Source organism: Thunnus maccoyii, chromosome 10, assembly GCF_910596095.1.
Source record: "Thunnus maccoyii chromosome 10, fThuMac1.1, whole genome shotgun sequence".
NCBI lineage: Eukaryota > Metazoa > Chordata > Actinopteri > Scombriformes > Scombridae > Thunnus > Thunnus maccoyii.
In genome coordinates this window covers 8,385,590-8,447,842 of record NC_056542.1, presented here as the reverse complement: position 1 = coordinate 8,447,842, position 62,253 = coordinate 8,385,590, and the positions used below count along the sequence as shown (strand labels likewise).

Sequence of the window (62,253 nt, the reverse complement as noted above, 5' to 3'; positions counted from 1 at the left end):
TGTAGAAGGAGATGTTATAATGTTCCATAATCTGAGTGAGGGGGGGCATGTAGATATTGAATATATGAGGCCCGAGAATAGACCTTTGAGGAACTCCACATGTGATTTTTGCTTGATCAGATTCAAAATTGCCAATTGATACAAAGGATACAAAGTAGTCCCTATCTTGTAAATAAGATTTGAATCAATTTAGCACAGCGCCAGAGAGTCTTACCCACTTTTCCAGTCTGTCAACCAGTGTCTTATTGTCAACCATGTCAAATGCCGTTCTGAGATCCAGTAATACCAAAAACATGTTTTGCATCAAAAACGCACTGAGTTGCTGAAAAACAACCTTCTCAATGATTTTTCCTAAAAAAAAAGGTAAGTTTGAGATATGGGCTTGTCGTTGTTTATTAATGAGACCCTTGAAAAAAGGCCTAACTGAAGGGAACTATTGACTATTTGTAGTACATCTTATGCTATGCAGTTAAAACATTTTTAAAAAAACTTGTAGACAGAGTGTCAGTGCAGCAGGTAGTAGGCCTAAGATGTCTCACTGACAATTTCTGTCATTGTTGCATAATCTAGGGGATGAAAATGTGCCAAATTACCTAAAGTGGTTTTACGCTAGGCACGGGCAACATAGCCATTTTGCCCAAGGTGGAGTTACAGACTGTTTGCCTTATCCTCGGAATTGTATCTGTATAATAGATGCACCACCAAGTCATTGTTTGACTTGGTGGATAGCAGTTCAGAAGGGACTGATGCTGAGGGGTTTGTCAGTTTGTCAATGACAGTAAATAAGGTACATGCATTATTGTTATTTTTATTAATAATCTCAGAGAGAAAGGACTGTCGTACCCTTTTCAGTTCCAAGTTATAGGTGTGAAGTCTTTCTTTATAGATGTTATAATGTTATAATGCATGTGGAGTTTGGTTTTTTGCCACCTGCGTTCTGGCTGTCTATAGTCTCTTCTTTTGAGCTTTTACCAGTGTGGTATTCCTCCATGATGCTTTTTTCTTACTGCAGACAACCTTGATTTTCATAGGGGCAATGGTATCAATAACATTTATAACTTTAGAGCTAAAGCTGTCCACAAGATCATTGACAGAAACTGAAGACAGACCTGCTGTGGGTATAAAAGCCTGGGTGAATAATTTACAGGTGTTTTCGTTGATAGCATTTTCTGATTAACTCTGTTTTAATACTACTGGTGTCAGCACAGATGGTAATTATAAAGAAAACACAGTAATGTTCAGAAAGGGCAACATTAGTCACAACAACCTCAGAAATGTGTAGACCCTTGGAAATACTGTAACTAGATCCAGAATATGTCCCTTGTTATATGTTCAGTTCATTACATGCTGGTGTTGTGGATATTTTGAGCGATGGTCAGCAGTGGAGAAAGGCGCACACGAGACTTTGATGTGTTAAAGCTTAAATTGTTTATTGAAAGCACTTGGCCAAGTGGAGAACCAAAACAGCAAACACCAGACTTTTCTGCTCTGATGCTGTCTCTTTCTGTTCTGCCCTCTGAAGGTCCGAGTCCTAGTCTTTATCAGCCTACAATATGAAAAATTAGTCTGATTGGTTCACTAGTTTCTAAACAAGGGACTGCACTTTACCCGTGACAGTTTAAGTCACGTTGCATGTAATTTCAGCAGTTTTGGTATGAGCGTCTGACTGTGTCATCCACCTATCTGTGTTGTTTAGGGAAGCCTCCTCTGACCTTGGTAACCATGGAAATGCTGATATACTCTTTATCAGAGAGGTTTCTGCTTTCACCAAAACATCACAGACAACTGATGTCTCGAGGAGAGATTAAGAATTACAGCATGACCTCAAGGCATCATCTTGACCCAAAGTTACTCCAACTTGTAACCCCTAAAGATGGAAAATTCAACTGGGAAAAGTCCAAAGTTGTCCAGGATGTACATAAGTTCTTTAGTATTCGCCTTTGGGATTATCAATATGATTGTTAAAATCACCCTCTATGACAAGCTAGTATGAATAGACAGCAGTTCAGCAAAATCATTTAAAAAAGTGTGCATTATATTTTGGGAGCCTGTAGATGGTTACTATTATTGCTTGACAGGAGGTAAGTCAAAATTTTGAAATAAAAGTCAAAATTATGGGATAAAAAGTCAAATGAGATAGAAAGCCACATTTATGAGAGGAAAAGTCAACATTCTGAGAAAAAAAGTTAAAATTATAAGATAAAAGTATGAAAAAGTATAAAAGTAATAATTATGACTTATAATTTTGATTTAGTAAGTCATTTTTTTTACTTTTTATTGGCATAACTGGGCTTCATTAATAATTACCCCTATCATTGGCATTATTAAATTTACAGTACAATGGAATAACAGTGTCTCTTATCTCTTCCCAACCCTTTTTTTATTGAGTTGCTGTTTACCGTTAGCTCGTGATGCACAACACAACTGAACTTTGACCAGTCTGAGTCACGCTCCAACAATCTGTATGCACAACAGTGACTCCAGCAGCGAAAGGCCGACAGACCGCCTTGATGCAAGCCCATCTGTCACTCATGAAGATCAATACAAACTCAGGTTGGATTTGAGGAAACAGATAAAGGTTTAGAGGCTGGGAGAGGGCAGCTCATTGATTTCAGGCAAATTCACTCAAGTCCAGCTTTGCCCTTACACAACCGAGTCAAATCACCTTCAAGCTCCATGTAAATTGGAAATCAAATTATTCTTTCTGGCAGACATTTTGTTTAATCATATTGTTGTCCTCCTGATTTATCAATAGCCTTCAAAAACTGATATTACAGCAGTTCAATTAAATTAAGATACTCAAATTATATTAATAAACTTCATGATATATTATTCTTAAAATCCAGTGGATTGGTTCACAGTTTATACTTAGATTTATAATTTTAAGTCATATCACAGCACTGACTGCAGAAATGTATGCAGTGATAATAGTCACACGAAAACATTTTTTTTGAAAAATGGGTTACATGTCATGTAAAGACTGCTTGAACGAAAAGAGAAACTAATGGCAGGGATAGAACATGTTTTACAGAGCAGATCGATATTGCAATCACAAATTTAATTCACTAATGGTTTTGTGGACAGACAAATAAGCCTTAGGGGCTATTTATACACTTGCAAGGGGGGAAACTCCCAGAAACTCCCTGAATGTTGAGGTTACACATCGTCATCGCACGGCCTCCTGCTAAAATTATACCGTTGCTTTCAGAAACCACAATGTGTTAGTTACAGAGTGGACTCCTACACAAAAAGTCTAATTAAAAATCAGAAACGAATTACTACTTCAAAACTAAATACCTGCTCTAACTCACCTCACTTTCCTCTGACATTCAATTCAGATTTTAATCCTGAATCTAAGATGTAAGATGAATAAACACTTGTTACATTTAATTATGGGCAGTTTTGCCATTAGGCAAAGGCATCTATACTTGGTAATGGCAGCCAGATGGCACAACGACATAGGAAACAAGATTAAATAATTTCTTTCAGCCATCTTAAAGCCATTTACTTCATATCTTTTTGTTGCAAAAATGTGTTTTCATCTTAAGTCAATTTCCTCCATCATTCAGTCCGTAGATAAGCTACCCAGACATGATATCACAATTTGACACGAAGATCACTTCATATTCAATATGTTTTCAACAAGGAATCCACTGGTGCACATCTGTTGCTATTACTATAACCATAGCAGCATAAAATCAAATTCTATTATGCAAATATTGGCTGTGTTTGAACTATTGCTGCAAGCCAAAGGCAAATAATTCAAGAAATTCTGATAAGAAACATTGAATGTGAGGAGTGATGATCAATATCAAGGCATAGTGAATGGAGACTGTTTTCCCAAGAAAAATGGCAGAAAATGCCTCAAAACATGTTTTTTTCAAGGGACAAAGCCGTCTAGTGGCTATATGAATTATGACTCTCGTGCATCAGGAGCAAAGGCGGAAATAGTGTGACTTTATAGAACCACCGAGTCCACAGAGGGAGGAGGCGGAGGAGTGGTTGGATGGGTCAACAAAACGTCAGACTTTGACACAAGACACCACTGTTCACTTTCCGTTTCCTACCAACAGTCAGCGTTGGTTTGTTGAAACCATGACTAATATCATTCCCCAAACCTCAATCTTTCGATAACCCTTACCAAATCATTTTATGCCTAAACCAAAACAAATCTTAACTTTAGAAAACGCTTATATGTGTCATTTTATAGGTCAGTTATAAACTACGTATTCTGGCATTTAACTTGAATGACTTGTTGGGTGAATGATACTTTTCTCAGTCTGGACAGATCGTCCGCAGTGTCACCTTTTTGTCCTGGAACACTTTGTTTGGCCTCCACTTGAAAAGATTTTTAAAAAATACTTTGTCAAAATCGGCTGAGAGTTGAGACTCCGGGGGGAGGGGGGTGGTCCATGCCCATATTTGCCTCAGGCCCTCAATTCATTAAGTCTGCTCCTGCATCTGATCTTCTGTATTTGTTGATGTTCTCATGAGGATCTGATGTAGATTTTGAGGGATTAACCCACTGAAGGCAATGACTCTGTGATGTGGTGTTTCCTGGTTTTCCTCTCTCTCACTTCCTTTTTCTCACGCTTTTACTCACATACCGCACCCACTCCCTTGGGGTCATAATACTCAGCTTACACCTCCTCCATGAGTGTTGCACAATCAGACTCACCTAACTCACTAAGTGACTGTTACTGATGAAGCAAAAAGAAAGCGGATTAGGTTTTCAACTAACACTTATTCATCTCACTAAACAAGAAGGTACAGACATGATCGGCAAGGTTTATTTCAAAATATAAAAGCATTCCTGCACCAGATGAGTGGAGTAACATGGGGCCTTGAAGGGGAGCAGGCAGACTGTGATGGCATCAGAGGGAAAAAAAGAAAGTGTTGGAAAACATGAAGGTAATTTTAAGGCACTGCAGATGGCTGAGACACACGTTTACCACCCAGTGGATTTCCACTTAAAAGCTTTATTGACAGATGGATTCCCCAGACATTCCAGTTGCATTCAGTTACACAAACTCTATAGCTGCCATTAAGCTGAAATCTTTAATTTATATATCCATCCATCCACATCTATTATTTACAATTCTTTTCAAAGCTGCAAATATATATCATATCATTATTGCAAGTAATATATTTTTGCTTCATGTTACCTGGTTGATTGATGACATTTTAACTGCAACAACTTCAGAAACACAACACTAGGCATGCACCTCCCTAACTACAGGAACTGATCATACCACAAACCTCCACTCACACCCTCAGACCACTTGTGGTACAGCCTTCCTGGTTCCTGGTTCTGAGGGCTGCACAGACCTTAGTCTCTTTTAAAAAAAAGAACCTGAAAACCTTTCTATTCAGGAAGGCTTTTTCATCTTAATTCTTATAACTATTTTCTTTATGTTGTGTGTTCTATGTTATTAATACTGTAGCACTTTGAGTTTCATGTGGGGTAAATATTAAAGGTATTATTATTATTAGATGCTCCATCATGTTTGTTGTAGTTTGAAATTTACAGATTTCTGTCATGATGAGGAATTTTATTCTCCCTACATGGGGCGACATAAAAACTGTATCCTCTCATGGTAATAGAATAAAAGTAGGATGACATATACTTTACATATGCAATATTGTACTTTTTCCCTCTCAGATGATGTATAACCACATGATAAATCACTGCCTTAGTGGACAAGTATTGTTACAAAAACAGTACACTGCAAGACGGCTGAATCACTGTCTACTTTCCAATGAGAATCTGACTCATAAAAAGCCTGCCTTTAAACAATACTGCACCCTCCAACACAGAAAACTAAAGGTACACTGCAGTAAAAACTAACACACAAATAGTGACAAAATACAATCAAATAAGAATATGATTTATGACCTGAATAAATATGACATACAATATTAAAAGCTGCTAGTAAAGCCCAAAAACTGCAAGGCTCTTATATATAAATATTATCTTATTCTAAAACACTAGTTCATCCCTCTTTCCCGAAAGAAGCTAATACTGGGGCAAGCTGCAAGTACCGAACGTGTATAAAGCTTGTTTTATCTGCCAAGCCAATCAACCTTTGAGTATTATTTAATTGACCTACACCCACACCAAATCAGCCTTTATGAAGTACAGTACATGATTATGTTGAGACAACTCTCCCTTCATCGGACCTCCTGATGGTGCTACATGTGGTTGCCAGAACATTTTTAATAGAAAACAGCTATAAAGGCCTACAGAATTTTTGATCTCGTATAACTAATACTTTAACATCAGAATTTCTAACCAGGCAGCACCTTGAATAAAAAGTCTCTGGGCTCGGACCTGCAGCCAGTGTGTCAGTGAACAAATGTTTTAATGCTTTTTATTGGATTAGTCCACTCAAAGAGCAGCAGGCTGGTCGATGGTCCACTCGGACTGATGGGTAATAGCATTATTCTGAGCTGGGATTGGCAGACACTAGCGGGCAGAGCTATCCTACCATTGATCGACTCTCCCCTCCAGGGCCACTCTGATGCTAGCCTCCATCCAGTCTTTCATTTGTTTATGAAATATTGATATTGGCTGCTATCTTCTCTTAGAGATGAGGAGATTCAGCTTGATGGAAAGGAGAAGTGTGGAGATGCTGGAAAAAGGTTTTGTTGGGGTTTTTGTGTACTGATAGATTTTTTCTAATTGATGTGTAATCAGTTTATTATTTTCAAAACAACCATCATGGCAGCTTTTGCATATTTGAAATTAGTTTGTATTGGGCCACATCCTACACATCCAGCAGTGAAAAAAGGCAACATCTGCATCTGCTTTCTATCTTTTTTTTTTATCTATGTGTAGTGATAAAAATCAGAACCAGGGCCCAACTGTCTCATGTGATATTCACATAAAACTCCCTTTTGCACTTAAAACTCCAAAATGAGTCAGTCTGTTCACCCTAAAACGGATAAGGAAAACATGGATCAGCTGAAAAATCTACAGACTTTCACATTTCAAAATGTTTACTCTTGGCAAAGGGGGTTTACAATATTACGCTGTAAATGTCAATTAAGATGACCCACAGCAACAGACAGATTTCCTGTGTTGCATGCAGATCTGTATGTTGACAGCGCCCTCTGTCTGTAAACTCACTCTGGTGCCATTTCATCCTCAGATTTCAATCTTTCACTCAGAAAATCTTAATTTAACCTTCCCACAACCGCAGAACGAGGTAACTCTGGCTGCTGCGACATGAGATGGAAGCAGTAGATCTTGTCAGTAAACAGATGCTTTAGTCTTCCCATAATGACAGTCAGGATTGACGGGCTACCACAGCCTGAGCCTTTTATGCAGGGGAAGAGCGTCTTGGATCAATAGTTGTTACCTTAGGCAAAGCCCACACAACCACTAATGAATCCACTGGCTCATAGTACAAGCTGCCTCTGCTCTCCATGTCTACACAGGAGAAGAACCTTGGAAATACTTGGTAATGATGTAAAAAAATGTAATATTCAAATGCATCCACCACATTCAATTAAAAAATAAAATATTTAAATTAACCTTAAATAGAAAAGTATCATAGAAAAGTATCATAATAGGTGAACAGCAGGTGCAGGTGTCACATCAGTGACTTTCTGGTTTTGTTGTCGCATTGTGTTGCGACATTTCAGTGGTCTGTTTTCTACGACTGGTTCTGTGGTTCGTTTGAAGACTGAGCTGTTGTCAGGCACACCCAGCTGTCTGTCTGCTCCGCATTTTCTGTAGGATTTAAGTCGTTGTATATACATCAAAGGTGGTAAAGCATGTTAGTCACCTGTCTGGGATTTCTAATTATAAAAAGGCTTTGTGCCAAGTTAGCAGGTGCAGTGTTTTGTGTTACAGTGCAGTCGATAAGTATTTGGACAGTAGCATGTTTTCCATTGTTTTGGTTCTGTACTCCAGCATGTTTGACTTGAAATGAAACAATGATGATGACTTTAAAGAGCTGAGTTTTAGGTTTAAGGGAGTTCCCAATGTTTTTGACAGTGCAAGAGGGCAATGACAGGGTTATCATTTCTACATACTTGACTGGATGTTGTTAAATTAAAGGAATAACTTAACATTTTGTTGAATAGGCTTGTTCGTTTTTGTTCAGAGAGCTTGAAATAGATTGATAACACTTTCTTATCTGAGATGATTAGCTTAGCTTAGCATGAAGGCTGGAAACAGAGGGAAGCAACTATCCTCTACATGTGCATATATTTCACTTGTCACTCATCATCACTAAAATGACTGTATAATCACTCAAATATGATCACAATGATAACAAATAAAAATCACTTAGCCTATAGAGAGTAATTTATTGGATATCAAAGAAATTACATGTAGTGTTCTTTTTTTGTGAGCCAAAACTCTTATAATTAATACTGAGGTTGGTTGTAAACACAAATTTTTATCTAGGAGACCACAGAACTTCAGGACACTATCTTCCACTGCACACAGAGAAACCTCAGGATGAAACAACACAGCCGTCTTCCTGCACTGCACTGTATGTTACAGATAGCACTTGATGGATTCTGACAGGCTTGATTTACGACGGAGAACAGCTAAAGACCCTCCAGATCCACTGAGATATAAAATGCCCTGCACCTACACCAGGCATAATGACTGATACTATCCTGCTAAGGCAAGCACTTTGCTACTCGTCTGCAGGATATTAGCTCAGCCAAAGGTTATTCATAGACCATCAAACTAGAGCTGCGGTCAGGAAATGCTGACTTATGTGTAAATATCAATTAAATTAGTTGGAGTCCCTGTTGCTGAGGGTGCACTGCCTTGTTTTAATGGACACAGACACTAACAGTGCTGCGTAAATCACATTTATACATGAAAAGAGAGGCATATTAGATTATACTTGTTTACACATCCATTAACAATTTGTATTTGGTCATTAATTGTCATAAAACATAAAAATGATGCAGAATATTGATCATGCACTGATTTTATTGAGATTGTTTGGTATAAATATAGAAGCTGATGTGGTTTAAGTAATAACGCATGATATTTCATAAATATAAATGCCCATTTTACTACTTTATATCAGCAATTGGTATGACATAATGGATTTAAACATTCATAAAAGTGATGGTTGTGATAGATGGTTCTTTCCTGGAAAAAAAACTGATGATGAACAGGGAAGGATGTGATTTTAAATTTGTGGCAGACATAACAGTGGTTTGTTCGAGAGAGGAGTGTTTAGTAAGAGTCAGGGTATCATGATGCTGTATAAAAAATCTGAAAAGCATACATAGATAAAAAAACAACACATCACTGGAGACACTATCTGCAGTGCTAGCTGGGGTAGATCATTTAGAACAACACAGCAATTACTGTTTATCACCGGATGTTGCTAAAATAAAATAAATACATTAAGAAAATTGCAGATGAAATCTCTTCTCATCCAAGTCGAACCACCTGACACAAACCATGACATAATTATAGGCACAGCACTGGTAAGCAGTGGGGTTCAGTAGTTTTGGTTCAGCATCGAGGGGTTTGAATGTGTTTAGTACACAAGGCACATTGCAGTGTCTCCAGTGCCAAACTCTGAGCCTCTTGTTTTTCACGCCTGAAAACCTAACCTCTGCGCTCCCTGTCAGAGTTATGTAGGCCAGCCTGCCATGCAGAGACAAAATGGGAGCACAGCTCAGGAGATGCCGCCTCAGCAAAACCATCTCTTTAGAGCTGTAGGTAGCAGAAGCCATTTCTCATGGGAGACTGGATTATTACTGTATGCAGCTGAGGTAAAAGCATAGACTCTTTTCATACAATGTTAGTATGAAATGCCTTATGGTTATAAACAAACTGGTTAGTAACTCATACATCACAAATAGATACACGGTGACACAGTTCATAATATGCAAGCAGTTAATATTCAAACAGCTGCAACATAAAATATTTACTGTATAAAGAGTTGACACATCCCTGAAATCATATAAAAGTGCATTTGTGATTAAAGGATTTGGCTGGCGATTTTCTATATTTTTCTTATTGTCAATACATTTTATTTTATGCTAAAGTTATTAACAATGTACAATGTAGTGCAAAGTCAAGAGGGAGTGATATGTAGCACAACAAGCTAGTGAATCTCTGTATTTGAACCATGTTCTCACGTATGCGGAGTTGCATCTGCCTTACACAGAACTACTCTTCAGAGACTGAAAACATGATCACTGTTATTACTCTTTGGAGCCATTTCTAAACAAACTAACATGCTCAAATTCTTCAGGGCCAAGGAACATGTCACCCAGTGCAGCGGTGTGGCTCGTTGATGTGTCTTTAATAGCTTTTGGACAACAACAGAGGTCTATGGCATAGAGGAACATAAGATATATCAGGCTATCAATTCATAGTTGGTTTGGCTCTGCACATGAGATTTGTTGACAGTAAGAAAAATATACAAAATTGTGAGCTTTATCCTTTAAATTCTATCAACAAAAGATCTGAAATAGTTTGTGAGATTCAGTATCTTCAAAATGTTATGATAAAGTATGATACTCTCAACTTTGTCTTGCAGATTAACAAGAAATGCATTCTACAGTTATACTTGTTCCCAAATAATCCTAAAATCTTAAATATGTGTGAACTTTACTCCGAATGCACACACACTGCCACATTCTTGTGTCTCTCCCAGTAATGACAGTCTGATGGAAAGCTCCATGCAGCTGCAGACTCCTTGTGGCGACTGACGGCATGAACAACAAACCCGCACAGCTGCCTCTCCAGCAACTCCACCACAGCTGGGGCATTGCCCTTCTTTCCCTGGCCCTCCATCACCTGGCGAATGCAGTCGCGCGGCACTGGCTGGGGTTTGGCACTGTACGACACCACCAGGTTGATGTTGTTCACCTGGAGCACCTCGAACCAGTTCTGTCCAGCCACATGATGAAAGTGCTCTCCTGCTCGCCAGTTCCGGTAGGTGCTCCCTGAGTGGTTGATCATCCGCACTGACCAGCTGACCCAATCATACTTTTTCACCAAGAACTCTAGAAGCTGCTGACTTGTATCTTGCAGGCTCCCTTCTTCCTTTTCTTGCAGGAGCCGCTGGGCGTCTAGTTTTGCTTGCTCTGGTAAGGCAGCGATACAGGACTCAATGGTTGTCTTCATCTTAGACTCTACCTCTTCAATTTTGCTGCTCCACTCTTGGATTTTGTCCTGTTCTTCCTCTTGGCCCTGGGTTAAGGCACAGTGCCCCAGCAGAGCAATCAGGCCCAAGCAGAAGAGCTCCTTCATTCGGACACAGAAATCTTCCAGAAGACGGCGGTTCCTTGCCACATACCTGCAAAACAGAGGAACCATTTACATCTACATTTAAGGTATTTATCTGGTGCTCCTATCCAGAGATACCTGGTGTCAAAAACATGAGTAGAACATGAGAACTGTAATAAAAAACATATACACGACAAACTATAACAATTTACCTTTCTACCAACTCTAAAACTGACTCTCCAAAGCTGTTATTCCCCATCATAGCATCATATAGCACAAACAGGTTCTTGTCTCCTCCAGTTTTAGTGAAATGCTCCAAAAAAAGGCGAGTCTTCACCTCCCGGAACTGCTGTTTTGCCTCTATGATGTCCACATATTTACGAAACTGGTTCCTTATGTTCTCCTCTACGGAAAAGTAATGGGAATCCAGTTTCGCCTTCTTGATCTCACAGTCGATGTCTTCCAGTTGGGTCGAGAGCACATCGAGCTTGTTCCTTACTGTCAAAAACTGCTCTTTGACATAGAAGACCTCTTTGCTCTGGACATTGTCTAAGGCCAGTCGTAGAACCGGAGCGGCAGCCTCACAGAGGGGGAAGAGCTCCCCAACAGCGCTGGCCAACACCTCGGCCCCCCTCTCAAACATATCCATCACTGCCTCAATGGCCTCCTTCTTCTGGGCCACAACCCTCTCCAGTGAACTGGTCATTTTCTAAGAGATAAGGAACAAAATCTGGTGTTAAATAGAAATTAGCTTCAGGGAGAATGGGCTAGCTACAGTCTTTATTCTGTTGTTTTTGAAAATGTTTGTTAAAATGTAGTTTTGAATCATGGCCTTCACTAGGTTGAGGGAAAAGTGGCCATTCCCATCTACAACAGTGGTGCTCAAATGTTTTTGTGGTTAGTGAACACTTAAAATGAAGCTGTACATGCGACCCCTTCTCACAGGTTGTGTAGGTCTATGAGTTGTGAGTTGCAGTTCAATCATTGAAATTTCTGTTTAATTTGAAGAAGAAGAGGTTCATCTATCTAGTATTTCACAATAGAAAGGCAAACATTAGATAAAAGGCCAAAAAAAAAAGATACAAATTTGTGCAGCAGAGCAGTGTTTTCTTTTGTCTTCTCCTTTTCCTTAAAATCTACTTTGCAAGTTACACAAAACATAAATGATGCTTTTAAAAGCTTTTCAAAGAACGTTGGTTATTTTTCCTCAAGAAGAAAACTACGCCACTATTAATTAACCCGAGAAGAAGATTTCAGACTCCTAGCAGGTTATAAAACACATTGTAGAATAGTTATCTGGATGTTTGCTACCTAAAAAAGATATGACACTAAGTTTAAATCATGTCAAAAGCTCCTATTTTGTTATTTTAAGAAAAGGGAGATTGATATGATGTCAGACTCAAATGCAACATTTTAAAAATGTGATTTTTGTTCAAATCTTTATCTTGACCATGTAAGCTATATAGTAATTACTTTCAATCTTTTGGGCTGCAGAAAAAAAAACACCCACCTTGAAAGATGCAGATAATGATGTCATATAAACAAAATGGGGGCCTGAGATACTTGACAGATAAATAAATGACAGAAATGCCCTTGGGTCTGTATGACTCATTTCAGAGCAGAGCAGACCAAGGCCAAGCATGTTTAAAAATCCCCTTTCATCCTTGCTTGCAACCTGACATACATATATTATTGTGTCCTCTCCGTTCAGACGTTTGTCTGAGGATGGACCCCAGATGCTGCGTCACCCATCTCTTCGACAAATTAACATTTTCCATTTGTTTAGTTTATTCGTGTCTGAAAATGCGCTGCGATTGTCTGTGTTTATTATAACGAGAGGCAAAGATGAAAACATGATGAACTGGACAAAACGGTAAAAAAAAGAATAATTTGAGCGGATAGTTTAAAGAAATTAAGATTTTATTGGTAAATAAATGAGGAAAAGGTTTGTCATGTGTCCAAACTGTCATGCGCACCCAAAAGAAATGCGCATTGGAGGATCTTTTTTACGCATAAATCCCCTGAGAGCATCGGACACACCTTACAGCATATTTACCCTTTCTGATTGGAGATAAGGACATTCATCACATTCTTATAATAACAGGGTTTTTTCTGTACCTCAATGAAAAGGATTTGCTGGTCCTTCACGCCTGATGAGCCTCAGCAGCTGCAAACAAGTTTTTTTTTTCCTTCAAGTTTGAGGAAATTCCCACGGTTCTCTTGTCCACTGTGGAGCTGAGGAGTTGTCCAAAAACAGGATCCACAGAGGGAGAGGAGATGCGCACACAGTATCTGCAAAGGAGAGAGAGAGGGAGAGAGAGAGAGAGAGAGAGAGAAAGAGAGAGAGAGAGAGACAGAGACAGAGACAGAGGGAGAGAGAGACAGTGAGAGAGGGAGAGAGCGCACACAAGAGGTTAAATATCTGGTCTCCATTTTCCTTTCAGTGCTTTTGTCACCATGAAGGGAGGATTCGGTCTCTTTTCATCGAAACGCAGTCAAATAAACTATAGTTTTTCTGTAAATTGTTTTCCACACGGTTTATTCCTCTGAGAGAAGTCTCTTGCGCACTTGGCGCAAATGTTTCACCATTATCATCGTGATCTTCAGCTGTTAAAGGATCCAAATTTAAGGTAAGATGATTGAAAAAACTATTATTCATTGACTTTTTGGTGTTTAACTATGGTAACCTGATGTGAACATCATCATTTTCATTTTTACCACAACCGCTTCATGTTGTGCAGCTGCAGTATTAAAAATCTTAGGCCAGAAACGTTGGTATTTGTCATAAGATTTTGAATAGGTTAGATCACATTAAATTAGATTTTAATGTGCAGGGAGCGAATTTGTCAAGCACAGGCTATTTATAACTCCTGCACAGCTCAGCGTCACCTCTCTCCAGTCAGATTTGTCACAAATATAAACAAAAGGGGTGAAAACATCCATTGAAAAATCGAAATAAACACCGTAATTTTTTTTTATCAGTCAGAAGACTCTATGATGATTAAATTAAACCTTACTTCCCCCTCATTTGTGCGCACACGACGCGCCCTGTGAGCGCGCAAGCGGATCCTCCCTCACCAAAAAAAGATCATTACGCGTTCATCGTTTCTCCTCTTAGCCATGAAGGACTTCACGTCATGATTTCTAACCGATGTAGCCTTTGCCCAAAACTTTTATTTGAATTTCTGAATAATAGGCAGGCCTACATTATTTCTTCAGGTGACAATGGATTCTCTGAAAGGAGCTCTTGTCATGGGGAGAAAAACGAGCTCCATCACATGACAGAGGACGTGCGTCGGCGGCTCAAAGACATTCATCAGTCTTTCTGCAGGAAAGGTAAGTACCTCAGATTTCAGTATCTCAGTTATCTGCATTTCAAACGGCTGCAGTGCAAATTTTCCAGTTTTGGTTCCCCAACTCTGAGCTGTGAGTCAAACCTGTTCATCTGGATAATGATGCATGAGGGCCATACCACAAGTGCTTAACCTCTGCTTTGTGCTCGGTTATTTCACCTTAGGTAAATTCTGTTTCCCCTCTTTTGATCTTTTAAAGATTCATTTGGTTATACTTCGTGTTGGTCGTGTAGCAGATCTGTTTGTGAGCTAAAAGAAAAAAATAGAAGCAGGGTTTAATAGCTCGACAGATTAGAAACGCAGATGTGATGCTTCAGTCCGGTTGGCCCTCGGGGGGAACAGTGAAAACAGGTGTAATGGTGAAGCAAGTGAAGTACTTACGCCATCTTGTGTACAAATCAGTAAATTGCACCTTCCTTGGATCCTCCCAATGCACCATCTGAGAATATTTAATGTTAAATTCTACGCATTTAATGCCAGTTTCCAAAGATACCACACACTGTATTTCAGACTAAATCTGTGCAAACAATATGACAATCAGGATATTTATATTTAATGGAATGATACAGTCATAAATCAGGGTTTGAATATTTTACTGTGCAAGCATTATATTAAATTAAGTGTTGGAACAAGCAGGAACTAAATATATAATCTCACCAAACAGTGGATAAAACTAATTAATCTAATTAAAACTAATTTGATTGATTGTTGTCAATTTTCTGTTTCAGAATTTGATATCTGATATTCTAGATTAAGATGCATATTTTCCAACACATGTATTGTGCTGTGAGTCCTCCACAGTTCATTTAACATCAGAACCTGTTTGACAGTAGTGTTACTATTGTCAGTGTGCATGTCCAAGGTGAGAGAGTACATTTACTCAATACATAAACTTACAATCCGTTATATTACCTTGTGAAAAATTAAAATATTTTTGCATACTATGTAATTCTAATTATATATAAAGTATTTCCTACCCATTCTTGCGATGTATTTCTGGGAGTTTTTATGTCCTTTCATTATATTTTCAAAAAGACATTATTAGACATTTTATATATCTAATTTTTCCAGGAAGGACAAATACACAATGTCATTTTTCAATATCTCACGGACAAAAAAACTTGTTATTTCTTGCTATACAAAATTTTGGAATCTAGCTGCAGGGATTTGGTCCCATTCAGCAACAAGAGCACTGATGAGGTCGGGCACTAAAGCCTGGCTCACAGCTGCCGTTCCAGTTCATCCCAGAGGTGTTGGATGGGGTCGAGATCAGAGCTTTGTGCGGGCCAGTCAAGTTCTTCCACACCATACTGGAAAAACAATTTCTTTATGGACATAGCTTTGTGTTTATGGGCATTGTATCAAAACAGGAAAGGACAACCCTCAAAATGTTGTCAGAGAGTAACTATACAGTTAGAACATTACTGTACTGTCTAAGTATTATTGTACGCTGTAGCATTAATTTTTCCCATAAATGGGAATTAAGGGGTCTATAGCCCAATCCATGAAAAACAACCTCAGATCAGAAGTACACAAACGAGTGTCCACATACTTTTGACCAAGAAGTGTATGTCATGGTAATTAATATATATGAAAGTGTGAATATAGCTCAGTTTATCAGAGTCAATCTATCTAATATATCTTAAGACATAACTTACTTGTAATGGATCATTTTTCCTCATTGCAGTTGTTACTATAGTAAAAGATTTACTACTCCAAAGCAGTATTTTTCACCCATGTTTATTTATAATGGTGCATATACAAGCAGGCATCAAAGATCCGTAACATAAAAAGGCAACATATTCACAAATATGACATCTCAAAAAGCATGACGAGGATCATATAATTTTCCTCTGTACAGCAGTTTGACTATAGTTGATGTAACGTTTACTATATGGCATAATGCCACATTGACCACTTTAGGACATGGTTATTTATTGAAAGGATGAGAGCAGTGAGAGTTAGACCTGGGTAAAATATAAAAAACAAACATATAAACTTAGATGAATTGAAAGCCATTGATGACAATCAGATTCTGTCTAGTAATCAATATTTAGTCTATTAAACTAAACATTTCTGACAGTCAGAACTGTCCTGATACAGCAATCCAAACCCACCAGTTACTACTCATACCGCCAGTTTGCTAAAACAGAAAAAGGGCGCAAAATTAAATCTTAACTGTAGTGTATAGAGTATTCAAAACATAATGTCTTATACAATAATGTACTTGCAAGAATATACAAAACCCCTTAAAAGGAAAAATCAAACCAGAATACAAAACAAATAGCACATTTAGGCACTGTTGGTCCGATGAGGAAGAGCACAAAGAGCCAAAACATTTATCTAGCTGAGGGTTAACTGTTAAAAAAAAGGATATTAAATGTTTTACATGTTCTAAATGCTCACAAATGACCATACATCATAATATGTATATATATATATATATATATATATATGTATATATATTGCAGCAACACTTGGTGCACTTCCTGCATTGCATTTACGCTGTAGTACACATCAAATAGAAAATAAGAGTGATAGAATTGCACAAGGGAGTAGAAGTGACATTATAACTTCCTATAATAACAGTTCCTCACATTTATCAATATCACATTTTATCATAAAAGTCAGAAAATAAACATCTAAAAAGGTTTTGGGTGATGAAAGTGGACGCACATTTAAGGCCATTGTTAATGTCACCTCACAAATGGCAAATTATATTAGTGTAGTATTCTTTTTATAATGAAGTGTTTATTTTAACTGATGTAGTGTTACATCAAATCCGATTTTATTTGTGATGGTAGTGTTTTCAATTTCTTAACCGAAAACATTCATTCAAGATCTTAGTGCAGCGGCATCAGAAATATTAGTGTAAAATAAGATTCATTTAGTGTCAGACAACAACAAGTATGCATAGCGTATCATGAGCTCCACGCATCCATAACATACCTGTGGAACATATTTTGCTAATGTAAGTATGATCATGTAATATATGATTGTATCGCTGTAGTTACATTCATAGCTCTGGAAACTTTGGGATGTTTGTTTCTTGGTTTGGTTTTTAAATTACAGATAAGTGGCAACCTACAGTACGTCCCTCTGAGTCTAGAAGCAGTTACTACATCAGTGGCATATGGTATAATATAAAACAGAGGATGTACAGTAGGTTTAAATTTGAAAGAACTCATAGGAGGCCCTGTAGTGATGCCATATTCATGTGACAGGAGCCTAAGCTTGTTTGCCTCTAATGTAAAGGTTTTACTTTGGCTTGTTGCCCATCCCAACACAGTGGTATATATTTTTCAAAAACTACCATACATGGCAAATATTATATAAATACTTTCAAAAAGTGCATAATGGGGGAGACATTAATTGCAATGTCACACACTAAAGCTAGAAAGGTACATTTATGTCAAAGCCTGATTTATAGATGATGTTAATATCTATAACAGTGTAATTTCCTTACATTTCTTGCTAAAATTGAATGCTTAGAGTAGATTTGTGATAAATTGCGCTGCAGTTTTTTTTTATATCAGCTGAAACCACCACGGTCTTATTCAGATCAATCAAATAACCTGAACAATGTACATTATTAATCTGTAAATTTGAGCCAATTGTGATGTGAAGCCAATTTGTTGTCTTTACATCACTTGCACATGCAGCAAGTTTGGACAAATTATGTGTTTTGACAAGAATGAGCTCATTATTATCCCTAGACTTTCAAACAGTGAACGCAGATGCATACAAAGAGCTTCTAAGGATAGAAAAAGCCAGGAGGAATGTGGATATGAGTCCCGAATATGAAGGAAAAGCAGCAGTGGAAGAAAAAAAAAGCTCTTCTTCATGCTACTTCTTTATTTGCACTTGCAAAGAGCTTCCTGCATCTTCTCCTGCACCCGTTCCATCTTCTCGGCCCACTCCTCGCTCAGCCCCTCTTCGTCGTCTCCGATGATGGCGGCGTAGCCCATGAGGGCGATGAGCCCGATGCAGAACAGGTAAGTGAGGCGTGTGCAGAGTCGCTCCATGGTGCGGCGGTCACCTTGCGAGTGCTTCAGGTAGACTTCCAGGATGGGTCTGCTGAAGAGCTTCGGTTTCCCGTCCACGCCATCGAAGAGCGTGTGCAGGTTCTGGTCGCCCAAGTCGTTGGCGTAGCTCTCTTCAAAGTCATCTCTTTTGCGCTGGCGGTGCTCCGGCCGTGCCTCCACCATCTCCATGAACTTCCTAAACTGGTTCTTCAGATTCTCCTCCACACAGCAGTACTGGCCGTCCAGCGTTTCCTTCTTGATCTGCACCAGCGTGTTGCGATTCTGCTGAGAGATCTCGTCCAGCGCCCGGTTGACGGAACCAAACTCGCGCTTCAGGGTGCGGATGTCCTCGTCGTCAACGTGGTGCAGCACCACACGGATCAGGGATCCAGCCACGCCGAAAATGGGGTTAACCACGGCTGCTGCTGAGGAGATGGTGGCCACACACTCCAGCACTTTGACCAGGCCCTGCTTCAGTTTGGCCCGGTCCTCAATGATGTCCTCTTCCATCATGGTTTCCAGGTGGTGCAGATGAGTTCACGATGTGAGGATCAATACGGACGTCTATGAGAGAGATGGAAGAGAGAGAGAGAGATCACAGTTTACTATAACTGATGGTTTTCAGGATGCTGCGGCCACATTTATAAAATTATGAGGCATTCTGGGACTACAGTAGTAGTTAGAACAAAAACTGTGGTAAGATTGTCCGAATAAACTGCTGCATGAATAGTAACCAAACATGTTTTGATAAAGTTACACAATCAATTTTGCTTTTTACTGTTTACTTTATTGGTTTTTCTGGAAGACACCTTTTTAAAAAAAAAAAAAAATTACACCCAATATTTGCCTAAAAAAGACAATTTTAACTCTTCCAAATCCCCAGACCCTGAGTGTGCATTCAAATCCTTGATAATTCAGGATTATCAATCCCATATTGAGCAACTATGACATAAATTATCTTGAGGACGGACAACATGAGATTACATCAGTAACTTGATGACATCCCTTTAGTCCAAGTTCTTTTTAACCTTAGCAATAATGATTTTAAGTGCTTTTTATCACATATGATATTAAATTGAATCTGGAGTGTTGGTCAAATACAACAAGCAATTTGAAGACTTGGGTTTAGGGAAATTTTAAAAAGGCTATTTCCTAACATTTTTGGACAATGATTGATCAATCAATCAAGAAAGTAATCAGATTAATCGACAATGAAAATAATTGTTAATTGCAGCCCTAACTATCAGATTCAGGTATAAATGAATGTATAGAACAGTGTTATAATCTGAAGGCTCAATCAGCTGAAGTCACTTTACAGCTGCTCAATAAATCAGCTTAAAGACAAGCAAAACGAATCTAATAGTAGCATTGACACTGTGCTGCTAACACTCAGCTGACACTCTTGCTTGTCACCACTAACCAATTATTTCAGTTCCTTGCAGCCTGAGACTCTCTCTGTATGCTTTGACAGCCACAGAGAAAAGGTATTTTCTTTCATGGAATATCCCAACAGGACAAGTGATTGTGACAGAAATGTGCCGTTCGAGTGTCGGAGGAGAAATGTAGCATCTTACATCAAATGTCTTCTCTTGGAGCTCACTCAGGAACCCTCTCCTGTGTTGTTAAAGTGAGATAGGGATCCTGATGATTGAGGATGATTGCTGAAACGAAACAAACGCATAGATTCAGAAACAAGAAAACAATCCAGCACAGAAGAAGCTGCATAGGACTGATTCTGGTTCATTCTGTCTGTCTGAAAACAGGAAGTGAGCATATTTTTGTCCCTTGCTGGTTGCAGTTTTCAGCAGTGAAGGAGTTAACAGCCTCTTTCCTTCTCTCTGACAGAGCTCCATTCAGCACTTGAGACTTTCAGCACCAGGCTGCTCCCAATGTGTTTCTATGGACGGAGCTGATAGCTCCTCAGGAGCAGCGACAGCGAGCTGAATGAGGAAGGCATGTTGAGAGCTAGCAGCAGCTAAAGGGCGTGACAGAAAAAGTCAACTCTCGACTCAGCTGCAGTTAAGTGAGAAAACAAAAAAGCCACGGCTGACTGAGCTGTAAGACTTGTTTATTACATAACAGGAGCTGCTATCCAGAAGGTTTCAAGCTAGTTTAAAGGAAGGAGTTAGATAAAAGTGTAAGGTAAAAGTTCAAACTGGATGCTAAAGGCTAAAAGAGTGAGCAGTTAAAGCTCTGTTGAAAAGGGACAATGTAAGGGTGTTTTTCTACAACTAAAAATATAATATATGAATGTCACAGAGCTAAATGTGGCTCAAGGACTCATAGCATCGATAAAAGAAAAGGAAGAAAGTGTGTGTGTGTGTTCAGTGTCCTCTTATCTGCCACTTAATGGCTCAGCATGTGTGTTATGGTGCCACTGACACTCACACCACTCATAGATTACAATGTAGTCACAAAAATAGTCACAGCCCTGTTGTGCTGACACTGACAGCTGATGACCACAAGGCCGAGCAAGTTCAGACAAGCCTCTGAGACACATGTGATGACCAGACGTGTGTGTTTGTGTTTTGCTTTATTTTTCTTTTTAAATGCCCGTGTCCACCAGAGGGGGCGGTAAGTTACCTATCATGACAACAGACAGCCATACCATCCACCATCTGATTTCAGCACCACTACTGTGGACTGACAGCAGTGACGCACAGGAGCAAGAATTAACCCTTTAGCTTCAGATTCACTTTAAAATGATGTGTTTAAATGCATGAAATCAACAAAAAAACATTCATATATGTATCTTAATTAAATACTTGTAAAACCTCCACTTGAAAAATCATCTAAGAGAAGATAAAAGACCTATAAAATGATTCTTGAAGGACCTTTTAAAAGGTATTTTCATTTTTAAAAGACGTCTTTTCAACGTTTGTCCTCTGCTCCTTCCTTAACTGGCCAGTTTTTTTCAAATTTTATGATTACGTCACCGAATAAAAAGTGTTTTTGTTTTATAAATAGAACTTGATAGCAATTCAATTATCAACAAATCACATTTTTATATGTTATATTTCTGTTTTCGTCTTCACAGATTACGTTCTACAAGAGAAGCCACGCCTTATCTCAGCACAATACTGCAAACTGCAAGATGAGTCAGGTAATGAAAGGGTTAATTACAGTTTTTTGACTCAAAGTACTTCTCTGAAACGATACCACTGTGAAATTTATCATTTTGTAAGTGCTCTGGAATAATCTGAGCTAGATTAATCACAAATCGGATGATTTAGGTGCATCTGACGGCAGCATTTCTATCTGCAAAAAGGAAAATTAACCCTTTGCGCAAATGAAATTACTCCTAAATCAAGACTTCACCTGCGAGAACATTTTTTAATTTCTGGGATTGATTTTTTTGTTGAATATTTAATCAATTTGAAGATAAATAAGGACTGACGTATGATCATATTTGTTAATATATTAATATATATAATAATTCTCATTAAGGGCCAATTAATGAGTCAGATTACAGCTGCTGAGTTAAAGTCTCCTCTGTGAGTTAACCAATCACTGCTGTGAGGCAGCATGGCCTTTAAAGCAGAGGACACAACACTCCCACTTCTCCGTCAGAGAGTCCTGGCCTAAAGTTGTGGCTCAGTGACTCAGCTTCTTCAATAATACGCATGTACACAGAAAAAAGCTATAAGAAAATATACTTTTTTTTGGTATTTATAGACAGAAACCTTTAGAAACGGTTTGGTTGTACACAAAGTAGGTCTGTCTGTCTAACCAGGAAGCGTCATGCTGCTCTCACCTGCTTCCCTGCAGTGGAGTGGCCATCTTGAATGTTTTCTATGATCACAACAGTGCTAAGCTAATCCAAATTTACACATTATATGCTATTATATTCACTCTAGAAGTATGTGATTCACATTTTCATGACTTGTTTGGATGATTTTCAGCCACTTCTTGTTGTGACATGACAGTTTGCTCTCTTGTCTTTTATAGAAGTTAGCCTGTGTGGCAGTTGGGAGACTCCTGAGGAAGTACACCCTTGAGACAGTTCAAACAATAACTACACTAATGAAGATTAAAATACCACAATGAAGGGTCTTCCGGAGTTCTTCTATGTTTGTGAGTACTAAATCAAGCTAAACCCCTCCTCACAGCTCAGGGCCAGGCAGCTGCCTTCCTGCCCAGCTATGGCTCCCCCTAGCCGTCCCTCCATGTTTCCTTGTTAATGCACACCATAATGCCCTGACCCTCCCTGCTCTGTCACACCAAAGAGACATCAAAATACACCTGAAAACCTCTACTTCTCTGTCTAAATGTTGAGAATATAGTCTCCATCTGCCTCCCAGCCAACATTGGGCACAACTGGCCCCAGCTGAACATAGGATTTCTTACCTTTTGAGAGTGGCTCTGCCTATACCTCCCTCTCCACAGCCCCAACCTCGACAGCCTCCTTCTTCTTCCCAGCAATCCCTGCAAAAAAGGACACTTCCATGTATGTTGAATATGTAGGGGTGATCAAATTGGACTAAACCATTTATTAAGAGCTCAGAGAGCCCCCAAAACCCCAAAATAGCCATTTTGGCACCATATATACATATGCTCCAAAATGCCACTTTATAATGGCACCTCAGTGGTCTTATACAGTAAAGCCCCCTCCTCAAATACACCATGTCCTACCCCCATGCTTTCAACTTATTCTGGTCCATCCAATAGTCATACAGTTGATACTGAGAAGCAATTGTCAGTCAGTGCGCAGCTGAGTTCTCAGAGACTTTCTGCTGCCTTTTGTGCGTTTGCCAAGCCCTGGAGCATCTTTGGGAGACTACAAATAGCCCATTGGTGGGATTTTTGAGTCAAAGAGACCCTTTTCTTGTGGACTAGACCAAAAAGACCGACAGGGTAATCATTTTAAGAGAGAAGAATCCAACAAGGCAAAAAGACAGCTATGGATCCAAATGGACCTCTCCAAAAGTGCACAGGTGTATCCAAAGGTGCAGAGAGCTCTCCAAAGGCTCCAAGAGAAAAAAAAAGAAGTTTATTTAGTTTAAAATGTAAATATAATAATAATTAAGTTTAGATTTTACGGATTGTACCGTTAAATTAAAGGATACACACAAAAATGCCGAATTTAAGGTCCATTTGAAAGCAAAGTGCAACGGAAAATGTACCAAATGGCGCAGCTGGCACTGCATACAGTAAAGTTATAAAGTCCACAAATTTATATATATTATTTCCTTAAATGTATGTGTGATAATACGGACAGCACTGTAGTAAAGCCCTCAAATTAAAATTACTGTCTAACTGACCAACAGTAGCTATCAGGCAGACGAAAACCTGAACTGTATTGCACCTATTTAGTGCGCCAGAGTAGTCCTGCAACCAGCCGTAGTCTGTTTCTTTATCCAGGCTTGAATAAGCATCAATTCAGTCCAAACTCCATTATACGAAAAACCGTGCTGACAAATCCAGTGAATTCATAGGTGGGTAGGCGACTGCTCCGGCGGTTGAAGCTGTTTTCCCCAAAATAAACCCCTATGCAAATTGTGTTGGCAGCTGCCAGCAAAGCGTTAAAGGACAATCCTGTTCCCCCTCAAAGCCTGGCTGTTGTCTATAATGTCTGTGTATGTCGCATATTACAACAGCACATGGTCACAAATAGGATGGGCGTCTGCCTCCCTGCGTGTCCGGACCTGATCCTCCAGCAGGTTAAAGACCCTGCATCCCCTCTTTGAAACACCAAGCTTCAGGCAACAGCAACACACAAGAGAAGCCCTGTCCTCCCTGCAGCTTGTAGTGGGAACTGGAAGGAAAAAAAAAATAGAAACTACAGAGGGAATATCAATTAGATATGACAATGCCTTCGTTATCTGCTCTGAAGCTCTCCACATCCACGCTCAGAGCTGATACTGTCGGTTAAACATGCGCATGTGTGAGCTGTGCAGGATTAACGCACCACAGCCGGAGCTGCAGCCGGACGCGCGCCTGTTCTCTTTGTGCATTTGCTGCAGCAGCTGTCGTGCAGATCACATTTCAGTCTGTGCGATGAATACTCACAGTCCTATATGATACTGTAATAACCACACTTGTGCAAGCTCAGCTGTGCGTCTGGCGGCGGTTAATATGCGTAATATTTAGGCTCCAGGGTGACAAACGGCCTCTGTTGCAAGACGTCCTTGTTTTTTTTGTTTGTTTTTTTTTAGCTGGGGGGTAGGAGCGCTCTGTTGACGGTTTAAAAGCCACAATAACGACGTCAGGAGGCAGTGACTAGTAAGCAGAAAGAAAAGCCTGCACAAATCATACGAAATATATCCAAGACTCTTTATTATTATTATTAATTTGTGTTCTTTTTTTCATGTATGTGCTTGGGATTTCATGTTCCTCCGCAGTTAGTTAGTAAAAAAGCTGCTCTATTGTTTCACTTGAATGCATATATTAATATTGCCTAATGTCACCCCAAACAAGCCTACATGATACTGTGAATGTCTGATTTCATTCAGTGTGTAAAAAAAATAAAAAATAAACAAGACATAAACAAACGGAAATGTTGTATTTTTTCTTTTATTGTGGATCATTTCAAGAGGTAAAAATATGAACAAGAAAAAAAGATTTCTTTACTTAGGGGTCAGTAAGTCCATTTTGCTTCAGGTTTTCATGCACTGCAAACACTTAAACGCATACTGATTAAAAAAAAACAGGAAGAAGATGAAACTGAATGTAATGATTAAGAGACAACATGAAAACAGACATGATTCTGTGATTACAAACAGAACAACACCACAGTTGCATTTAAATGATTTTGTTTTTTATTATTATGTTCGAAAAAAAAGAGCGAAAACCACATTTTAAAGTCTTACCAATAAAACTTCCAACTGGTCAAAAGATGTTGAGCTCGTTAAGTTGACAATTATAGATGCCTTTGATTGTAATTACAGACACTGGACTCCAGGGGCGCTGCATTGATACAGTAGCTGTTAAAATGAGTAATACTGTACAATAGTTTTTATATTGCCTCAGATTACATTTCTTCAAATCTTCATTTGCGAGGAGCGTTTTGTACAGGCATGTAATGAAGAAGGCAAAAGAAGGATGTGAATGCGGTGATGTTTAGTTGCATAATTTAACTATGAAGGAACACCGATGATCATTCAGAACACAGGGATCAAACTGTTAGGAGTAGACATGAGACAAATCTCGACAGCATCGATACAAATCAACTGAAAATATTACAAAATACAAACATTCACATAGTCCGGTGTTCTACGATGAAATTAACATCTAATTATGCTCGATAGAAAACCCCGCATGACCTCAGCAGCAGCATTGTTTCATCAGCTGCACATGATTCCTCCTCTGCTGGTGCGGGATCCTCTTCTGTTAGGTCCTTGTGTTTCATCAGATGTCTCTATGTTCTGGAGAAGGTGTCCGTATTGTGTGGGCTCTGTCTGGTGGCGAGCCATTTTTCTCGCGTAGTACCTCCTGGACGCGGCTCTCCAAGCCTCCCTCTGCAACGTCTGAGACTCTTGAGGTAACTCGGATATCAGCGTCCTCTTCCTCTTATCCACGAAAGAGATGGATTGTGAATACTGGGAGTCTGTGATGTTGGGGAAGGAGCTGGAGCGCGAGGGGTTTGTCTGCTGGCGGGCTATTTTTCGGGCGTAATAGCGTCTGGAAGCCGCCCGCCAGGCTGCTCTCTTCAGTCTCTGGGCCTCTTCTGGCAGCTCGGACATCGGGACGCTCTTCTTCTTGTTCCTGAAGAGGACGAAAGGTAAGACGGGATCACACAAATGAGTAGGTATGCAGTTCACCAAGCACTCCAAATTCTGATTTTTGGGGGTTTTTTTAAGTATAGATTAACACAATATTCTTATTCTCAACTAAATACACTGAAATAATCCAGAAATGAACAGATGCCTACAGTTAGTAATATGTGCTATTACATATCCTCCACTGTCAGCACATTGATAGATGTCAATATTTGCCAACTAAGCAATTCTAGTAGGCCATGAAGGAGAAATCAGATGAACAGGAATGCCACCACACTCTTAAACTACTAAACTGTTCATCAAAAAAAGGTGTATGACTGTTAACTCCTGCAATCCGGTGTTGAATGACCGCTGTTGTTGTCAGTTGACACATGCTGCTGCTCGTCTTTACGGTGGCAAAACAGATAAGCAACATTTAATGTGAGATTATCCACTGCTGAGTATTAACATCAACACGTTCCCCAAGTAGACACCTGTACACTGTCGGACGTTGTCGATCGATCGTGCACAGTGTATCCGGGGAGTTTTTGTGTTCAGTTGTTTATTTGGTGTCCACTTTACCCCCGTTTTGCATTATTATTTCCATTTTATCATCTGATTGTATTGTCTGTTTAACATTGTTAAGACAAAGACTCGTCAAACATTTTTTTCCATTTGTTTTCTTCTTAATTTGATGTTACTGTTGATTCATGAGTACTATCCTCTATAAATAAATAAATACATTTACTTCAATTTCTTTTTACTAATTTCCTGTTCTTTGAAAATCCCAAGAGGACAAGTGTACGTTGAATCACAGGTGAGTAGAAAGGCATCAATTCATTCTGGCTGCTTGGTGTTCAGGTCTATCTGTGAGTACTATTGCTGGAGATATCTCTGCATCTAATGCTGACACAGTTAGCCAATTAATCGATCAGGAGAAAAGAGAAAATCAATTCAATCCGAGTCATAACCGAGACATTTAAAGTTATTTATCAAGCAAAAATGCAAAAAATATCGGCTGGTTTCACCTGTCACATGCGAGCATCTGCTGCTTTTCTGCTTTAAAAATTGAAATAATGAAAAAAATGAATACTAAATGATTCTAAAAAACTGATTCTGAAAAACTGATGCCAAAACCTGCAGTTGTCCCGCTATTAACAGGTGTGATGAAAATGTTTCAGCATAACATCACATCGTCTACATTTGACTAATTGTTCACAGAAAATATAAATGCAGGGTTTTATTGTGGATTTTCCCTTTGATAAACAGGTAATGAGGTAACTGTAGGCCACAATTATTGGATTCATCTGTACTGATGAAATAACTCACCTCAGGTGTTCTCCCTCAGCCATTTGGAGTCCGCCTGGGTCTGCTTGAGGTTTCTCCCTGAATTTTTCTCTTTCTCTGGTCTCCAGTTTTTCTAACGGGATCAGAAGGGAAAGCTTCTTAGTCAGGCAACCACACAAACTATGCAAACACATTTTTACAGTGATGGTATTTATGTCCTAAGACATGTTTGAAGATTTTTGATACCGGTGCCAAAATGACACAAGTTTCTTCTTGGTTCTTAAATGTGAATATTTTCTGCTATCTTCTGTGCTCTAACATAAAAGAATAAACAAATAAACTGAATATCTTTGAGTTGTAAACTGCTGGTAGGGACAAAACAAGATATTTTAGGTTGCATCTTGGGTTTTGGGAGACATTAATCGCCATTTTCTGACATTTGACACAAAGAATATGGTCAAAGAATATGGAAACAAGTCTTAACGTTGAATACTTTACGTTTTCAATACCCTCAAAACCCAGTCCTAGTGTTACGATACATTCAATATGTGTCCTGACCTGGAATATCTGCACTCTCCTGATGTTCCCCGAATCTCTCCTCACTCATTTCCCACTTGATCAAAACAGTGTCGACATCACACGGCTCTTCTTTGACGACGATGCTGCTGGGAGACGAAGGCAGATTCCTGACTACCTCTGATACGCCTGAGGTTTCTGAGGAGTGGGAGGTGCAGGTCTGGTCCAGACCCATTCTGCTAGGGGATGAAGGGAGAGCTGACTCCTGGCTTTGGGAGGAGACGTGTGAGTGGGGTCTTGCAAAAAGACCTACTGTGGAAGAAGAAGACAAAAATAGGAAAATATCAGAAGTGGAAGTAACAAATTACATTTAGACTCATTACTGTACACAGACGCCCCTGCGGGTCTCTGAGGGTTCAATGCAAAGGATATTCATATATAATCTATATCTAAATCCCCAAAAAGTATTTTTGGATTTCTGTTATTAGATTTTTACAAAAATTTGTTTATAAGAGGTCTTGCAGGGAGTTTGACCTCTAATGGGTCTGACGCACCCTAAACATGACCCCACGTCACAATGTATGATAACATACTGTACATACTTGTTCATGCATATCCCATATAACATATAAAATATGAAATATTTTTATTTGGTTTAATAATGATGCTTTATTGCCAATTTCATACTTTGTCACTGTCCTTTGAATGTGGTTTCATTTCAATAAATGTTCAAATGATCCAATATTTCAGCAAAATATATATAAATATAAAAGAAAAAGTCCAAAAACTGAAAACAGATTTGTGTATCAGAACTTTGTTTTCTTTTCTTTCCTCTCCCATTAATCATCTCACGACCCATCAGATTTATCTGGTGACGCTTTGGAGGGGCTCGGCCCCTAGGTTGGGAACCACTGGACTAAACTAGCTAACTGTATATAAAGTGGTTATGTAGTTTACTTGTAATGGAGTATTTTTTACTTGAGTAAAGGACCTGACTCCTCCTTCCACCACTGTTTAAAAGGGAAAAATATGGTTGATGGATTTTTACACCAAGCTTATGAACAAAGGACTCTGACGGCCTGATGTCACACACGCCTACATAAGCACACATAAAAGCACATACACATATGATATATACAGTAAATATAGATATTTATTCATATTTAATTATAAATAGGACACATTCACACAGCAGTTTACATACATACATGCACTCATATGTTTTATACTCTTTTTGTTGTTTAGCCTATATTCTTTACCTATTACTATTGCTTTTACTATTTTAAAGGACCAGTATGTAGAATTTAGTGGCATCTAGTGGAACGGACTTGACATAAATAGAATATAATATCTACAATTATGTTTTAATTAGTGTATAATCACCTGAAAATAAGAATCATTGTGTTTTTGTTTCATTAGAATGAGCCCTATATCTACATAGGGAGCAGGTCACCATCCGTGCCCGCCATGTTGCACGGACAGACAAAACTCTGGCTCTAGAGAGGGCGTTTCGCATATTTCATAAATTTGGCAGCCATCGTAGGTTCTCTTACACGCTTGAAAGGGAAGGGGGGGGGGGGGGGGGGGGGGGGGTATTCAGTTTGTTGCAATCTACAACCTCACCACTAGATGCCACTAAATCCTACACACTGCACCTTTAAATATTGCTTTTTCCCTGACTGCATTGTGGAGAAGCTGTAACCTGAGATTTTTAGTCTCTTATACTTGTGTAATGAGATGTAACAATAAAGAAACTTATTACGACACATACATGCTGTACAATGAGGACATATCTTAGCATAAAGAAAATGTCAACAAAAACAAAAGGTTAAAGTAACAGATCTTTAACTTTAGAGGGTGCATTCCTGCTCTAATCATCTTTGCAGTCATGTTTACTCACAAGAGATACTCATTTCACACTCCTGCTGCCCTGCTGTCATCTCGGTGTCAATGCAACCTGCCTCGAAACCACTCTGCTCTCCCTCCTGCCGGTCAGCGGAGGTCTGTGATCCCACCAGGCTGTGCTCGTTTCCCAACAGCCCGCAGGTGCATCCCTGTCGGCGCAGCACTTGCAGCTCCTGCTCGATCTCCGTCAACCTGCACTCCAGCCGTTGGATCTCTTTGTCCCTGTCGGCCACCATCCGCTGATACTCATGAGTCCTGGCACTGTTGACGCCGTACAGCACGTTTATTATCGAGTCTATCGCCAACCGGATAGCATTTTCCACCACCAGAGCTTCTTCGTCGCGCAGGTGCGGGTGCAAAGTTCTGTTTTTAACCAAATTCATCTTCCAAATCAAACTGTTTTTAAATGTTAGCACGCTGTATGGAAAGCGTCAGACTAGCTACAAGGATGCTAGGCTATCAGATATCAGCCGCGCACACACACACGCTCGTGAAAAAAAGCTTAGTCACAGTTAATACACCAATCCGAGGCTTTTCGGTAATGTAAAACACGGCAGCCTTAATAAATTGAATCAAAGTCCTCTATTTTGCTAACATTGTATCATCCACCCTCCACATCCAAAGATGCTTCCTGCGTCTTCTTCTTCTTCTCCTCCTCCTTCCTCCTCTTCTTCTTTTTGTCTATTGGCGGATTCCAAACCGACGTTAAAGTTGCATACCGCCACCTACTGCATCGGAGTGTGCAGATTCTTGACATTAAATCATCTGAATACTGATTGGTCTATAGAAAAAAAAAAAAAAAGTAATAATGATAAAATTAAAAATAAACCTCACCACATTTCCTAACCCTGTCTGCATTATATAGCTTATCAACCCCATTCTGATTTCCTTGAAGTCTTAATCTGTACTTAGAAATGATTTTAAGATAAGACTTTTTTTGATCCCCAGAGGGGAAATTTGCGTGTTACAGCAGTGCAGGAAACAAAGAAATCAGATAAGAGCTAAGAATAGTAAACACAAACAAAATAAGAAGACGTAAATGGAATCCACTCTACACACATTATAAACATTACAATACATAACCTGACTTTTGGATTGTAAAAATAAAAAAAAATTGTGCAAAATATGTGCAGAAGTGAAGGTTGTGGTTGGTGTAGCTAGAGTTATATATGTATATGTTATATAGGTGAAGTAGTGAATACAAAATATCAATAAAATATGCTGTTATCTACACAGGCCAGCTATATTTCTATGTATTATAGTCTAAGGGCTGTGTGGGCCTTCACAGCTGTTTTATCCTGTTGTCACAGCTCTAGATGTACAGGCTGAGTGGGCACAATTGAACGCCTGAAGCGCTCTGTCTTGCTCTCTGGTGGAATTAGTCTGTGACTGAATGAGCTTCCCATTTGCTACAGTTCACCATAGAGCAGGTGAGAGAGGTTGTCAAAGATGACACTGATCTTGTCCCCCATCCTCCACTCCGCCACTGCCTCCAGACTGTCCTGTTCCTGCCAAACCACAGATTTGGCCTTCCTGACCAACTTATTAAGTTTGCTAGCATCAACAGCCTTGATACCTCCTCCCAAGCATGCAACTGCAAAGAACAGTGTGCTCGCTACCACAGACTGGTAAAACATCCTCAGGAGCTTGTTACACACGTTAAAGGAGTGCAGCTTCCTGAGTCTGCTCTGTCCTTTCTTGAAGAGGGCATCTGTGTTGTTTGACCAGTCCAGTTTATTGTTGATTTGCACCCCAAGTACCTGTAATGAGTCCACATCTAAACTCCATTCCTGCCCTGTCACATGTACTATAGCTCTTAAATCATTATTAAGTGTATATATGTATATGTATGGATGGTAAGGTTCTCAATCTCCTGCTTGTTGTTTCATCCCCTCCAGTTAATGTTTTTGGCTAAAGTGTTTGTGAAAAGCTTGGCCTCCAGACACTCTTCTAGGTTGTCATCCCTCCAGGCCAGGCCGAGGTATGAGATCTGAAAAGCAGATAGTCATGCACATTATTTCATCTCTATATTCAGTCTGTGAGGTTTATCCTGAAAGAAATGTGAATATAATAATAATAATAATATCTCAATGATCCAAATACACAAAATTGTATCTTACAACTTTTGATGCTACAGTCAATATACACAATATACAACCAAGTGAGTAGTTCCAGGTCTGAAAAGTGAAGCCAATGCGGAGGTGCCTTAAACCTGCATTCTGTCTAATGGCCAGCAGGGGGCGACTCCACTGGCTCCAAGAAGAAGTCAGTTTGTATGGAAGTCTATAAGAAAATGACCCTACTTAATGACCCTACTTAATTGTAACACTTTGGTCGCCTAAAAAAGTCGTGTTCAGCATTTGGCTGTACTAAAAGAGCTTCTAAGGGGTCGGATGTTCAGTTTTTCCGGTAAGTTCATTTGGTTTTAAACCCGTTTTTCGCCAGCGAAAAATAGCATTACCATTAGCATTATCACAGTTAACCGTAGACTGCAAATGCACCGTGCTAACCAAGCACCAATCTGACCCTAGCAGCTAGCGTTAGGGTCCTTTTTGGGCCGCAGGGGGATTTTTCACTGCAATACTGCGAGTGGCCACTGGGAAAAATGGTGAACCCCTGCTCCAAACTTCCCTGGTCCTGAACTGACTGGGGTGGCGGGGGAAGCATCCCAGCATCTGGAGGTTTGCAGAGAAGCACTCAAAATGAGCTTCCTGGCTGCAGTATTAGGAGAACAATTGTGTTTTGTTGTTTGATAGTCTCCAGTGAAACAAAGACCTCTAGAAGTATTGCTTCAAAAAGACATGCAAACATCTTAATATGGCATTACATACAAATCAAGTTGTGTTATGAACTAGATATCATTTAATGCATGTGTTTGCATCCACCAGGTTTGTCTACATGAACTCTTCTTCTTCTACTTCAGCACCAACTGGTGTGTATGTGTTTCTGTTTTTCACTGTCAGTCTGCAGGTTCATCTGATTAGTGAATGGGAAGTAATACCAGCAATGACTGTTGGGTGGCAGCAGACACAACCTGATTAATGTTGCTGTATTTGTTGGATGAAGCTTAAAGGATAGTTCACAGTTTTACAAGTCTGTCTTAAAACAACAGTCAGGTGCCCATATGAACACTGAAAGATGTTTTCCTCGCTGTATGGGAGCCGATATCTCCCAGATTGTATTTTGGAGTGGTTATTTTAGGTGCTGATGGCTGAGCCACAGAATATTTCCTCACAACAATCTCATCTTCCACACCCAGTTGTGGGTGGCATCTGTTTCTTTCTCATTCAAAATGAGGAATTTGAAAGACATAATATCTTGGTCAATGACATTTCTCTTTTGTCATTTTCTCTGTCAAAGCTCATTATCAAACCTTTAAGAACAATTTTAGACCCAATACAACTGGTTTCTTGAGCTGTTTATTTCTGGAAACATTTTTCTCTTTGTGCTTAAACCCAGGGAGAATATGTATTTGCCTATTAAACTCTAAAATGATTACTGTACCACAAGTGTAGAGCTGGTGCTCATATGGTACAGTGATTTTCTACCGATCAAAAACACACATTTTTACATGTATTTAATTATTGTATTAGGATGTTAAAAATTGATACCTCCCTTTCCTTTTTAGATGAGCTACGTGTTCGTCTTCATCCTCTGTGGTGACAGATTTGTTCACCTGGAGATTTGCTAGATTTGCTATTTCTGCTACACATTCAGCCCAGGTTTCTGCAAAATTAGAGAGTAAGATAAGATCATAGTGTTCAGGTTAGAAGTAAAAAAAAGATCTGAAAATGCAGAGTGAAGTGTTTGTAAGAAGTATCACTGAACAGAAGATAATTTGATACATGAGTATTTCTTTAGCTCTCTGTAGCTTTTGCATTTGTAAGACAACTTCTTTGTATTTAATACCAGCACTTTAAATTAAAATTAAATTTGAGAGCTTCCTTGATGACAATTTAAGAAGCTGGTGCACCGCACATAGGTGACTTAAAGAAGCCTTGTGGAAGCTAATAGTAAAAAAAGTTAAGTTTGCATTCAGAGTTTGTCACCAAAACACGTTGTGTGTTTCCTTGAAGTCTATTGAATGTGGTGAATGTGTTTACTTCCTCATAGAACATTTGCAGAGGCAATTTCTAAAATATTTTAAATTGTGCATTGTTAACAACCATGTTCACTTGCTAGCTGTCTTTTGTTTTTGGCACATTGCTGTGCGCCTTTGTGCGTCACTGCCCCCAACTGTCGGATGGTGGAACAGAGTGAAACCAGTAGCAAAAAATAAATTGCATCATGTACATGCATGTGTGTCCTCGTGCATGATACAAACAAATCAGGGACCCACTAATGAAAGCCTTGCTTCATAGTTCTACTATTGGTCAGAAACTCTACAGGGCAAGTGTTGAAATGTTGATACCAGACTGAAGAACGTATATGAAGGCCAAATTAACAACAGGGCAGGGTATTGAACCTCATTCATTTTTTGGTATGAACCAAAATGTGTCTGTGTCAATGAGGATCTAATGTGACCTGTTTTTCTGTCTTGTTTACTTATTCTTTGATCAGATAGTTTCTTATTTATTTAAATCAGAATTTTGCCGATTCTAGACTCCTTTCATTAGACAGAGTTCTTGTACGGCTGCTTTTGTTTAGACCAGGGGTGTCCAAACTACGGCCTGCGGGCCAACTACGGCCTGCCATCCACTTTTAATTGGCCCGTATCAAAGTCTAAAAATATAATGGACTACGGCCCACACATAATATTTGTGCTTAACTGTGTTGTACTTCTTGGTTTAAACACTAGGTGGAGCTACTGTCTTAAACAAGGCAGCGTCTCCACAAAGTAAGCAATCAAAGAAAATAATTGCTGAGGGTCACCAGAAATGGCGGACTCAAAGAGACGCAAGATTGCTAGCGAGTGCAGAAAATTTCAGACTCGGTGGAAAAATTAATATTTTTTCGTAGAGAACAAGGGGAAGTGTGTTTGTTTGATTTGTAATGAGAGTGTTGCCGTGATGAAAGAGTACAATGTACGAAGGCATTATAAAACGAAACATCAGACCTTCACGTCCTACACTGGCGCTGAGCGGGAAGAGAAGGTGAAGCAAATGACAGCTAGCCTGCTAACGCAGCAACAGTTTTTTTTCCGTGCTAACAAAGCTCAAGAAAATGCAACAATAAATGCAACTCATTGCCCTACATAGGAAACCTTTCTCAGCTGGTGATTTCATCAAACAGTGCCTCACTAAAGTTGTGGGAATAATGTGCGCGGAGAAAATGCAGGATTTCAACAATGTCAGCATGTCCAGAAATACGGTTGTGCAGCAAATTGAAGACTTGTCAAACAACTTAAAACAGCAAGTGTCACATAAAGCTTGTGCTTTCGATTTTTACTCGATTGCGTGTGATGAGAGCGCAGATGCCACGGACACTGCACAGCTGTTAATTTTTTTGCGGGTAGTGGATGATAATTTTTGCATTACGGAGGAACTGCTTGATCTTCGGAGTCTAAAGGGGACAACAACTGGGAAGGACATTTTTGAAGGTGTGTCAGATGCAATTGACCAAGCTGGACTTAAATGGGGCTCCAGCAATGACAGGTGAGCGCAAAGGAATGGCATCTTTGGTATTCGCCAAGGTGCGGGAGAGCGGAGGTGAGGCTGTCCAAATGCACTGCATCATCCACCAAGAAGCCCTCTGTGCCAAGACAGTACAGCTTGGCAACGTGATGAACACAGTTGTGAAAACTGTCAACATAATTAGGGCACGAGGGCTTTACCACAGAGAATTTAAAACATTCCTCTCTGATGTCGATGCTGAATACGTGGACCCACTCTACCATTCTGAAGTGCTGCAGCGGTTTTATTCCCTGAGATCAAATATCGACAAGTTTTTGAAAGAAAAGGGCAGACCTCTGCATGAGCTCAGTGACCCTTTATGGTTGGCAGACCTGGCTTTTTTAGTTGATCTCACTGATCATCTCAACACCCTGAACAAGAGACCACAAGGCAAAGAGCAGCTGGTACCACAGCTGTATGCGCACATGAAAGCATTCTGTCATTGAGAAGGAAATCTCACTGTTTGCGGCTCTGTTTTCAGTGGATGAAGAAGAAATGAAGGAAAGTCTGCAATTAGAACTGATCGAAATGCAGTGTGATGATTCTCTGAAGAATCAACATCAGCTTCTCTACCTCCCTACCTGACTTCTACCGGAGCTCTCAGCACCCTAAGAAACAATCTGAGGCTGTCACTGAGAGAATGACCTGCCAACGTTTTTGTAAAAAATAAAATGAAAATATACTGATGGAGCTTTTTCTTCAAACATGTTCAGTTATCAGACGTAATTTACCTGCATTTGATTGATTTTGCCAATATTAGTGCATTAGAAGTGAGGTAGTATACCTCACGTCTAGTGAGTGGCCCGGTCCTTTGTATATTTTTCTGTATGTGGCCCTCAGGAAAAAAAAGTTTGGACACCCCTGGTTTAGACAATTAACATTTTTTGATTTTCTGACACTCTTTTGTCAAATAAGAAAAGATTTATTAGAAAAATATGTTTATATACAAAGTAAAGTATCAAAAACAGTGGCATCAGTCTGAGAGGGGCTCTGGATCAATGTTAGCTTTAACAATGTAGTTTGTGGAGCTGTTGTAGAATGTATTATATCGATAGATGTGTCTTATATTTTGTTCAACCCATCAATCCATACATACAAGTACATACATAGATTCATACATATTATACATTAATATTGTATGTTAACAAAAATTATACTATGTATTATATATTATGCAGTCCAATGCAAAACCACAGCTAACTATAGCCTCAAACATTACTACTGAGTTCAGTAAACAACTCTAACATTTAAAATTTGAGCATTCTTAATTATTACAACTGACTGGCAACGGCCCGAAGTCAGAACTGAAATGTCATGTTTCATCACTGTCAAATTGGAGAGATTTGTATACAAGTTTCCGGTCTGGGTACTGAAGTCTCCGCCTTAGAAACAGATACTTCTAAGGCTTGGTGGTTTGTACTTCCTCCCAATTAACACAGGAAATGACACTACTTACTACATGAACCGGAGGGAAATTTTTACTCTTAACACACTGAATACTCAGAAAGGTTGTGTGGATTATTAAGATTATTGTTGTAGCTCTATGCACAGGGGCAGTTTAATGGAGTTATTATCAGTCACCGTAAAGGAAAGACTACTACTACTAACAAATATTACTAACTAATAGTAGTTGGTCATATATGTGCTATGCAACAATGTTTACCTTTTCGTTACCCAGAGATTTCTTATCCGGATTCCCCCAAAACTGTCAGTTAATCTCTGAACATTTTCCAGCCTATTACTTTGCTTTAGAAGTTTGAACGACATTGTTCCAGGTAGTATAATCCCAACAGATCATCATACCTGGGTAATCGGTTCTATTGCTGCATGTAGTCTTTGGTTAATAAGCAAGCAAAAGAGATAAAGGATACAAGACTGCTATATCAACCCAATGCACACAAACTGTATTGTCCACTGTTCTCGTACTTGATTAATAGATCCTACTATGATTACTAAGTAGGCCCCTAAGTATTGCCTGTGTATCCAAACCCTGATATATCTTACTCCTCTGTGCCATAAAAATCACATCATTGAGTCGCACTGTGGCAATGGCTGATGTTCATTCACTACCGTGAACATGATCACTAAAATTTATCTCAGTCAATGCCACATTTGCCGTCCTGCCGCTGTATCTACTCACTAGAGCAAAAATGTATATTATTTAGACTTTATTTAGACTTTTATAAGGAAATGAAAATATATTTATGACCCATTTTACATCTTCCGTGGCAATGAATGCGCTACAGAGAAGTCAAAGTACTGAAAGAGGGACTAATACATTGTTGGTTTTGATCTTTTAATAGGATTTGTTGATGATAAAAGAAATATACAATAGTGCCAGCCTTATTCTTTAAGCTGCTTGGTTGATAGCATTTGCCAGCATTATAATCGCTATAATTATAGCAAGCAAGCAAGCAAGCAAAGTTTCTTTATATAGCACCTTTCACAAACACCAGTCACAAAGTGCTTCACAGTCAAAGAAATAAAATAAAATGCAATCAGAATAAATAAAAAACAAAGACACCAGATAAAATATTCAAGGAGAGCAGGTAAAATAGAGAAATTAAGATATAAAATAGCACATACTACCCAAATGCCTGTCTGAACAAATGGGTTTTTAGCTGCTTTTTAAAAGAGTCTACATTATCCAAGGACCTTAAGCTTGTTGGAAGACTATTCCAAAGCTTAGGGGCTGCCGACTGGAAAGCATGATCTCCCCGGGTCTTAAAATGTGTAGGAGGTACACTTAGAAAGCCCTGGGTGGAGGACCTATAGGAGCTTGACAAGTGGTGGAGGGGTGCAGAAGGTCCGTAATGCACTGCGGAGCCTGGCCATGTAGGGCTCTATAAGTGAGCACCAAAATTTTAAAATGAACTCTAAAATTTACTGGAAGCCAGTGCAGTGGGATTAAAATGGGAGTTATATGTGACCATCTGTTGGATCGTGTTAAAAGCCTAGCAGCAGCGTTTTGGACAGTTTGTAAGCGGTGTATGGAAGATTTATTAAGGCAGGTAAAAAGAGAGTTACAGTAGTCCAAACGTGATGAAATAAAAGCATGTATTAACATCTGCATTTCATTTCTTGATACCACAGACTGGAGTTTGGCTATGTTTCTCAGGTGAAAGAAACATGATTGAGTTAGCGTCTTAATATGCGCTTCAAAACTCATGGATTGGTCGAAAATTACACCAAGATTGTGCAAGCAAGACCAGGAAGATGAGGATAAGGCATCAAGGTTCTGCCTGATTGATGTCTGAAGATTGTCAGGGCCAAAGATCAGGACTTCAGTTTTGCGTTTAAACAGTTGTTAAGTACAGAGAGTTTGTGAAGCTCATTAGGTTTAGATGAAAAGTACAACTGGATGTCATCGGTGTGCAAATGGTAGGAGATGTTCTTGAAACTGCTGATGATCTGATAGCAATAGCAATAGCTATTCAGAATGTAAAATTCATACCTGTTCTCCTGTTGAAAAGATGCATCCAGACATTGACCATTAAATATATTTTCTTTACTATAGAACTGACTTAAGCATTCATCAAAAGATTCTAACAAAAGGTTTAACAAAGTTACATATTTGAACACTTTAAGGACGTTCAACAGCTGTCTTACACACAGGGCAGCAAAACACAAATTCATATAAAATGTCAAAAAGAACTACCACAACTGGTCCCAGCAAGAACAATCTGGACTCAGCTTTCTAAAAGTTTCCACTCACTGGATGCAAAAAAGTAAACAAGATGGCATGTGGATGTTCAGAAAGCAATTTTGAACAGGTATGATTTAGAGCGGGGGGGTGGCGGGGGGGCAGGAAAACAGGTCACAGTTCCTCAGAAAATTGTTATCATTTATCTCAGAACTTGTGTTTCGTAAGAAACAGTGTTGTGTATTATATGGGAGCTGACAGAACTATGGGAGGATGTGGTAGAAATGGCCATGAGAGGGAAAAGTTCATGATAGCACAGCTTGATACTCACTGCAGGGGCTCTAACATGAATACTAGGCTTTCACAGGAATGCTCACCCAACATTTGGCACATTTCACTGCGTACTAATAATTGGTTTTCCTTGTAGAAATTTAAAAATGTTAAAAAGCATGATTATTCTTGGCTACAGAAAGCGTTGAGAATGCACCTATTCATTTCAGCTCCAGTCAACCTGTGACTGGTGCAGGGGCCAATGCATGATGTGTGGTTACAACAGTGGGACAAAAAAACAAACCACTAACTTACAGTTCTTAGAAGCATTCAAAAACAAAAGTGATGAAAACATTGAAGTTTTCAAGGCAGCAAGATCAAGAGAGTTCAAGTCTTGCTGATGCACCCTGCAGAAACAATAAACACCCAAATGAAGTGTTATGATACACGTTTTCTGTACATACACTGGTTTATATTTTAGACTTATTTTCAACCATGAAGAAGCTTAGAATGATAAAGACTTAAATTTGTGGTATCTTGCGCTCTTTCATCAATAGCTTTTGTGCTTTATTAATTACTGCTTTATCAATACCTGGAGAGAACAGTGCCGTCCCTGTAATGGGAAATTGCTGATCACTCAATAAACACACAAAGAGAGCATTGTCAGGTTATGAAATAATGTAATCAAATAATACAATCAGAAGTATAATGCATCATAGTTCTGGAGACAAAGATACATACCACCTAGCTATCTTTTCTTTGTCTGAAAGGTTGGCACTTAACCAGGCCCTTAAATACTACTCGTACAGAATTAAAGACATCTGTTTACTAACCTTACAGGTCAGCAACCAACCCTCAGATAGAAACATAAGTCAAAAGTTCAGCTAACCTAGGAACAGTCTTACTTCACGACCATATATGACAGTACATAAGCATGCACCAAGTAGCATCACAAAATAACATCACTACTATATTAAATTAAGGACAAATCACACTATCCTCTAAAAGCTTATCAGTTTTACACATAAACATCTACATAACTACAGTTTATCTTATCACTGGCTCAGGTAAGGGTATAACAGAATAAACTTAACTGTTAAACACACAACTGCCTCATCTTACACAGCAAAGAACTAAGTTTAGAATAGACATAGCACAGAGGAATTTAGAACATGTGTGAAACACAAACTAACACTAAACTGAACTTAAACACTATCTGAAACATGTATGATATATTCAAGAAATACATCAAATGATAACCTATTATTCAGTTTTCTTTTACGTCCCCTAAACGCCTCTCATGCAGACTATCGGTTGATGCTACAATTTACTGATGCTCCCTAAACGCCTAAAATGCAGAATATCTGGAGACTAAAATTTTAGTTGAGCAGAAGTTGATCAGATGAACTGTAGTGCCCTTTTTAAACTTGCCTGAGACGTTCTGCACCATGCTTGAACATACATACAAAGCTCCCACGCATGAGGAGCGGGAATAGAGCTTAACCCTTTAACTTTTTCTCTTTATTCTCTATGGTAGTTCTTATCACTACAGATGTCACACAATGTGGGTTGCAATTGCAGAGTGGCACTGTTCATATTTCCACTCATTGAATCCACATGCAGAAGCAGTGTTGTTTATGAGGTATTTTTATATATTTCTAAATATTAATATATCTTGAATGCCTTGAATGTACATGCCAATTTTCGTACAGGGTACACAGTTCAATAGTAGAGCTTAAGTCTCTTAAAGGGGACGTATAATACTTTTCCTTATTTTCAGACATATATATAATGTCGCAATGTTGGATGTTCATGTTAAAAGTTGCCAACATGTCAAATAACGAGGTAAACGTATGTAGAAGTAATCCCTGTGAGCAAAAAGCAGCAGTTTCAGACTGCTCTGAATGCTGAGTTTCCAACATTTTTTTCTACTTTAAGCCCGAGCTGACGTCAGCTCGTGACAAATTTCTTTATATGGACACCTGCTACATGCACAGCGCATGACTTAACTGTTTAAGTCATGCGCTGTGCATGTTAAACTTAACTTAACTGGGAGTAGTTGCGCCAAGCCATGACTCCATTACACAGCACAGCAAAGTAAAATAAGTAGTTACCTGTTGAAGGTGTGCTGGTTTTCTACAGCTCTTCATCAAACATCATCATCGTCACTGTGGCTGTTTCTGCTTGTACTATTCCTCCCTGTGTTATTTCTAACTGATTGCTGAACAAATAGCTCAAATGGCTCCATATGTTGTTGTTTTGATCGTTTTTTAGGGCCGCTAGCAAAGCTCCGTTAATTCAATGAGGAACACGTGTCACTTCCTGTAAATTCCTCACAATAAAAAGTCTCCTGTTAGTTAGTCAATTAAAAGCTTTTAATTTGAAACAGGAAAGCAGGAAATGTTTGGTTTGCATTGACAGTAAAGTTACATAACTCTGATACGTACACCTGGCCAATCAGAACAGAGTGGGCTCATTAAGAGAGGGGCCTTAAAGAGACGGGAGCTAAAATGGAGTGTAAAGAGAAACTGCTGCATAAAGGGCCAGTATAAGATAAATAAGGAGTTTTTTGAACTGTGAATCATGCAGAGCTACTCTAGTGGAGTCCAAAAATAAAAATTTAGAGTTGAAATGAGCATAATACTTCCTCTTAAAGCTTTTTCAAGTCATTAACACTATGGACATAATCCCACCTCTGACCACAATGTGGATTGCAATGGCAGGGTGGCGCTGTCCCTATTTCCGCTTGTTGAAGCCACGGGCAGAATAAGAAGCAAATCAATGTTGTTTACGAGGTATTTTTATATATTTCTTGAGAACCACTCATCCAAACAACTTCACACATTGAAATTGCACTTCCTTGATTCCCCAGCAATCCACCTGCCAGGTATAAAGTAGATCGGATGAACGGTTCTCGAAATATATGAAGGACAAACATACATACATACAGACAGACAGACAGAGATTTCTTGCTTCATATAGAGAGACATAGAGAGATGAAGGAAATATTTGACTTAACTGAACAAGCCACATTGATGTCAAACACACAACTACACAACTAATGAGGGGAAAAACAAGGAGTCTTAATGGTTTCACATTTAGTATAAACTTGTTTTTAAATTCTACATTCACAGATAGGCTATCTTACTCAAGAAAAGAAAAATATCTGAGGTGATTGCTGGTTCATTTTGTTGTTGCTGGGCAGAAAAAATAGCCCGCAGAGTAAAGTTATTTTCCACACCACACATCACAGACCTTTAACTAGATAAAATATTTAATCTCAAAGTCTCCTCTCTGAACATCTTCAACTATTGAGAAGTTCGAGTTTCAATCATTACCATTAGTTGACTAGGTTGGTTAGGTAATGTTAACTGTTAAATGTTAGTTTGCACAGTATTGAGTGTAATACTTAAATCTTACATGCAGTAAGAGAACAGAGAGTGTCAGAGTTTGATTTAATCTAGCTAATGATTTCAATATTGAAATTAAAATGAGCTTGATCTTGATAAGAGCGTTCAACGTACTGCTTTCTGCCTCAGCAAATATCAAAGAGAGAAGTAAAGTTTATCTGGTGGGCGACTGAGGTCACATTGATCCTAGTTGGGGAAAAACAGGACCAAGTCACAACCTAGTATATGGCTGGACCGTGTATGGTCGATGTGTGAAATTGTGGCCAGTTTGTTACAGGGATAGTCAGTGGTAGTTGTCACTGGCAATGTAGCATATATTTTGGGGAGTTCTGTCTGTTAGCAGGGCTACTCAAAAGGTTTGTCTTCCAGATTTCATAAGTTTCATGACAAGATATTGTTCTTGCTTTTTAACATGCCTGGGCACAAGTTTAAGAATCCCTCTAATTGCTAATGCAAATGTACCTTTATTTCTCTCATCTCCTCCCTTGCAGATCCTGATCCTCATTTTGCAGATCCCTTTGTATTGTCTTCAATTTTCTGTCTCTTCTTGGCACTCTGTCATCATAAGGTATCAATGCTAATCTCCCTCTCTGCAAGTGCAAGTTAATCCAAGCTAAGGCGTTACAAATGTATTTTGAGAAACAAATACTCCAGCTCACCCCATTACAACTGATAGGGCACTGTATTACGTCTTGTAGGGTTACTTTTCAGGTCACTATCAGACTTTCTTCCGCTGAAAGGGCGCTCACGACGTCATTTAAGATTCTCAGATATAAAAGCACTCTATAGGGCACTTCCTGATTCACCGCCAACTAAGACAGCGACTACAGAATATTGTTATTTTTTCTCATTTGTGATTGCACTTTAGAGGGTATTTTATCATGTTTTCTCTACTGTGGGAGCAACTTAGAGGGCACTTTAGCAGCGTTTTTTTGGCCTCGGGGGCAGATGGGGCGGCCCCGGAGCTAAAGAAAGCTGCGCTTACTTGAAAAAGTCTGGCTAGAATTAGCGTTCACTTGAGGCTCAAGCCGTTCCACTAACGCAGCTTAGCCGTGTCCAGTCAATGCTAAGTTTAGCCAGGCTTGAACAAGCTTGCAGTGTGTGTGTGCACGGAGTAGATAAGCAGCCCAGAACAGTCATTGTTGTTGTAGAAAAGATGATACTGTGTCGCAGAAAGAAGACAAACGAGGGCGGTGTTCTTCTCAGCAGCAGAACAAACCTGCTGATGAAACTATATGAAGAATATAAAGGAGTTGTCACCAAAAAGGACAATACTGCTGCAATTAACATGGTGAAGGAGATGGCTTGCCACAAAATTGATAACAGATTAAAGGCATGGCTGTAGGTGGGTAGTGATGGCCTAAAGGTTAGAAGAGTGAACTTATTACTCGAAGGTTGACAGTTCAATCCCTGCATCTAGCTTGATGAGTCTGCGTGGGGAGAGTGAAGAGCAGCACTTGTCCCTGTTCATCGTTTTATCTTTATTCGTTCATAAGTGAGCATTTAGATCAGTGACTGTGGTGATATTACTACCAGGCTAGATAATATCAGATGTATATTTGAAATTATGGTGTTGGCAACTTCAGAGAACCAACTTACCAACATTATCATACACTTTGACACATTTTCTCTTTCACACGATGTTCATTTACATTTAATGAAAGTTAAAAATGAAGTTGCAGTTGGAGATAAAGAAACTGGAGAAGGATATAAGTACAGTGAAAACCACTTATAGTGATCACATCTGCCCGGGTCAAATATCACTGTAAGCAGATGATTATTATAACCATTTCATTTTCTTTATTTCTCGTGCAGAATAACATCTAATTGACATTTGTATATTTATTAGCCTACATGAATATAAAGTTACTGAATTTTATTGACTGTTTCAAAATACAGTACAGTACAGTATTGTCAAGCTTTGAGGAGACTACCTTTGTCATTGAGAGATAATGACTTTCTGTCTCCAGCATGATTTCAGTATTCATGCAGCAGCAGCTGCTACATGGGAGTAAAGTACAAAAACAGATTTACGTAGTTTAAAATGTTTTTCCATATGTTGTCATGTATGAAAAGACCCAAAATGAACACTGTAGGTGGACTACTTGATTTCTATAGGTGACTTATTTAAACAGCTTTTTTTTTTTTTTTTTAGCTTTTTGATCCATATAAGCAGATGATCACTGTAACTGTGATCACTATAAGCAGTTACCATTGTATACATTAAAACACAGCAGAAGGTCATGGTTTGGACTTTATTAAATATTCTTTTTGTCTTCACAGCTTGAACAAAATGAGTGAATGAATAACTTCAAAACAACACTGGCACACTTTTTACCCCTTAAATTATAAATGCTAAGCTTTTAAATTAAATGGTTCAGCTTGATGGAACACCCCTCTGGCCAGAGCTGACCTTTTTTTGCAGGTTTTTCTCTGTACTGATATTCCAGTACATTCCAGTTAGTCTAGTCTAGACCCTCCTGATGGTCCAGCAATCTTCCCTGACACACACTTTCCCTTTAATGACTGTTTCAAAGTCAGGAGGATCCTCTTTAACAAGAGAGATGCATTCAAGGGGCTTTTCTCCAGCTGCCCCCCCCCTTCCCCTTCCCCTCCCCCCCCAAGAGTCTCATTCTAGGCATGTTGGTGGGGAAAAGCCGTATCATGACACTTGGAAATCTGTGTGGGTTGCACACCCACACCTGATGTACAGAAGATACATGGATAGAAAAATGAGTGGGTGACTCACCCACCACATCCAGATTTACTCAAGTACTGTACTAAAGTACAATTTTGAGGTACTATCAGATTTCAGAGAGAAATATTTTACCTATCTACTCCACTACATTTGTTTGACAGCTTTAGTTACTTTTCAGATAAAGATTTGACACAATAGATAATACAACAAGCTTTTAAAATACAACATAGTTGTAAAGATGAAACCAGTGGTTTCCAACCTTTTTGGCTTTTGACATCTTACAAAAAGCAGTGTGTAGTCTGGGTCACATTTCAGATATCTATGAGGTGTTAACAGCTCCACCAAATAGTGATTTTTCAAATGATTTTTTTCTTGGATATTTTCTTAGAACAAACACAAGTCATTAACTACAGCTGCTTGAATCTGCCACTAGAAGTCTCATATGCTGTTTTTTCACTCACAAACGACAAGTTCTGCACACTCTCAATTTTGCACCACATATCTCAGTCAAATGTGGAGCAAAAGATTTGTGCACTTTCAGAGCAGGGGTGGGCCATGGATGTATTATAAGAGCTGGGTACCGGACTGAAAATGGCACCCATTCAGTCCAGTAAGATTCAGCTGGCACATACACCAAAAAATGTCTCTATCTTCCTGGTTTGCTTCCGCCTTGTGCGGCCCGCTGAATGTGCGCAGTATTTTTTCCCCTGCTGGCCCCGCCCACGAGCTCTTACTTTACATTATAATGACATCGCAGATTTTTAAATCGCTTTTCTTGGCTCGAGGAAAGTGTTGCAATTATAAAACCTCCATGGATCAAAAATTCATAATAGAAAGAGTCATAATTGACCTTGTTTACAGTTCGAGGTGTCCTGTCAGCAGTTTTACAGTGGTGGACCTGTCCTGTCCCTTGGTGCACGAAAAGAAAAAAAAAAACCCAAAAACCCAAGAGAAGCTTGGACCTGATGTTTAAGGTAGGTTTTCTGATATCACCCACCATCCACATTTGACTGAGATATGTGGTGCAAAAATGAGAGCGTGTGGAACTTGTCGTTTGTGACCAAAAAACATTTGGGACTCATAACGGCAGATTCAAGCAGTTGTAGTTATTGACTTGTGTTTGTTCTAGATAAATATCCAAGAAAAAAAAATGTATTTGTGAGAAAAGTCAACTCTTATTGCATGAATTCACATACTGATTTGTGGATGTGCAAATTTTGTCCACAACATTATTTGATACGGTTGTGTTCACTGCAGCAACCGTAGCAAAAATGCGAGCATATGAGTTTCTTAATTTGTGATTTGTAGAAAGAGATTTGTGCGCCTGCAATGAAGAATTTGAGAAAGTATAACTGTTGTGTTGTATTTGTGGGAGAGAAAAAAATATTCTACAAGTTTACAACTCCAAAAGCATTTTTATCTGTGACTTCAAATTTACTGATACACATGTGTGACTATCTTCTACAACTACAAATTCCACTGTCACAGGTGCTCAGTTGTGTTAACTACATTTTGCTGCTAATACTTACTTTTACCTTAGTAGGATTTTTCATGCAGGCCTTTACTTGTTATAGAGTATTTTTTTACTGCGTTTAGTATTTTTTATTGCTGTATTGATACTTTTACCTAACTAAAGGATCTGAACACTTCTTCCATCACTGCTCACCACAAGACTTTACTTGAGACTTGCTTTTCATTTCATTATTAGCCCCATTAACAGCCTCACAGTTTATTTCCGATCATGATCAGATCCTGTTCATCACTGTTTATAGTTGCCCTGATGGCATTTTCCACAGCCAGAGCCTCGTCTTCATCGCGGAAACTTTGGGGCAAACTAGACGGGTTTTGGCTGTTTTTATTACTCATTATTGCTCACTGATGTGATACTGTTAAGATATAAGTTAAGATGACAGCCGTGCTCTCTCTGTTTTACTCACATATCATTGAGTGACCAAACAACACAAAATACTCTGCAGACATTACTCAGTCACAGTTTAGTTTCTAAATGCTTGCAGCTGCCGGAAAACTTACAACTAGTTTGAGCATAATAAACAGGTGCATGCCAGTATGCAGGTTTTGGTGCGTGCCAGTGTGACTGTTCAAACATCAAAACTTTGCTTGATTAAAAGTACAGTATTAGACAGTAGTATTGTCAGGATATTGTTACCTACTCAACCCTCATCCTACCAACATATTTAACATACAATGCATAGTACTACCGACCGGGGTCCCTGGGGACCGCAAGAATAAAGAAACAATCATCATAGCAAAATGTAAACTTATTTCTTCTCAAAACATTATTAGTTATGTAATTAATGTCATCTGAAAAAAAAAAACAGATTATTATTATTTTAGGAAAGTTACAGTTCATTTGCATATCCTGTAAAACAGAAATAAATACTTTTCTTTAATACAAATTGCAGCTTTTATCGCAAGTGCAATCTTTCCACAAAGCCTTCAAAATGATTGACAAAGGACTACCCCCGCTGATAGTGTGTGATACTTTAAATTAGGACTCATAGCAAACATGAACTTACAATAATTCTATCTATTAAAACTGCATAGGCGGAATTGGGTGCTTTTGACTGGGGTCACCCAGGACCCCAGTACAGTCATATTTTTAAAAAGCACTAATTAAAACAGAAACAGAAAACAATGATATGAAGTCATTAGGAACAAATTGATTGACAAAGTCATGAAGAATTGGAATTATAGAATAAAGCACCTGTGAAATATGACAAAAAGTATACCTCTGGGGTCTACGGGTACCCAGGCAGTGGGATTAAGGTTACCACAAGTTAAAGTACCTGTAATGCAGAATGGTGTTATGATATTATATGTCAATGTATTATTATGATTAATGCATAAAGGTACTAGGAGAGTTTAAATGTTGTGGCAGCTTGTGTGGAGCTAATTTTAATAATTTTATAGCCAATAATTTTGGGCACTTTAATCAATAAAAATGCATCAAAGTTTATAAGTTGACAAAAATCTTTTTGAAAAGGAACTAGTAAGTGCAATATTTTTCCGCTGAAATGTAGTGGAGTAAAAGTATCAAGTAGCTTAGGGTCCCACGTGGACACACTTTTCTTCCAAAGTGAGAATAGTTGTTGTCCCCAGATAGCATATGGAAGTGAGCCACTTCAGGCACTGCTGGCCTTCTTCTGGCCCGGACAAAATGCATGTGAGCCTGAAACGGGCCACATGTAAAATAGCAAATATGGCCCAAATATCCCAAATCAAATGTGGGCCTTTTTTGGTAAAGATGCAGTGCTCTCAGGTATTTGTATTCTGGATGATGTGGGCCAGTTCTGGTTTATCTGGTTTGTTCTTGGTTGATTTACGGCTTGCTTGTGGCCCAGATCTGGGAAACAGGAGCGGACCGCCAAGTGCCATCATTCCGTGCGATATGTGGGCCGGATGAAAGTGCAGAAAGTGTCAGGTGTGGGCTGGATCTGGGCCACAGCAATTTTGCTATCTGGGTTTGTGCCTCTCTCGCTGGTTTGATGTGGGCTGGGCTCAGCTGGAAAAAGATTATGAAATTAACCTTTAGGCAAACATGGAAGATAATAATAATAATGATAATAATAAGACTCATGAGAAAATGAAACTTTGAGCATCTTAATTTCCATTACTTCTGGGCAGACTCCATTTGTTGATGAAGACGATGTGAAATAATGAAACCTGCCTCACAGATCACAGCTGTTCTGCAGCTGCTAAATGGTAAGATTGTTTTGTCAAGTATTTTACCTTGTCAGCAAAATGTCAGTGATGATAACAGTGACATAAGAGTTAGCCTGTGAACTGGTGGGTTTTTTGTATTAATTATTGTTTTTATTCATTGCTATGTTTGTTTATGTATTTATGATTGACTGCTGTCTATGAGTCAAATGGATATTCTAGGACATTAAAGCTTTACTCTACTTTTCTGAAATGACCATGAATATGCAAGTACACAAAGTATAGCCACTTCCTTTTCAGTGGGCACTAGTATGTCTCACTGATGCCTATACTTGCTCTCATTTATGAAGAAATTAATAGAGACGCTTTAACATTGAAATTGTGCTTTATTGATCCTTGTGGGGAGATACATCTTGAGTATTTGACACTTCCCATTTACTTTAGGAGCAGTGCTAACTGGCCTCACCTATAGGCAATATGTCTATAGTTTCCACTACACAATTCAACAATTCAGTGATGGACAATGGTCCAGCAAAGATATAAACATCTCCCTAAAACCATTACAAACCATTTTGAGATTACTTAATGCCCCTTTAATTACTTATTATTCATTAAAAAGTGAAAGCAAATAAACACATTGTGTAAACAAGGCAAAATAATAAGCTGGACTTGACTAATTAAAAAAAAATATATCATTGAAAGCTGATTTGAAATTCACACACATTTACATGTCACCATAGTTTACAGTCAATATGGCAAAGGCATCAAGTGCAACATATTCATGCTAGCCAAAGCAGAAGCCTACCACATGTGCTGAACTGTGCTGTGTTTATTTTTTGCTTTACAAAAAGACATTCATGAGGTTCATAGATGTTGTAGGGAATTCAAGCCATAAAACCACACAAAACCTGCACTTGCTTAGTAAGAAGTGCTATCTAGAACACATAGCAGAATACAATAATGTGTGTGTGCATGTAAACCCATTTGACCCATTCCTGAAATGCAATTTACAGCCATTACAATCAGTGTCACCTTTCTCCTACAATCATTCAGATTTTACGCTGTCATCCTCTTGTGGCAAATCAGATGGAACATTTGGGCTGTTTTTTTTGGATACTAAAACAGGAACAACACCTTCTGCTGTTTTGTTGAGGATACAGTAATCACTAGATGGTGGTGGATTGTGATCAACTGGACTGTTTGGTAAACTACACTCAGAGATTTGGGTCAGATCCTCGCAGCTGCAACCAGAGTCGGCACAGCTGATTTCTAAGAAATCGTTAGGTGGAGAGGAGACAACAGCTTCTACTTCTCCAATACCAAACCCCCACATGGGGCAAGGGAGCTGAGTGTAAGAAGTGTTTCCTGCACAGACCACAGTTAAAGGAGGGGAGGCCTCATGCACCCCAGGTAAGCCTACATAGGAGTTTTGACACTGAGTGAAGGCCAGTCGTGTTACTGTGGGGTTGTTGTGGAAGTCCTGGTTCTCTTCTGGGTCCTTTGTGATGGGTTTTGGTACAACCGTCACAACAGCGTTTGTTAAGATCTCCTCAGTTTTATATGTTAGTACAAATTGGCCTTGAGGTGAGAGCCATTCCTGTGAATTCAGTAGCATTTAGACATGTTAGGAGTGATAATGTTGCGTGACTCATTTCCACCGCAGCACATACACAACACAAACAGTAAACATACTGATACCTAATGTGAAAACTACTAACTACTATATGTTTTTCACTATTGAAACAATGGACATTTTTAAACCATGCTGATAATTCCCATACAGATATCCTTTTGGTAACTAGGATGCTAGAGGGCGCCCTTCTTCCTCATATATGTCCTTGACTAAAATATACAGTTATTGATGTATAAAAGCTATAAACGCTGTTCTAGTGGACACTGAGGAAATGATTACTTATGCTGCTTGTATTGTGCTTTGCTTTATGTTGTATCCTTATGTGTAATTCTGTTCATTGTTGCACAAGGATAGTTCCGCTGTTCTAAAGTTGAAATTTGAACAAAATAAAGTTAAAACCAAAACATCTTCGAGGACTTAAAGGATAGGTTCGAAGTTTTTCAAGTCAGACTTAAAACTGTAGTCAGGTGCTCATATAAACATTGAAACAGGTTTCTCTTGCTGTACTCATTCCTCCTGTTCTTACTGACCATTAGAAGATCCCCTCCAAATGTGTTCACAATGTAAGTGATGTGGGACAAAATCCACAGTCCTCGTTTTGAGCAAAAACGTATTTAAATGTTTATCTGAAGATATTATGAGGTTTCAGCCATCTGAGTTAGTTAAATAAAGTGGATATCTTCCACAGGTACAGTCTTTTTAGTAAAAAAAAACAACAAATCTCTCTGTGTCTCAGCTGACAGTGGAAGGATTGTAACAAAAAGAGCGAATTTGGCGCTAAAAACACTGTAGCTTAGAGAATTGTTGCCTCATTTGACTAATTTGTACTGCTGAAGCTTCATATTAGCTTCAGATGAACGTAACAGAGGACTGTGGTTTGTCCTCCATCACTTAGATTGAAAGTGCATTTGGAGGTGATCCTCTAATGATCGGTATGAACAGGAGGAATTGATAACAGTAAGAAAAACTGGACTATTGTTTTAGGACAGACTTGGGAAAAACTATGAGCCTATTCTTTAACATGGTCACTGACTACACTATACACAATACCTAAAGTAGTTGCTGTTGTTAATGTTGTCATTAAAAGTCCAGTTGACTTAGTTTCCTAAAATAAGACAACAAGGAAAAGAACGGACAAGACAACATTGTATTACCACCTCACCTGGAGGTTGCCTTCATGTTGTTTGAATAGAGGCTGGAAGAAAGGAGCTGGTGATGGTGTGTGGGACAATGTTTTTATCTTCATTCTGCAATACAATTAACGAAAAATCAGAAAGATCAATCCACATTTTTACCTTAAATCACCCTTTCTCCAATGTTTAACAGTACAAATGAATTACCTTGCAGCAGGATTGGAGAATACAAACAGCAGGACTCCAACAACCACACACACTGGGCCCAGAGATTGGGTCAAAATGACAAATATATTTTCTTGTTCTGAGAAAGTTTCATGAAATAATACTGAATTAGTGATTCATAGCACAGACATGGCAGGAAGTCTACTAGGTGGCTGAATTGTCTGTATAATTCTTTGAAGGTGATGATGATTAGAAAGAGTCTTGTGGGTTTTCAGACTTTGACTCATATCATTCAAAAAAAATATATAACTATTGTTCTTGATGACACTGAGGCATGCAGTACAGTGGGACAATAAGACCTCACACATACCGCAGAAAGCAGGCTTCAAATGTACTTTTATATCAGTACATTTAGATTCAATGTTGACAGTCAGTGCCATGAAACCTTTGTACTAAAGAAAAGGGGGCATTTACCTTCTCTTGCTTCAGTTTCCCAGCATGTTTGTGGACTCCATTTACTCCAGATCCAATTATAATCTTTAGGACTAGGTTTAGATCTCACTTTAATGCAATATGTAGCACCTGGTATGAGTTGTGATTTTTGAATCAACTCAGACCTTTCTTTAGAATGAAGTTCCTGGGGAACGGTTGAAAAGGTAAAAAAAACAACAACAATTACTATGAGATATTATTCCAGCAAAAAAGATGTCAAAGGATGGCTATTTATGACAAGAGCTTACTTTGCTGTCTTGAGATGTTTGAAGTAGGAGACTGTATTCAAGGTCATTGCGGAGAAACAATAGGTCTTCATACCCACTTTTCCAAGTGATGTTGAAAGTCTCTGGTGTTTGTTGGACATCAGCTTGATATGGGGGTGTCAGCTGAACTGATCACAAACATTCATCAAATCATATTTACATATATGAAAATCTTTCTAATACACACAGTACATTTTGTAAAAACATTACCTAATGTTTGTTATTCACACTCTCTACTGAATGATAAAGGTACTGTCCTTTTGAAATATTCAAATTTGTTGAAGTTTTATCGTTTTATGGATGTACCATCAAATACACAGCCGCATATACATTCATGTCATGGAACACAAACATCAACATACACACAAGTCATCCAGACACATACAATCAGTATGAATTACAGTCAATTCATACTTACTGTTCTGTGCTGGCATAAAACCCTCTGCCAATTTCTTACAGCCAGATTCATGACAAAGGTCTATGTCATAGGAATCTTCAGAGATAAAATATGACTGAGGGCTGCTTTTACAGACACAGCTGTAACTGTGATTTATGGCCAGACAATTCTCACAGTGCCTAAAGATTCAAAAAAACAACAACAGAACATTAACATTTGGTGCATCTTTTTGGTACAAACACAGTCATTAATTTCTGTAGGAAGAATTTAACATTTTCATTTATACATATAATCCTTGAAGGAGTGCATTTACCCCAAGCTTGGTTTGAATTCCAGGTGATAGGTGGTGTTGGACTGTCCGACAGGATTAGCAGTGATGTTCAAGATGCAAGTAACTGTGCGCCAATAGTCACACGTACATGAATATCCATCAACTGTGAAAGTGGGAAGAAAAGATAACTGTTACATACACAATAACATTATGACATGACTTACTCAAATACTAAGTAATCCAGTGGTGGAAGAAATATTCTGATAATTTTAAGTTCAAAGTTCAGATATTTATCATCAAAATATACTTATAGTATCAGAAAAGTGCCTCCTGTGAGTATTATATTATTTTATGTTACATCATTAGTTTGTTACTGATGATTGTTACTTTTATTGTTGAAGCAGGTCCAGGTGGAGTTATTTTAAACTACTTTCTATACAGATTGGTTTCCCAATCCAGGGGCTGGGCCCCTTCCACGGGTCACAAGATAAATCTGAGTGGTCGTAATATTATTAATGGGGTATGAAAGAAGAACAAACAAAGTACTGCTACACAAATTTGTGTTGATATGTTAAACCTTTCTCTAATCTTTGCTTTTTTATGACACATTTGATGATTTTACTTCTTTTCGAACCTTGAATAGTTATTTTAAATGAAAACATCTGAGAAGTTTAAAGAGTAAATTAACCACTATTTTAATCTTTACCAATATTTTTTATGTAAAATACTAATTTGTAAAGTAACCACTAATTGTAGCCATCATGGAGCTAAGTGAAACCTACATTATTTGAATAGAATGTAGTCTACAATAGAAATAGTTACTTTCCACCAGTGGAGTAATCAAAATATTACTCAAATGTTCAGGTTAATCACAGATGACAAATAGCTAAAATAATAATCAGATGATATGAAATACCTCTTGACATTTCTATAGTTAAACATTTCCCTTAAACCTCCTACTGTGGTTGATTACCGGAATGTGACATCTAAGCACAATCAATCATAAAAAGGAAAGAATTTGATCACACAAATACAAGCCACAAGATGAGATATGCCACAAGCTGCCTCATTAAAACCTTACCCACAAATAGCACAGAAGGAAGTGAGTGAGAAGTACCTGTCATGCAGTAGGTCACTGCAAGGACGCTGGAGAACCAACACACAAACAGGAGCTGCGGACACGTCATGTCTCCATGGATATGAGTATCAGTCTGTGGATATGAATAAAACATTTCCTCCTATCATCTTATAATTTCTTATTCTCTTTACTTCTATAATACAATACATTTAATAATCCATTATTCTATAAAATAAGCCTGTGACATGAATATGACAGGCAGAAATATACAGTAACCATATAGCTCAAGTTTAAATTATTTGAAAAAAACAAGAAAATTTGCACTAATACCATTACTGCTATGATGGAAAGTGCTATTACCTTGGGGGCTGCCCTGGTTCTGTTGATGTCTCAGACAGTGAATGAAAGATGGAACTGAGGTTTTACTTATCACTGGTTGCATCACAGGAAGTCAAACCTCGTCACAAGCCTAATTTTTTTTTTTCCGTCTTTCACCTATTTGGTTTAGTTTTGGGCACGTGCTCTTACTTGTGTTCATTCTCTTTTAGACTAAATTTGTTTCTGTGTCTTTCATATCATTTGGTATAGCCTGAGTAAAATATTGTCCTTGTGATAATACTTTAATGGAATGGGTGAGGAATCATTTCATGTCACTGTGGATAAGCTTTTTTTGTTTTGATGGATTATAATTATGATTATGTTGTAAATGGTGACATATTTTGTTAAAATACATTTATTTTGTGGTCAAGCCCAAAATCTGCTCCGTTGGAAGGATGAACACTTTAAGTTACACTATTTGGCATTTATAAACAGTATATAAACATTCAATAAATGGTTTATAACACACTATAATGTATTTATGAGCAGCTATAACAAAACAGGAGGATGATTGCTGTTGACAAATACATTAAACAATTACATCTGCTTACAACTACATTATAGTGTGGCCATTTATTAAATGTTTACATACATACGTTTACATACTTCTTATAAATGCTAAATAGAGAGTGCATAAAAAGACTAAATGTGGCAGATATCTACTTGATATGACTAACTCAGTCTGCCGAAGCCTCATATAAGCTTCAGATAAATGTTTAAATGCATTTTTGCACAAAATGACTATATGGACACACTGTAGATTTTGGCCCCCATCACTTACACTGAAAGGTCATTTGAAGGGGATCTTTCAAGTCAAGTATGAACAGGAAGAATGGTTACAGCAAGGAAAACCAACCAGTTGCCCATTTAAAAACCAGTCAGTTGCCCATCTAAAAATGGGTCTGTTTTAAGACAGACTTAAATAAGTGAGAATTTATCCTTTTAACTGTTCAAAAGATATTCCCTCATTTGGTGTTTTAATCTAACATGTCAGTCCAAAATATGCCATGAATGCAGGGGTGTATCCAGGACAGTTTGACTGGGGTGGCCGAGATAAGACACAGAGTTAGTGCAGGGTGGCCATGGCATTGCGAACCTTAATGAATGGCAGGTGATCAAAATGTGTAAATACAGATGTTAAATGCATTACGTTGCTTCAACCTATGCACAGATAAATTCATGTTAGCATCCATTGTAATGTTTGTACTCAAGGCCTAGATAGTGTTTTTACATTTTATAATACAGCGTTAAACTAAAGGTGCCATGCTGACCATCCCCGACAACTAAATTTAATATTACAACCTAGAACAGCACTAACACGCAGATACCACTATATTCAGTTTTCTATTCCATGTACATTACATTTTCCATTTACACCTATCACAGTCTCTGGGAAGCAGTGGTTATTTAAACATGCCTAGTTTCAATCAGTAATTATGTTCAGGATAGGCTACACATTCTCTAAGAGCTGTTTCCCTGTAATGGAGTAAATATGTTACAGGTTCAGAATGAAGCTCTGAGTCCAAAGTGGTGCAACACATTTATTCACAGGGGTTACCTGTGAAAAACATATTTAAGACAGTTGTCAGCAATGTTATTCATATCATTGTGGCATTAACTCAGCTTATATAAGCTCTACTATCTCTGAACTGTGAACTTCACTGTAATAACTTTAGTTTACCATCCTGCTTTAAAGTTTTCAATGGAGTTCACTTACTATAAACATCCCATACACAATGCTACAAGTGTCTAAATTGTACATTTTCTACACACAAACAACACTGAGCATACACAATCATAAACATATTTTCTTATCTGCATGAGTAAAACTCTCTTGTGTTCTATAGATGTTTCTTACTCAGTGTCTGTTAACACACATTAGACTCCGAATTACATATTCTAATTGCTGACGAAACGCTAACCCCTAAATTCCACCGGGCGCGTGTGCGCCGCGTTCCGGCTCCGACGCGGCTGCCGGAGCTGATCGCGGCCACTCTAGTCAATGGAGATGCCTCGTCTATTTTTTACGGATGCCGCGTCAGGCAGCACAGAGCAGATCGAGCTGGGCAGGAAGTCAGAAACAGCAACAGCAGTGAGAATCCGTTCAATTTTCAAAATAAAACATCCCGTGGAGACGCCTGGTCGTATATCAACAATAAACGCAATTAAAACAGACGAATAAAGAAACCATTTAACTACGTAGCCCACTTAACCATAGTAACACACAAAAATCAAGGAAAATGACCAAATCAACGAAAGCTGAGCAAGTTAACAAAATTGGGCAGTTTAGTTGCCCTGCTACTGCTGCTAGTAATTCCTTTAGGGACTTACCTTACTTACAGACTACACTATGTTAATATAGCCACAGTACATGGACTGCATGGTTGTGGAAAGTGTAGACACAACAGCAAGGTTGGTGTGGAATAAACAAACGTACTTGTCTGGCAGGGAAACTCTGGACTTGAAAGTAAAGAGCCACACTTCCCCCTCCCACTACAACTACCATCAGAAGCCTTTTCAATAGGAAAAACTCACTGTCAGATATTATCTGTTAATTACGTTTATCAAAGCCTAATAAATATGAACCTTAAAGCTCTAATTAAATATCCCGAAGAGTTGTCATGACAACATTCACCCAGAATCGGAGAAATAAACAATATGGGACCAGAAAAGAAAAAGGTTTTAGAGTCAAAATAGAGTTAGTTTTTTCCAGTAAATTGGTAAAATACTATGATTGCAATTCCACCATTGTTTATGTTCAGTAACTATATAATGTCAAATATGCCATTTGGTGAAAGAGAACAAATGTGCTCCGCAAACATTCTCTACTCATATGTAAATAACCAAATCAACGAAAGCTGAGCAAGTTAACAAAATTGGGCAGTTTAGTTGCCCTGCTACTGCAGTAATTACAGTAGCCTTTAGGGACTTTATTAGCTTTGACTAGGCTGCTATAATTACTGTAGTAGGAGTGCAACTGACTTTAAACGGCGTAAGGCTTCCCCACAGTGAAGACGCTTCGCTTCTCACACGCTCCCGGTGGAATAGGGCGCTGTGCAGAGATGTCTCCAGCACATCCTGGCCCCATTTGTAGGCTACATTCAATTTCACATTGTATGCGACCCCAACCAGTGTCCACAACACTTACAGGAGTTTACTTTATTTTGTCACCATAACAGTCCCATTATACTTTTCTTACCTGTGCAAAACATATTTAAAACAGTTGTCAGCAATATTATGGCGTTAGCTCAGCTTGTGGTCACTGTGACCTGAGTCCTGATGGCCAGCATACTTTGGATTTTGAGGCCTGTTTTTTTTGTGAGATCAGCTCTCACAGCCTCAGTCTATTATGGTAGAAGGAATCAGCTGATCAGCTGTCATCATTGATTGGCCATTGTTTGTCTCACCTTATTGTGTTGATGAACTTGACCAATGACCTATCAGATCTGGGGTGGCCACTGAGATTTTAGAGGTGGCCATGGCCACCCCATAAAATCGACAATTGAATTAAGTTGACAGCTGGTGACTGTAAAGGCCATAGCATGTGATTTAAATTATTTTCAAACTCATCAAACCGTTCAGAGAGCCCTCATGCCATGTATGGAAGCATCTGCTAACTCAACATAAAAACCCAATTCAACTCTTCCTGAACAATGGACCGATATTATAAAGAATGGACTAGGCTTTACAATCATCCCATATACTGTATATGTACTGTAATGTCATCAAAATGTTACCTTATACAATACCCACTTATTTCTCTTTAGCAATGTTTTCTGGAGATAATATACTGTATACTGTTTTGCATAATGTCTTCTTGCAAATATGTCAAGAATTGTTAGATACCATTGCAGCATATTGAGGGAGAGGGAGCGTGGTTGCTTCCATGTAATAGCAGCAGTCATTCCAGTTAAAACAATGTTCTTGGAGTTCCTTCAGGGCAACATGAACAGTTCAGAGATTGATTTGGTGAGAACCTGGCAAGCTTTTGAGGAGTGATCATATTCATATTCTTCATAGCTGACATGCTAAAACCAAAAAATAACAACGATTTTTAAAGTCTTTTGGTACAAGTCATGTCTTCACAACCAAAATGGAAGTGTTTCAGGTCCCTGAATGGTGATCATTAAACAGACACTGCATTTGAACATTCTAATCATTTCTGTAAATATTCATGTTGCGTGACTACATGAGGCCTGCCTGGGGCTGTCCTACTTATTTGACCATCTCAAAACGTGATGTAATCTTTCTTGCTTTCAAGTCAAGTCATAGGGAGGGCAAGTCCAAGTCTCAAGTCCTCATTTTATGACTTTAGTCCATCTCCAGTTTGAAGTCTACAGCTGGTATTGAAAGACAAAATGGCAGCACTTTGATTTGACTTTTTATTGACAGAAAAACTTTACAAAACTGACAAAATCAGAAGGTCAAGCTTGAGATAAGCAAGGAAGCAGACAGACACCAGATTGTGAGACAATGTGCATTCACAGCCAAGCTACATTTACACTTTTCATCTTTCACTAAAGCTAAAACTGTCTGAATTTGTATCCTGTCCTCTGACAATTAGTTGACGTTTGCCTTGTTAGCCATTTTCATATTTTGCTGTTGCCTTGAAGAAACAAATGCATGATGATGAGCCACTAAAATTCAAAACATGACTAACAGAAACCTGCCATCACTCTGAAAGCTGAAAGTCAGCACTACAACCTCATAGCCCCTGTTATATGTCAATCCAATGTGCTGGAGTACAGAGCCAATACAATATAAAACATGTCACCTTACTTACAGACTACACTATGTTAATATAGCTTTAATCCACAGTACATGGACTGCATGGTTGTGGAAAGTGTAGACACAACAGCAAGGTTGGTGTGGAATAAACAAACATACTTGTACTTTAACAAGGAACACATTGAGACCATTGTCTGGCAGGGAAACTCTGGACTTGAAAGTAAAGAGCCACACTTCCCCCTCCCACCACAGCGACCATCAAGAGCCTTTTCAATAGGAAAAACCCACTGTTAGATATTATCTGTTAATTATGTTTATCAAAGCCTAACAAATATGAACCTTAAAGCTCTAATTAAATATCCTGAAGAGTTGTCTTGACAACATTCACCCAGAATCGGAGAAATAAACAATATGGGACCAGAAAAGAAAATGATTTTAGAGTCAAAATAGAGTTTTTCCCAGTAAATTGGTAAAATACTATGGTTGCAATTCCACCATTGTTTATGTTCAGTAACTATATAATGTCAAATATACCATTTGGTGAAAGAGAACAAATGTGCTCCGCAAACATTCTCTACTCAAGGTGAAAGAATGGTTTGTAAAGGCTTGTCTGGCATGTTTGTCCACTTCGTTCCAACAAATGGTGTCAAGGTCAGAGACAATCATTCTATCGTGTTTACAGATGATAAAATTTTGTCCATGTTTACTCTTTTTACTGACATTGCGCAAAACAGAACGGATGGTTACAGTGGTTACTAAAAGACTGCATGCGTAAGGAAACATTATCAGAAAACTGGATCTTGATAAGATGCAGCATGCATCCTGGTGCTACAGTACAAGCTAATGAAGCATGCATGACCATGAGAAAATGAATCTGTATATACAAATAACGAAAAAACATCCTCCAGCTGTATAAATCAAATATACAACATTTTGATCACATGTTGCATATCTATGGAGTCCGGAGTGTCCCATCAGAATAGTTCTAAGACTTTCTCAGTGCATCATTACAATCTATTAATTGATTTATACATTTATAAAAGTTAATATAACTTAATTAATTGAATTAGCATTCATATGATGCATTAATAACTCACAGTAAGAGACATTTAAAAAACCCTGTACATTTGTAAGTTGATGATTATATTTCCTTATTCTGTCTTTAAATGATGAATTTATAATTGATCGATTGATTTCATTATAATTTGACACTGAAAAATATTACTGTGGTGGCACTCTTCAGACTTCATACATGTCATTCCTCCCTGTCCAACCGAATTTATTTTTCTCCTCGGACTGTCTCTTAAAAACAAAAAAAGGCAACATCTTTTTAAACAATGAAACCTGACTATATACGTACAAAGTGCACAACTAAAACATTTCAAGATAAAAAAAAAATATACAGGATTTTATGCCAATCAGACACATCCTATTTACTTTGAAATTATCCGTGCTAGAAATGTCAACAATAATGTCCATGTTTTAAGTCCAACAGCACTACAAACTGTAATTGTGGGAGTAAAGCAGCTTTGGTGATCACTGTGTTTCATGGAGTTTGTTCTCTGGGTTGCTTGAGTCCTCTTGAATAGTGCTACATATCATCCACTGTTTAACGTAGTTAGAATTAGAGTTTTTGTGCTCATGAAATAAATCTGAGTCTCTGTGCTCTGCTGTCCCAGGGCTGCTGCACTCCCCAAATCCACTGTCAATGGTGTCCAAGTCCACGTGTGGGTAGCCATCTTCTGACTGTTCGTTTGAGGCAAATGAGTCAAGTGATACCCTCTCTGGTTCATTGAAATGGGCATGTGGCTGAAAGTTTATATTTCCCACTGATGGGTCATTGGATATTTGGTTTTCAAGCTCTGGTAATATCTCATTTTGTCTATCCATCCTGGACATCGGAGGCTCTAAATCATAGCCAGCATGCTCTCTGTTGTCTCCATCATATGAAGCAAAACTTCCTCCATCTTGGTAACTTCTGAGGGTGTTTACAGAGCTCTGTGACATGACTTCCTCCTCAAACTCTTCCTCTCCAGACAGGGTTACAGTATGGATAGAGATGTGTCCAGTGGAGTGGCCAGTACCCTGCGAACTGCGACCGTCCTGGAAGTGCGGCAGCGAGTTGCAGTGAGGTTGCAGGATATGGAGGAAACAACCACCTTGTTTCATCTCCTTGTCCTCGCTGTAGCTTTGTTTCTCATTGTTCCAGTGAAGGACGTCGTGCTGCTTCTCGGTTATAATCTCGACATGTGTGTTGACTCCACGGTAATCATACTCGCTGAATACAGGATTCACCCAATCCTATAAGATAGCAAATGGAAGACACTGATTTTGAGTACTGGCACAACTAAATGACAACACTGGCCTATGAATGTTCAAACAAACAGTTTT

The 62,253-nt window shown here is 38.7% G+C and overlaps 5 protein-coding genes across 8 annotated transcripts in view; all 5 read right to left on the bottom strand.

The window, feature by feature from the left end:
- Positions 1-10,400: 10,400 nt before the first annotated feature.
- LOC121905752 (protein rapunzel-like) lies at positions 10,401-14,884 on the bottom strand. 2 transcript variants are annotated; one of them, XM_042424250.1, is made up of 4 exons: positions 14,737-14,884; positions 13,343-13,516; positions 11,437-11,933; positions 10,401-11,294 (listed from the first exon to the last, which is right to left on the bottom strand). In XM_042424250.1, the coding sequence occupies exons 3-4, from the start codon at positions 11,928-11,930 to the stop codon at positions 10,604-10,606; spliced, it is 1,185 nt and encodes a 394-aa protein (XP_042280184.1). In that variant the 5' UTR covers positions 11,931-11,933; positions 13,343-13,516; positions 14,737-14,884; the 3' UTR covers positions 10,401-10,603. The 2 variants fall into 2 exon arrangements, with proteins under 2 accessions (XP_042280184.1, XP_042280185.1); XM_042424251.1 differs by lacking the exon at positions 14,737-14,884 and adding an exon at positions 14,569-14,590.
- Positions 14,885-16,301: 1,417 nt separating this feature from the next.
- On the bottom strand, positions 16,302-24,976 carry LOC121905753 (protein rapunzel-like). The gene is made up of 3 exons (XM_042424252.1): positions 22,950-24,976; positions 20,177-20,263; positions 16,302-19,166 (listed from the first exon to the last, which is right to left on the bottom strand). Exon 3 carries the CDS (start codon positions 19,113-19,115, stop codon positions 18,432-18,434), a length of 684 nt encoding a protein of 227 aa, XP_042280186.1. The 5' UTR covers positions 19,116-19,166; positions 20,177-20,263; positions 22,950-24,976; the 3' UTR covers positions 16,302-18,431.
- A 123-nt stretch (positions 24,977-25,099) lies between these two features.
- Positions 25,100-30,689, bottom strand: LOC121905750. Of its 2 annotated transcripts, none has more exons than XM_042424249.1 (4): positions 30,003-30,689; positions 28,145-28,411; positions 27,629-27,719; positions 25,100-26,306 (listed from the first exon to the last, which is right to left on the bottom strand). In XM_042424249.1, the coding sequence occupies exons 1-4, from the start codon at positions 30,388-30,390 to the stop codon at positions 25,886-25,888; spliced, it is 1,167 nt and encodes a 388-aa protein (XP_042280183.1). In that variant the 5' UTR covers positions 30,391-30,689; the 3' UTR covers positions 25,100-25,885. The 2 variants fall into 2 exon arrangements, with proteins under 2 accessions (XP_042280183.1, XP_042280182.1); XM_042424248.1 differs by having other exon boundaries at positions 28,145-28,414; positions 30,003-30,688.
- A 19,021-nt stretch (positions 30,690-49,710) lies between these two features.
- On the bottom strand, positions 49,711-55,712 carry il21r.2 (interleukin 21 receptor, tandem duplicate 2). Its single transcript, XM_042424880.1, has 9 exons — positions 55,117-55,712; positions 54,796-54,889; positions 53,721-53,841; positions 53,429-53,586; positions 52,993-53,138; positions 52,727-52,889; positions 52,295-52,391; positions 52,117-52,201; positions 49,711-50,918 (listed from the first exon to the last, which is right to left on the bottom strand). The coding sequence occupies exons 2-9, from the start codon at positions 54,863-54,865 to the stop codon at positions 50,367-50,369; spliced, it is 1,392 nt and encodes a 463-aa protein (XP_042280814.1). The 5' UTR covers positions 54,866-54,889; positions 55,117-55,712; the 3' UTR covers positions 49,711-50,366.
- Positions 55,713-59,524: 3,812 nt separating this feature from the next.
- Positions 59,525-62,253, bottom strand: part of il21r.1 (interleukin 21 receptor, tandem duplicate 1) — a 14,547-nt gene continuing 11,818 nt past the window's right edge. For both annotated transcript variants that reach the window (XM_042424879.1, XM_042424878.1), the window contains exon 11: positions 59,525-62,163. In XM_042424879.1, coding sequence (XP_042280813.1) covers positions 61,399-62,163 — 765 coding nt within the window. In that variant the 3' untranslated portion in view covers positions 59,525-61,398. The remainder of the gene's footprint in view (positions 62,164-62,253) is intronic.

Excerpts from the sequence above, each read along its gene's own strand:
- LOC121905752 (XM_042424250.1), bottom strand. The coding sequence starts at position 11,930 with ATGACCAGTTCACTGGAGAGGGTTGTGGCCCAGAAGAAGGAGGCCATT. Across the intron at positions 11,295-11,436 it reads GTTTTAGAGTTGGTAGAAAG|GTATGTGGCAAGGAACCGCC; the intron begins GTAAATTGTTAT and ends TCTGTTTTGCAG.
- LOC121905753 (XM_042424252.1), bottom strand. The coding sequence starts at position 19,115 with ATGATGGAAGAGGACATCATTGAGGACCGGGCCAAACTGAAGCAGGGC.
- LOC121905750 (XM_042424248.1), bottom strand. The coding sequence starts at position 30,390 with ATGAATTTGGTTAAAAACAGAACTTTGCACCCGCACCTGCGCGACGAA. Across the intron at positions 28,415-30,002 it reads GTGTGAAATGAGTATCTCTT|TAGGTCTTTTTGCAAGACCC; the intron begins GTGAGTAAACAT and ends CTTCTTCCACAG. Across the intron at positions 26,307-27,628 it reads GCTGAGGGAGAACACCTGAG|GAACAAGAAGAAGAGCGTCC; the intron begins GTGAGTTATTTC and ends CGTCCTCTTCAG.
- il21r.2 (XM_042424880.1), bottom strand. The coding sequence starts at position 54,865 with ATGACGTGTCCGCAGCTCCTGTTTGTGTGTTGGTTCTCCAGCGTCCTT. Across the intron at positions 53,587-53,720 it reads GAATTCAAACCAAGCTTGGG|GCACTGTGAGAATTGTCTGG; the intron begins GTAAATGCACTC and ends TTGAATCTTTAG. Across the intron at positions 50,919-52,116 it reads AACATGAAGGCAACCTCCAG|GAATGGCTCTCACCTCAAGG; the intron begins GTGAGGTGGTAA and ends CTGAATTCACAG.